This window comes from Thamnophis elegans, chromosome 14 (genome assembly GCF_009769535.1).
Source record: "Thamnophis elegans isolate rThaEle1 chromosome 14, rThaEle1.pri, whole genome shotgun sequence".
Classification (NCBI taxonomy): domain Eukaryota; kingdom Metazoa; phylum Chordata; class Lepidosauria; order Squamata; family Colubridae; genus Thamnophis; species Thamnophis elegans.
The window spans coordinates 778,679-849,947 of record NC_045554.1 but is presented as its reverse complement, the minus strand read 5'-3'; positions in this window follow the sequence as shown (position 1 = coordinate 849,947).

The following is a 71,269-nucleotide window of genomic DNA, read 5'->3' as shown; positions in this document are numbered from 1 at the left end:
CCACCAGGGAAGCGTCTTCCTCCAATCCGGCTCTTTCAGAGTTCCCTCATTTGGTTCATTATCTTCTCTGCTTCCACCGTTATCACAAAATTGTTTTTCCGAGGCCAAACTGAGTCTGGCACGAAGGGAAGGAAGAGGGCTGAAGAAGACTAAACAACACCTGATGGTACCGAGGCCTCTTCAGAGGCTGAGGCCAAAGGGTTTAACAGGCAGGAGGAAGTTCTCCGGCTGATAAAAACAAGGCCGTTTATTGGGCTCATCCTGAAACTGACGTGGACGCCGTTGAACAGTTATGATACACAGACTTCGTTTTGTCCCCACGCTTGGAAGCCTTTCAGGGAGCGTCTCCAGATCTCCTGGTGTTTTGATAAGAGGCAGTTAAATGAATCCCAGTGTAAACAGAGGCCACGTTTTGGGCACCCAACAGTTCTAATTGATGGGGGAAAGGAAGGAGAGAAGGAGAAAAGAAAGGAGGGAAGGAAGGAAGGAGGGAAGGAGAGAAGGAGGGAAGGGGAAGGAGGGAGGGAAGGAAGGAGGGAAGGAAGGGGAGTAGGAGAGAAGAAAGGAGGGAAGGAGGGAAGGAGAGAAGGAGGGAAGGGGGAAGGAGGGAGGGAAGGAAGGAGAGTAGGAGAGAAGAAACGAGGGAAGGAAAGAGGGAGGGAGGGAAGAAGAAGTAGGACCATTGTAAGATAAGATGGATCTATGGGATGTTAAGAAAGCAATCTTCAAGTATATTGTCAACTGTAGGGAAAAATTGTTATAAATACATATTATTAATAACAGTTATGAGATCATATAATTGTGAATGTATATATGAAATTGATAAAATAAAAAAATTTAAAAAAATAATAACTAATTGATGCATTCAACGTAGCAGTTCTACACCTATCCAACGCCGTCTATCTATCCGCCTTCGTCCTCAGCAGCCGCCAAGAGGCCTGCCCAGTGGGCCTGTCCTCTCCTTGCCTCGTCCATGAAGGTTCCAGCTGAGCTGAGGCTACTTTATGGCTCCCGGCAACGTACATGATGTGGGGCTCAAGAGGGGAGGAGAGGCTCCTGCTCGGTCAAGATCTGAGCTCTGTCAGACTCAAGCCAGACTGAGCAACGGTGGGATTCTTCTCCCTTTAAGGGCTGCGGGAACTGCAGCCATCTCTGCTTTAGACCAGGTGCTTCAATGCTCCTTCCAGGAGATTGACTGAGCATCCAAAGGCAGACCGAACATCGTACAAGGTGCCTCCACTGGGGACAGAACAAAAACCATTGGTTGTGCCGTCACATGCCACGCCCGTGAATTCATCCAAGCCAATGGATCCATCAACAAATATGTCACATAAGCAGTTCAATATGGCATTTGAGCCTACATATAATTGTGGCCGCAAGAATAACTTATGCACAATTTGGGAAATCCACTACCATACCGTCGGAAGATGCTATAATTAAAAAGATCTATGAATGTGCAGAAATGGACAGAATGACGGGTTGGCTGAGGGACGAAGGAGAAACAGAACATTACCTTAGCTGGAACTTATGGTATATGTGGGCGACAAGGAGAACAGCCGGGACTTAAAATGGGGAAAGTTAAAAGTGAACATGGGTATTGTAATAGATCCCTGAACTTTGCAATGAGAAGATGTGGCTTAGAGACCTAACAATGAGGAAGGAAAGAAAAAAGTTGGGCTGTGAATGACTGTCACCGCGGGGGGGGGGGGGGGGTTTGTATGTTTAAAACTGTATTTGTATGTTTTACGCTTAAAAAAATGTATAACTAATGAATGCCGATACAAAAGGCTGTATATTTACTTTATATTGTTATGTATGTGTTGTCTTTTCTTATGTTGTTGTGTTTTTCTTTCTGTTTTTAAAGGTAATAATGTTTAATAAAAACTATTTTAAAAAAACAAAAACAAATATGTCACTTTGGAGCCATGCTACAAACCCAGAGGAGCCGTGTCAATCGAGCCGCCAATCAACCATGGCGCCAATCACTTCTTCGCTTGGCGACCTTCACGCACAATGGCTGGCCGGTCACATGACAGGTCACATGGCATGACCAGCCAATCACATGGCCCACTGACCACAGGAGGTCAATAAAGCAGTGAAGAACTGAAAGAAGAAACTTAAACCAAAGTCTGGCTGGTCACAAAAGCGAAACCGCCAGCTCAGAGAACCCAGCAGCACCACAAGCGCCTCTCACCCGAGCGACCAATACCTCCGTCGTTCCTAACTGCAGAAATTCACTTAACAACCTTGTATACAGGTAGTCCTCGATATACAACCACAATTGAGCCCGAAATTTCTGTTGCTAAGCGAGACCTTCGCTTAAGTGAGTTTTGCCCCGTTTTATGACTTTTGTTACCACAGTTGTTAAGTGAATCACACGGTCATTAAATGAATCTGGCTTCCCCATTGACTTTGCTTGCCAGGCGGTCACCAAGGGCGATTGCATGACCCGGAACACTGCAACCGTCATTAATGCGAGTCAGATTTTGATCATGTGACCGTGCTGCCCCTTTGTGGGTTGCCTTCTCATAAGGGGGGGGGTGGCTTTTCCCCTCCACAGCTTCACCCGGGACTGATCATCATGGGGTGGCTGTGAGCAAATGGCGCTTCCTACACTGTGAGGGGAGCCGAATTCACATTTCATTTCTGCCGAAATCCAAACAAGGGAGAAAATCCTATATTCCGCTTCCAAGTTTACAAAAGGGCTCAAGCAAGGATTTTGCTTCAGCATGGATTTAGGTTCTGACTCTGGGAACCTAAATTCCCATGGTTCTGACTCTGGGCACGGTCCATGTTGGGGAAGCCACACACCATTGGTCCAGTATTGGGAAACGCCGACGAAGCGCAAGACGTTTATTTCGGTTTCAGAAAGAATCCCATCGTTTATATTTCAACCTTGGATTCAAGAAAGTGCATTCGATTTCCTTCGCTGACCCGTGGCTGCATCTTTAGAGAATAGCAATAGCAATAGCAGTTAGACTTATATACCGCTTCATAGGGCTTTCAGCCCTCTCTAAGCGGTCTACAGAGTCAGCATATCGCCCCCAACAACAATCCGGGTCCTCATTTCACCCACCTCGGAAGGATGGAAGGCTGAGTCAGCCTTGAGCCGGTGAGATTTGAACAGCCGAACTGCAGAGAGCAGTCAGCTGAAGTGGCCTGCAGTGCTGCACCCTAACCACTGCGCCACCTCGGCACCTTGGCATCCACTTTGGCCAGGCCATTCCACTCTCTCATCTCAAGGTTGGCGAAGCGAAATAAGCCTCATCCTTCCGAGATGAAGAACAGGAACCTCCCAAGTAAGTTGGGTTATTAGCGATTCTCCTGTGCCTGACCCACTCCGGCTTCCTCCCTCCCAACCCTTTCAGCCAGGAGAGAGAGAGAGAGAGAGAGAAAGGGGCAAAAATAGGAAGGGTCTGCAGACATGATCTCCCCCTACCACTCTGTTTTTCTCTTGCTGGGGGGGGGGAACACAAACAGCGGTCAACCCAGGTTGTGGGGAGCTATGGTAGGTGAGCACACCCTTGGCCTTGGCCACATTTGGTGCCCCTTTTGCCACCCCCATATTTTACAAGTGGGGCAACTGCCTTCCTTGCGAGGGGCCTCTTAAGAACTGCTGGATGCAGAGACAGATCAAGGGGGGGCTGCCTTCTTCCCACACTGCCCAGGAGGGATATCAGGGGTGCAAATCAGGCTTGAAGAAGAAAGAAGAGCAGAAGGCATGGGGATTCTTCCAATGAACCAGGAACCCAGACTGAAGAGGGTTCTAGAGTAAGGTTCTCCGCTTCATGTTTTAGCTCCTACCAACCAGTCCCTCTGGCAGAGAACAGCTGTGGTGTCTACAAGCATGCTGTTATTATATTTATCATTTGTGGTGCCTTTTGAAAGACGTACGCTTTTTGAGAATTTGCTAGAGATCCAAAATTACTTCTAAGAGAGAGGCACCCATGGAACCAGTCCCACTAGTCAAATTGTAGGCAGGATGCACCGACAGTGGCACATGTCTCATGCTCCCCGGCACCTCTGCCTTCCCCTAACAGGACAAGACACATGGTTACTTTGCAGCTGTGTTTTCCTTTTAAGCTGAGAAGAAAGGAGCTCTTTGGGGTCAGACAGAACTTAGTTTGAAGTCCTCAAAAGACTCTCAATCCGATGTCTTGGAAACGTGGTTCTATTTCCAAACAGAAATGATGGTTTAGACACCTCGGATGCATTCCTCTTTTTATGGCACCCTCATAAAACGTTTTAGGAGATTCCTCTCTCTTGTCCAGCACCCCAACAGGCATTCAGAACAGGAGCTCTTTTGCAAACACATCCCCAGGCAATGCCTGGAGGAGAGGAAACCAAGGTCAGGATCGCTGCTGGAAGGACACAATAGCAACCTCCCGAGGAGTGTTTCTCAACCTTGGCAACTTGAAGATGTCTGGACTTCAACTCCCAGAATTCCCCAGCCAGCGAATGCTGGTTGGTGCTGGTCTTGCAGGAAGTCCTGTGAACAATGTTGGTCACGATAGACAGAATCTTGCTAGTTTTCCAACTTTTTTACATGAGATGTTCCAAAATTCTGGGGAACCTGGGAAAAGTGGTCTTTTTTTTTTGATAGAGATGATAGATAGATTAGATCAGTGTTTCTCAACCTAGGCAACTTGAAGATGTCCGGACTTCAACTCCCAGAATTCCCCAGCCAGCATTTGCTGGCTGGGGAATTCTGGGAGTTGAAGTCCAGACATCTTCAAGTTGCCAAGGTTGAGAAACACTGGATTAGATAGATAGATAGATAGATAGATAGATAGATAGATAGATAGATAGATAGATAGATAGGGATGGATGGATGGATGGATGGATGGATGGGGCAGTATTTCTCAACCTTGGCAATTTTAATTCGAGTAGACTTCAACTCCTAGAATTGCTGGCTGGGGAACTCTGGGAGTTGAAGTCCAGACATCTTCAAGTTGCCAAGGTTGAGAAACACTGTGAGTCCCGAGCCTCAGCTGGACTTTAGTCTAGGACAACTTGCCACATTTGTCACAGGACACTAATATAAAAGAAATAGAGGAATAGAATCATCAAGGAAAGGATGCCAGTGGAGGGACAGAATGAAAGGGGAACGACAAAAATTAAAATAATGTTTTAAGTCTTTCCCCCACCACAAGCTAAAAGGACATCTTAGCTTCCTTACACCTTCGTGTCATTATTTGAGGATTGATCCAATCATTGGCACCTTTGATTAGTGCTGGGATAGACTCTTATCTGAAGCCTGCCGCGCTGTTTTCCCTTCAGTCCTGGGCTGGAGAGACCAGCCACGTGATTTTCCAAAGGCAGCTGCCTGCATTCCGAGGGCTGATGGAAATCAGCCTGCTGGGCAATAAAATAAACCTGGAGGCCAGGATCCAGTTTGGCTGCAGCCCAAATTGTTCCCGCTGCGGTTCCCATCATCCCCTGCCAATGTAAACATGATTGGTCATCTAACAGGTGGGAGAGAGAGAGAGAGTGTGTAGTTGAAGGAGGATCAAGTCTTCATCTGGGCCATTCGTGGTCTAAACAGGCTCAGTCTAACTTAGTTTGTAGGGTTGATGGAAGGTAAAAACCTGGTTGGCTTTCTTTTCTCCCTGTTCCTCCCAAAAACACAATCTCAGCCCTCCCTCCCCCTCCCACCCATAAACCCATCCAAATCTCAACAATCCATCCAGCTACATAGCTTCCCTGAGCATCTCAGCAAAGGCACATCCGATTCCACCCCCAGGGCCTTTATAAATAGTCTGATGCAGCAGAAACCGATGGTGGTTGAAGAAGAAACTCAGTTCACATCATCTTTCAGCCCTTCTGCTCTCTCCCCCCACCCCAACACTCAGAGCATGATCCTGCCCCACCCAGGAAGGAATCCCCTTTCAAGTTGGCCTCTCTAACCATGCCTCTGCACCAGGGCCCAGGGCTTCAGAGAAGACTTACAATCTGGTTGAGGGGGGGGGAGTGGGTGGGTGGGTGGTTGCCCTGTTAAATTGGGGGGGGCAACTCTGCTGAAAATCTGCCCCCCCCGCCGCAGCCCCACAGTTAAGAGTTGAAGCAACTTGAAAGATCATTCAAATGAAAGATATAAACGACACTGGAAAAAATGGATTGACTATATGCAAAACAAATATGGGACTAAGAAATTCCAGATAGCCTATGCTTAAGATCAGCAATGATTTAAATTGTTCAAAGTTAGTGTAGCAAGAAGAAGCTAAGATCAATGTAGAGATGTTATTAACCCCTTTTTTCCTATTTCTTTTTCCCCCCAATATATTTTAGACTGTGTTTGTTAAAAATCTATACCATGTACGGGCTCTGGGAAGCCCGGGGGGGGGAGGGAGGTGGGGTGTTTGGGGGGAGGGTAGGGGAGAGGGGGACATATACTATATGTTAGATTTCAACGTAATGCGATTTCACATGTATACTGTCTCTCTTTAATTTCTCCGTAAAAATAGGACAAGCTGAATACATTGACATATAGTGGAAATACACCAAGGGGAGGAGGAGTGGGATAGAAGGAAGATGGGTAGAGAGGGTGGGAGAGAGGACTGGAGGGAAGGGGAGAAGGAAGGGAGGGAGTGGACTGGGAGAGAGGAGGGGTAGAGGGGGAGGGGAAGTAGGGTAGAGGGGGATGATGGAGGGAAGATAGTAAGTTGGAGGGGGCGGAAGAAAGAGGTGTATGGAGAGGGGAAGAGGTATATTGGGCTTCTATTTGAGTTTGAGTTTTATTTTATTTATATTTCTGGGGGTATTGTTGACAAGAGGAACTGCTGTGATTATTGTTTAATGTTGTATGGCCCCGGTTATGCACAGTATATATGTGACTGGAAAATAAAAACATTTTAACAAGGGGGAAAAAAAGAGTTGAAGCAACTTTCCACACTAAAGAGCAACTTTTTAACTGCCTTCTGTTTTCTTATCTAGCAGATGTCAACAGCCGGCAGCTCGGAGAAGGATTTATAGCACCTTTGCAAAGCATCAGCATCATTGTCACCCGCAAAAGCATTCCAACCAGACATCCATTGGAGGGGGGAGTGTTCCAAAGAGCACGAGGGACCCTGAGCCCATCAATGTAGGTCTCCAAAGATGCCTCAAGAAAGTTATCTCCCTACATGGTCAGAATCACCTTATCTTGTCCAACGAATCTTTTCCAAATTGTCCTTTCATTTAAAAGAGTCTCCCTACAGAAATCCTCAAGCCACCTGTAGAGGACAGAGTTGGAAGGGGCCCTGTAGGTCATCTAGTCCAAACCTACTCACCCCCACCCAAGCCGTAGAGCCTACGCCATTTCTGACAGATGCCGGTCCAGCCTCTTCTTGGAAGCCTCCAGTGATGAAGCTCCATGGCTTCAAAATCTAAGGGACAAAACTCAGAAGAACTTTTTGGTGCGGCTGTTGATAAAAATAGGATCGGCAACATGATCGCCAACGTCCGATGACGGACATGGCAGAAGGAGAAGGAGAAGAAGATGAAGCTCCCACAACTTCTGAAGAAAAGCTGTTCTATTGGTGGCTCCTTCTCACAGTCAGGAAATTCCTCCTTGTCTCTAGGTTGAATCTCTCCTTGGTCAGTTTCCATCCATTATTCCTCGTCTGGCCTTCAGGGGCTTTGGAGAATAGCTTGACCCCTTTCTCCTCTCTCTGGCAGCCCCTCAAATATTGGAACACTGCTATCTTGTCTCCCCTGGTCCTTTCCTTCACTAGACTAGCCAGGCCCAGTTCCTGCAACCGTCCATCCTCTGCTTTAGCCTCCAGAAGTTCATCAGCAGGCCTTAAGTTGGGCAGGACTTCCGGGAAGGCTCCAGATTGCCTCCCACTCTCCAGTTGGGTGAGAACTTTATGAGTTGACCTAGAGATGGTCCTGGAAGGTTCCTTCAATCTATCTTCCAAATCAGTGAACTGGGAAGTTGGATGGCTGGTATCTCTAGGAGAAGAAAACCCAATAACAGCAGCATCCCAGCCCCCCAAAAGCTTCCTTATTATTTATTTATTTATTTATTTATTTATTTATTTATTTATTTATTTATTTATTTATTTATTTGTCTTGTATGCCGCCCACTCCCGGAGGACTCTGGGCGGCTCACAAAAGACAAGGGAAAGGGGGAAAACGAGACAAAGACAACATATTAAAAACAAAACCAACATTCACAATTTCCGTGGAGGTAAATGCTTCTCAGCCCCCCCCCCCCCCCCCAGCCTGCTGGAGCAGCCAGGACTTAGTGGCTTTGCGGAAGGCCGGGAGGGTAGTAAGGGTCCGGATCTCAACAGGGAGCTCGTTCCAGAGGGCTGGAGCTGCAACAGAGAAGGCCCTCCCCCGGGGAGTCGCCAGCCGACATTGGTTGGCAGATGGAATCCGGAGGAGACCTAACCTGTGCGATCGAATCGGTCTGAGAGAGGTAATCGGCAGGAGGCGGTCTCTCAGGTACCCAGGTCCGATACCATGTAGGGCTTTATAGGTAGCGACCAGCTGCAATGTCTTTTCATGGATGGAGGGTTAGTAGGGGAAATGGGGGGGGGACGGACCATCAAGGGCTAAAGAAAGGCTTGAACAAGGAAGGGCATGCCACGCTGTCTCTTGAAGCTCCCGGCTAATTATCTGCAAGAACACAAGCCTTCTCTTTGGGAAGCAAGGGCTCTTTGAAGGACAGCTGGCAGAAAAGCAATCAGGAGAATGTCTCTCTGCAGCCACAGTTTGTGATAGTTTGAAGACTGGGAATATCTGGGATATCTGCAGGGCGCCTGGAACAGCCTGTCCTTTGCTTAACAAACCCCCACCCCACCCCGCTCCCAGGGAGCAGCAGGCCTATCCCGCCTGAAAACTGCTCAGGACCTGAGTGAGATCTTGAAAAGGCTGAGCAAAGGACTTCTCCTTTGCTCAAAGGCCTGGCCCCCCTGACCGGGCCATGGACAGATGGCGGGGACAACTGGCCAGCCCAGCGGGGGCCCAAGGGCTTTTTTTAGCAAGCTATAAACGTGCGGCTACCCGCTTCGCCTCTTGGCCCCCTGCACGCCACCCCCCGAGACATCTGCCGAGAGAGAAGATCCCGGCTGCTCCATCAGGAGGAGAGACGGGACTCCTTCTCGGCTTGCACATGCTTGGCGTGTCAGGCGCCTGGCCTTCAAACTCTGTCTCTCCTCCAGGCTGATCAACCTTTGGTGATGGAGGAGACTCACTTTAGCCCAACCTTTAGCCTTCCTGTAGAGCAGTGTTTCTCAACCTTGGCAACTTGAAGATGTCCGGACTTCAACTCCCAGAATTCCCCAGCCAGCGAATGCAGACTCCGAGGAGCCCTTGGAGATCCCTCACTTTGCTCCCAGCACCCCATGTCTTGGGTGCTGGGAGAGCCTGGAGTAAAATCAGCCCTCCGTGTTCTGGGGTGATTTACCTCAGGACTTTCTAGGGAGAGGAATTTGTGGGGACGATGAGAAGAAGGTCCCTTGCTGCATTTCTGGGCTTCTGGTCAGCTGCCATGATCCACGAGGGCAGCAAGAAACATCCCAGGGAGCCTCAGGGGATTTTCCCTGGAGCTGCCTCAGGTCTGTCCTCAGCCACCAGTTGAAAGAGCCAACGGTGGCTTTGCTTCCCACCCATTGGCAGCCTTGGCCAAGGGGGCCATTTCCAACCATCAGGTATTGACCCAACCTAGGCAGTCAAGCCCAGAGCCTCTTTCTTAGAAGCACTGTGGTCACCTTATATCAGAAACCACTGAAACCAGACCCACACAAAAAGCCCCCTCAAAGCCCCCCAGTATCCAAGACCGGCCTTCCCTGCTTGCAATGCTTCTTGCTCAGCCTGCCTCCCTTCTCTTCCCCTGCTTGACAATCTTCAGAAAAGGCTTTTAAAGCTTATGGTTTATTTATTGGCTGTTCATATCCTGGCCTGCATTTCCTTCCCGGTTGTGGGCCAGCCACTCAGCGGATGTTGCTTCCCCTTTGATCCTCCTGCCCCACTCACTGGGAGAGGGCTGGGGGAGAGGGCTGGGTTCATCCATGTGGCACCAACAGCTCACCCAGCATTTCTACAGGCAAGGGGACATCATCTGGATCCTGACACTTTGCGCTGCTCACGACAAGGTGGCAGCCAATCCAGCCAATCCAGCGGTGCCTTGGCTCTGGTGAGGAGCCTTAGCTCTGACTCGGGGGGGGGAGGAGGGGGGGAAACCACCTGATGAAAACGGTCACTGCCAGAGCACTTTGGCCATTGCCATAATCTGCTCTTCGTTTAAGCGCATACCAAACACCACTCAGTCCCAAAACTATGATTCATTCATTCATTTATTAAATTTATAGGCTGCCCAATCCCGGGGGACTCCGGGCGGCTTACAACGAAAGAAGAAGAAAAAAGAAAAGCAAAATAAATAAAAAATAATTAAAATTCACAACACGCATACGTTCTGATCGGGGCTGGACCTTAACACTAAGGTCAACTGCCCCAGGCCTGCCGGAACAGCCAGGTTTTAACGGCTTTCCTGAAGGCCATGAGAGTGGGTAAGGTCCGGACCTCTGGGGGAGATATCTCTTAAAATAAATGTGAAAAGCATCCTTCCCACAGATTAAGGACAAGGGTTCTTTGCTTAAGAGTAAACCCCATGCCCTCAACAGGTCCTACTTGGGAAGAGGCAGAGCCAGGGTTAGACTCAGAAGAGAAAACAAGGGAAATTAGATGTTCAACAACCATGGGCCTTGGCCTCTCGGAGCTGTAGATTTTGCCCTGTCCCTGGACAGTCCTAATTATGTCAAAAAAAAACTGAGAATGCCCAGAAAACCTGTAGCGATTCCTGTCCCTGAATATATAGGTGTATATATCTTCCCCCTGTTCCAGATAATAAATATTTAAAGTCGGTGATTCATGAAGGAAGTAGGGAGACAAGAATTTCTGCCTGACAAATATATCACAAATTAATTGCCAGCTAAATGAGAAAATTATTTTGCTTGGGGAAAGGGAAAAAAGAGGACGAAGGGGCGACGCGGGAGGCTGAAGAGGAGAGGCTGCTGGGTTCAGGCTCCAGAGGGCAGTTTGGGTTGAGATGGGCTGTTGAGCCAGCTTCAACCCAAGACTTGATTCAACACAAGTCAATGTTCTTGGCCAGAAGTTGATTGAGCCTTCAAACCAGTTCACAACTGGACTTGCCTCGCTTTGGTGATTCAGATGGAAAGTCCGCTGCCAAGGAGAGGCTCAACTGCTTTGGAATCAAAGCTTCCGAGAAAAAGGTTGCTCGTCTGCTTTGGTTTGCTTGCAACAATGTTAGCCAAGCAGGTACTCTGGCCTTGAGTTGGCCCTCAGACCCACAGGGCCTTTATGGACTCCCTGGAACTGGTCTTTGGGGGGGTGAGTGGTGGTCTTGATGGATGGGGAGCAGGAGAGGACCTTGGAGAAGTCTGGGGCTTCTACTGACCCTCCAGAAGTTTTAGACAAGGAAGGAGTTCACACACCAAACCAAGCTGTGGTTTGTCCTTCGTTGAACAAGCCGCAATGTCCTGTTTGTGCTTACAGCTGTCCTAATCGACCACTTACACACCACGATGGATTAGTTCACCAATGGCACCAACCCAAGGGTCACTTGCCTTTTGGCTTTGTGTTGATCAGGTGGTCCTCAGCACTGAGAGACCCCTGCAAAGTGGGGCAGCATGTCAATGATCAAAATGGAGTCACGTTGAAGACCACACCAAGTCCTCGTAGCTGCTTCTCTCGACTCTTTACCCATCTTTGCCTGCTTAGAGTCCAAACTTGGCAATGTTAAGACTGGTGGACTTCAACTCCCAGAATTCCCCAGCCAGCAGAGAATCCTGGGAATTGAAGTCCACCAGTCTTAAAGCTGCCAACTTCGGAGAGCTCTGGTTTAGGGTACGGTACAGCCGCCTGGGAACCGTCACTGCCTGCCTCACCCAGGAGCCTACAGAAAGGCGCACACTAAGCATGTTCCAAGCACCTTTGTCTTCAGGTGAATAAGCCACCTGTTCAGGTACCCCTCCCTGAAACCTTCCACTCAGCCTGTCTCTGCTGGCTACCAGTTCTTTCTGGCGATGGCGTTCACCAGTCTCACCAAACGTGTTTTCCAATTATGCCACCATGGACTGAGTTTCCGCAACCCTTGAACCACAACAGCCGCACATTACAAGCCCAATGCTCAGGCCTGCCCTGAGTAACCCTCTCCCTCTCCATCCCGCCTGCCCGCTGGCCTCCACAACCCATCGGAGAGACCATTTGGGGCAAGGAGAAGTGGGCACGCATTGCAGAAAGCAGCCTGCACGCCGCACACTGATGCACTGGAGGCAGGAAGGCTTTGCCAAGCGCCTGGCCAGGGCAAAGAGATTGAATGCACCTCTTGGGATAACTCCGGCCTCCCCCCCCCCCACTTTCCTCCCCGTTTCCTCCCCGTTGTTAAGGCGAACAGACTTCTGGCACAAAACAGCCCATTACTGCCAATTAGACTTTCTGAATCAGGAGTCGGCAATATTCTAATGCACAGACAGAAGATGGTTTTTGTAAATCTGCCACGTCCTCCTTGTAGGCAGGCATGCGATGCCCCCCACCCCACCCCGTCCACCCACCCCCTCCGGACTCCTGGAGACAGGTGCTCTTGGAGGCCTGGCTGGCTCTGGTTTCAGACCTCCCCCCTCCCCACTTGACTCACCATCCATCTTTCTGTCATGCTGCCTTTTTAAAGAGCCCCAGAAATGCTTTGGTGGCATTCCTTCTGAGGGTCTCTCCTCCACCCACCTGCCCCCCTGAGCCAGCACTTCTGCTCCAGGCCTGGGACTGTCTGGAGTGATGCAGTTTGGATGCAGCCATTGTGGTGGGGGGAGGAGGAGAGGGAGAGGTCCACTGGGTCACCCACAGTTCTGTTTTGCCCCAATTAGCCCCCACAGGATCAGTGGTGGGTTCCTACCAGTTCAACCAAACCGGTAGTGGTAGGGCGGCCTCGGTTGCTGGAACCGGCAGCCCCCCAGGCCTGCTAGCAGCCCCAAACCGATCCCCTCATGGCTGCCACCATCTTGTTCTTTAGTTCCGTCCATGCGCAGAACCATTTGAATTGAACGGAGCATGCATGTGCACCACACACCCAGCGTGCACCTGAGTGAACCAGCAGTAAAGCCGGGCAGAACCCTCCCTGCTCAGGACGTCTCTCTGATCTCTGGGCTCTCGACGTCCACTTGGCCACATGATCCGGCTGCAGCTCCTGCAGAGCCTGGCGGGAAAGCAGCTGTGGTGGGAACCCAGATCTGGAATTCAGGCCGCTGGGCAAGATCTGGGCTTTCAAAGGCTGGCTGCACCCTCAGCTGGGCTTGGCAGCCGACTGGCAACTCTCAGGCCGGTGCCCGAGGGCAGGCAGTGGGCCTGGGGGGGAGGGGGAGCGAGCCAAAGCAACTGGTGGGTGTCTCAGTCAGGCTGGGGGCGTCAAAGGCAGCCACACCAAACCCACCCTGGACATCCACACAGCCCCCTGTGGGAGGGAAGGCGACCCACCCAGAGCTCTTCAGGGTGGCAGCTTTCCCCAAAGCAAAGGGAATGGCAGAAGGAGCGGGAGGGGAAAGCATATCTCCAAGCCCCCCCCCCAGCCCTCCCCCCCCCCCCAGGCTCTGCCCAAAATCCTCATTAGAATCGGAAGGTTTTCTCCACCTTGGCTACTTTAAGACGGGTGAACTTCAAGTCCAAGAATTCCTCAGCCAGCAAAGGTGATGCTCTGCTTGGAACCTGGAACACCCCCCCCCACAGTGCCAAGCCCCCCCCCCCACCTCTAAGGGGCAAAAACCCTCCAGCGAAAAGCATGTACAGCGTGAGAAAGTTGCCATGACAGTTGCCTGCAAGGTGTCGACACAGAAGTGGAGATGGTAGAAGCAGCTCCATAAAGCCACGTTGGCCTCCAGCTCTGGATCTCGGCTGAAGCCCCCCCCCCTTCTTGGCCCTGCGGTGCCCCCTCCCTGGAAGTGAGAGAGGGACCCTCCCTCCAAGGCTGGCAGTCTGGGCAAGGCTCCCTCTCCTTGGAGGGCCTGGCTCTCAGGTGCTCCCTTCACCCTGCAAACGTCCAGCCAAGCACGGGCACAAGAGAGTCCAGGGGGAGGGGGGGGTGATGGGCTTCCTCCCTTGCCAAAAATGGCTTTTAGGAACGAACGATTGTGGGTTGCTAACGGTGCCCAGCAGCGGCAAGGAAGCTCCGCTTAACTAAAGCGAGATCAATAAGTATGAATAAATGAGAGGCACCAGGAACCTGGCAGGACACGAGAACAAGGGTTCGGCAGGTAGGAAGCATGCGCTGGGCGTTCCCAGAGGCCAGGCGGCCTCGGGGTCAGGTGGGTGGCCTCTGCTCACCTGGCTGCCCATCAGGGCTCATCCCTCAGTCCTGGAAAGCAAGCCGGAGGGAGGGAGGGAGGGAGGGAGGGTGGGAGGGAGGGCACCTTGCAGGAAGCCAAGGGCTCAACCAGGTTCACACAACACATGATTCAACCAGCAAGACTGCAGAGGCTTCGGCCGGCCCTTGTTAGCCCCTCCTGCATTTGGCCCGGCTAAGTTGGACACGGCCAATACAGTCCTCCACTTACGGCCACAATTGAGCCAAAGTTTCTCCTGCTAAGGGAGACATTTGTTACCCCATTTTATGACCTTTCTTCCCACCGTCGTTAAGTTAATTGTTGCAGTTGTTAAGTCAGTGAGACGGTTGCTGAGTGAATGTGGCTTCCCCGTTGACTTTGGTGCTCAGGCCGTCGCAAAAGAGGACACGGGACCCCACCGGTTTGCCAAGCGTCTGAATTTTGGCCACGTGATTATGGAGACGGTCATAAGTGTGAAAAACAGTCACAAGTCACTTTTCCCAGTGCCCAAATGGGCTCTTGTGAGTCGAGGGCTTCCTGTCATGCGGGCCAGCAGTGCAGTGGGTAAATCAGAGCTTATGGCTTAATACGTTGCATGAATCCAGCCAATTGAGGTTTATTTAGTCCTCCCTAACAAGCCACTATCGAGCGAGCATCAGCCAACCCTGCCTGGGGCTACATCTTTAAGTCTTTTGCGCTGCCGTTCGCAAGCCAGATGCGCACAAATCCCTCGCCTCCCCTGGGCCCCTCTTCTCCCCCCACCCTCTTCTTTGATCCGGGGCTCAGACAGGCTGCTAATTGAGGCCCAGCCTTTCTCTCTTCCGCTTCAGTGAGCCATTCGCGCCCCCCCCCCCCACAGCACTTGCGCTATGGAGGTTCCCCGAAAGCGGCTGGGAATCCGTGGCGCTGTTTCCCCATGAAGCTACTACAACTCCCAGCATTCCCCAGGAAATGCCCACAATTGTTGCATCGTTCAGTCGAGATGGCAGCCTTAGGCTGGAACCTAGAAAAGTCTCGATTTTGGACCTGCACTGATTTTGGCCGCTGAATCAGACATCATTCTAACCCGTCCTTCACGTGATTCCCTGAGCAGGTCATAATGGCTGGTTATACACGTTACGCTCATCACACATCAAATAAACCATTTTATCGCTTGGCATTAAACCTAGATACCTTAAACGGGGAAGGATTCCTTGCTGAGAGCCTGGGAACCTCTTTCTAAGAGAGAGAGAGAGAGAGAGATGGAGAGGGAGGGAGGGAGGGAGGGAGGGAGAGGGAGGGAGGGAGGGAGGGAGGGGAGAGAGAGAGAGAGAGAGAGAGAGAGAGAGAGAGAGAGAGAGAGAGAGAGAGAGAGAGAGAGAGAGAGAGAGAGAGAGAGAGAGAGAGAGAGAGATTCTTGTAGAATGTGCCTTTCTACTTTTTCATCAGGGACCGGATTACACACCACCACCCAAGAGAAACCATCGCTCGACACTCTAGAGATGCAATGTGCCATTTCCCACGTTGACTGTGAAGTATTGAGGCTGTATAATTATCACTGAAAGTGGGTGAAGTGTCACTGCTTGTGTCCCTCAGTTTTCCAGGTCAATGCCACAAGGCCCTTCCTTGCAACCAGAGAAAAGTCACGGCACACACAACAGCTTGCCAGCCGAACAAACCACAATGCAAGATTCAACTTTCGGTCCAGATTCCCTGACCCCAAAGTGGCCTCACCCTGCGCCCCTGTTTTCTTCCTCTCTCCGTGGACGATCGCAGCAAAACCACCACCTGGACCATCCCCCACCCTTGTCTGTCCTTCATACAAACAGCCCGAATTCACCCCAGAATGACCGCATGACCCAAACTCTCCTGGCCTGGTCCAGCTGAAGACCAAGCCACCTGCTGACCTCTTTCAAGGTGACCAGCATCCAAACCAGAGGATGGCCAGGAAGGTTCACTCCAGCCAACAAAGCACGAGGCCACATGGACCAGCCGGAAGGAGGAAGGATATGGGTTACAGACCAGTTTGAGGCACCAGCTGCGTGGTCGCGTGGACTGGCTGAAGCAGAAGAAGACGGTGGGGGCCAGGGCGGGGTAGGGCACCTGGCTGTCTCCCTCTTGGGCTGGATCCTGGCTGGACGAACCTGCCGAGGCCAAGCTGTCCTGGATGGACTTGCAGGCGCTGAAGGTATCGTCATCGTTCTCCTCTCCGGATTGGGGAGGAGCCTGGCCAGGCGCTATGGGCACCCGCACTTCATCCCTGGACGGTGGCTGGAAGGATGCTCTCCTCTCGCCATCAGTCATGATAGCAGCTGGCTCCTGGGGGGAGGGGGACACAAAAAGAGAGAGTCAGGGGGAGAGAACTTGTGGGGCCCCTGGAGAAAGTCAGAACGTCTCTTGGGATGGAGCCCCCAAACATCACAATTGACCCCAAAGTCCATTAACCAGGTTGTGCCTTTGAAAAGAGATGCTTCCCTTCCCCAGGCCCAGATCACGGTTCCCCTTGGAATGGAAAAGACCCCCCCACACCGTGGGATGGGCCAAGGAGTCCATGGACTTGCAAAGCTCTAGACCCCTCTGGGGGGAGGGGAGGGTGCTGGGTAGTCTTAAAATGAGAAGGGCACCTTGCAGGAAGCCAAGGGCTCAACCAGGTTCACACAACACAGGATTCAACCAGCAAGACTGCAGAGCCTTCAGCCGGCCCTTGTTGGCCCCTCCTGCATTTGGCCCGGCTAACTTGGACATGGCCAATACAGTCCTCCACTTACGGCCACAATTGAGCCCCAAAGTTTCTCCTGCTAAGGGAGACATTTGTTACCCCATTTTATGACCTTTCTTCCCACCATCGTTAAGTTAATTGTTGCAGTTGTTAAGTCAGTGAGACAGTTGCTGAGTGAATTTGACTTTGGTGCTCAGGCCGTCGCAAAAGGGGACACAGGACCCCGCCGGTTTGCCAAGCGTCTGAATTTTGGCCACGTGATTATGGAGATGGTCATAAGGGTGAAAAACAGTCACAAGTCACTTTTCCCAGTACCCAAATGGGCTCTTGTGAGTCAAGGGCTACTCTGGGGAGGGGAGGGGGGGCTGGGTAGTCTTAAAATGAGAAGAGGGTTGGACAACAGTCTCCATTTCGGAGGGAGGGAGGGAGGAAAGAAGGAAGGAGATGATGCAAAGGAGGGAGGCAGGGAGGAAGGAGGGAAGGAGGGAGGACATAATCATTTCTTGGCATACAATTCTTTCCTTCCTCTTTCCTCCTGCCTGCAGTTGAGTCCTTAGCAAGGGACACTCACAGTGTCTTCGGCCCTGCCCCAGAGTCAGACAGGTGTGAGGGGAAGGGAGTTGCTGTGTTTCAAAACTTTGCAGGTGGATTTGTAACCGAAGGTGAGGAAAGGAAAGGCCCTGGCAGGGGTTGGGGGGAGGGGAGGTTATGCCTCTGCATGGATGAAGCCCCCAATTGCCTCTAGGGAGACCCCAGGCCAATCCTGAATGCAGAGGGAAATTCTCTTGCAGCCCCATTTAGGGGCCACAGCTGGGAAGACCCCCCCAAAAAAACTTCTTCTCCTGAGTGATTCTCCCGTATCCCCAGGGATAAATCGGAGGGAATTGCCCCTATAAATTGCCCCTCCGTTGAGTTGATGGAGACTGCCAATTCTTTTTGGCGGGGAGGGGCTGAATCCTTCGGCTTCTCTATCAAATGAGACCTGTTGGATTCTGGGCGGCTGATGGGATTTATCATATAAAACGCAGAACAGAATCAGTATTTAAAAATCCAATAATGCCATCTGTAATCTGATTCAGGGGCTGACTAGAAAGGACAATAGGATTGTCTTCTTACAAGAATGTTCTTTTGAGTCAACTCCCCCCTAATCTTCTACCTCTGATTCCCATCTTTTGGAGCGGAGCCAACCTGGCCTTTGGGCTGCCTACAGAAATTCACCCCAGATATTCCCAGAAAAGCGATGTCAGCAGCGGGGTGGCATCACCAGAAGGGATAATACGGGGAAAGGGTAAAAGGGAGCCCCGAAGACAGAAACTGGAGGGTTGAGTTGGACGGTTCCCCCCCCCCCTGCCCCGCTTGAAAACTATCCTGCCATGAAAATGCCCCCCTCCCCGCGACCCTTTCCTATCTCCCGGGCCTTCATTTCGGGTCGCGCCTGCCTGCCCTCCCCGGGAACGGCTGCGGGGAGCCGGAAGAGCCCTGGGGCACTCAGAACAAGTTACGCCCTTCGGCTTGGAACTGGAAATCGGCGGGACGCAGGAGGGAAAGTGGGAAGGGGCGCAAGGGAGAAGAACCCCCCCTTCTCCGTGGGGATGCTAGTCCAGCCATCCGCCGCGGGGAGCGGTTTGCGGTTTCCCCCGCACAGCGATGGAGAGGAAGGTTGGGGAGAGAGGAAGCCGCGCCAGGGGCAGAGGGCGAACCCGCATCTGCCCCCTCCCCAGAGGGGAGCTCCGGTGGCGAGGGGGCTGCGAAAGCGGCGCGGGCGGAGGAGCGGCACAAAGGCGGAGGCGAGGCCGGGCAGAAGAGGAGGAGAAGCGGGCGAAAGAGCGAGCGAGGAGGTGGGCTGGGGAGCCGCGGGCGAAAGTAGCTCGGGCATCGGAGCGCCGCGCCAGGCATTGTTCTCCGGACCCCGCCCGCGCCAGCCCCTTCCCTCTCCAGGCTGCGGGGGGAGAAGGGGGCGCCCCTTCCCAGGCATTGTCTGAAAAGGGAAGGGGGTTCGGGGAAGGGGGGCGCCGGGGGAGAAGCGCCCTTGTGCCCGGTAAGCGGAGCAAGGAGGGGGAAGGGCCGCGGAAAAGCGCCCGCGGGAGCCTCAGTTTCCCTAAGAGAGGGGGAGAGGAGGAGCGAGGAGTGGGAAGGGGCGCGGGAAGTCCGGAAGCGCAGACCGGCTTCGTTCTGGAAGGAGATCTGCCGGGGCGAGGGGGCTCCTGGGAGCGACCACCGCCTGGGATCGGGGTGCGCTGCAGCCCTCGGCCACTTCCCTCGCTCTGGAAGCGGCGTGGGGCGCCCGGGGCGGGGTGCGGTGGGGCCAGGGAAGAAGGGCGGCTGCTGGCACACTTTCCCTCCGACCTGAGGTGGCAAGCCGGCGCCGGGCTTACCTTAGATCCGCGGAGCTCGGGCTTCCCACGCGCATAGCCGTGCCTTGGCGTTCACAGGAGAGCAAGCAGCAAAATCGACTTTCAAGGACTGCGAAGGAGAGCGCAGGATCGCTCCCTCCCGCGCCTCCCCCCCCCCCCGGGGATAGGAGGTCTCCGGCTCTGTCAATCCCGCTCACAGCTCGGGGGGGAAGGGGTGGCCTGGGAGAGGCTCAGGAGCCCAGCCACCGACCCTTCCCCCCAAAAATAGCCTCCAATGGTCCCCACCTCTCCTTCCTTCGGCCACCCCCGGACGGTCTCCCCAAAAAGGCGAAGCGCAAAAGAGGGATTCTTTTTTCCAAAATTGGACCCGGACTCCTTCCTTGCACCATGAATCGGGGGGGGAGGGGTCGCCCAACCCTTCCACCAAATCGTTGCAGGAAAGGGGGAGAGCGGGAGGGGGGGGCGTATGGATAAATACGAGCCAGGGAAAGAGAGCGGAGCTGGAGAGAGCCTTTCGCTTTTGCGCACACGGGAAACTTCAGACTTAACCGAGGGAGGGAAGGGAGAGAAAGGGGAGGAGAGAGAGCGAGAAAGGGGTGGGGAGCCTGTGCTGCTGCTGCCGCCGCCGCCGCTGCCGCCGGAATCCCGGCCACGAGAGAGAGAAGAAAAGGGCCCACCCATTCTGAGCAGCGGCGGGCTGGCAAGTTGGACTGATGCCGGTGCGCTTTGGGAAGCGCGCCATGCGTAAAAGTACCCCGGGCGCACCGCCTGGATGAACTCCGAGGTGGCCAGGGCGCGCCGTCCCTGCCCCCTGCTTGGATGGGCGAGGCGAGGCGGCTGGGTGTGTATGTGCGCGCGCGCGCCCCGAACTCCGGGCTTCTAAAGGGGGTGTAATACCGGGGGAGGGGCGCGGGGGTCTTTCAAAGGAATGGGCTTCTGGCGTTCCTCTGCCTGACCCGGACAGCTGCAGACCTTTCTCCCGGCCCCATCTTTTCCCTCCCTCCCTCCTTCTCATTCCTTTGTTCTCTTGCTCTTTTTCTCCCATTCTCTCGTTCGCTCGCGAAGCGGCGCTGCCCGAGGAGGCGCGCGCTGAAGGTCGCTCTGCTGCCGTTTGGGAAGTTCCGCGACGCGGCGGGAAAGAAAGCGGTTAACCCCTTCCAAGCGCGGGGAAGGGTCCCGCGGCACCTGGGGAGAGTTTTTGAAAGGCCGCCGCCGGGGGAGAGGCGGGAAAAGGGCGGCTGCCTTGGGCGCTTACTCGGGGTGGCAGAGGGCCCCTTTCGCGCGCGCCCTCCAATCTCCGCTCCCGTGGAAACCGCAGGGTGGGTGGTGAGGGAGAAAACCCGAGAGGCGGGAGGGGGCGCCAGATGCCGAATCGCCCACCACCAACCCCGTTCCCCAGAGAAAGAGGCTCTCCAGGGGTCTGGAAGCGCGGCGCGTTTGCTGGCTTTCCAACTGCCAGCTTCCCGCTCACCCGGCGTTTGTGCCATCACTTTCCCGCTGTCCCCAAACCGCAGACAAGGACGCTCCGGTGATTCAGGGAATCTCCTCAAGCAAACGTGTCGCCTGGAGATGGGGACCCCCCCCTTTCCCCCCCCCCCGAACTAGTTCTGGGCGGGAGGAGAGAGATTTTAAAACTTCTGGTCTTCTTTCTTTCCCTTTGGGCTGTTTTGGGGAGGCCCCGGTCCCTCTCTGGAGGGAGCAGGTTTCAAGGGCTTTCCAGGGAAAGGAGGGCAAAACAGCTGGTCCAACCCGGGGGGGGGGGCACCTCCACCCCCAACCCCTCCTTTCGATTAGAAGTGCTGTAGCCATCAAAATGTCTCCTGCCTTTTCCCCCTCTCTCCTGGATCCCAAACCCCTGGTAGGAAATGCCACCAGAGAATGCCCTGTTCCTCCACCTTCTGCAGGGAGTTGGGTCTTGGTTACTTTATGGACCTGTCCAGGGGGTGTTTGGGAGGGATGGGCAAGGAAGTGGGGTCTTTGGTGCCCATCAAAATCCACCTGTTTTTAATGTGCATCATATGACAAAAATAAGAGCTTCAATCATGTCAGGCCAGCTGCCATTTTGACTTTATTCTCCCCTTTGGGCTGCTCCCTGACTGGATTCGGGATGGGCCCGATATTCCAGTAGTAAAGGCTGCCTTCCTCCCTGGAAAGGAAGAGAGGTCTTCCGCTGTCAGGGCCCTCAACGGACTTCCCAACCTGCATTTTGGGCTATGATGTCATTGATGGGGGAAAGTCAGGACGAAGCTTTGCAACAAAGCTGTGTTTCCATGGAGCCAAGAAAAAAATCTTGGAATCAAGTAAAGATTTCCAAAAGATATTATATTTTCACTTCTACAAAATCCAGAAATTCCACAGACCTGGAATTCAGTTTCCATTCACTGTGGCATTGGAACATGGATTCTTGGTGGGCCCAGTGGTCTCAGATTGAGGGGGGGGGTGTTCTTTTCAAGACTCTGGAGATGGGGGTCTCCAAAAGCTCTGACCCCTAACCTTGACCTTGGAATTCCCTGCGATGAGCCATTCTTGAAGGTGCTGGGAAAGGGGGCGAAGGGAATTTTGCACTTCCTCACTGGCGCTAATTCTCACCAGCTCCAATCTGGATTTCGCCAATTGCCAAGAAGGCTCCCAGCCTTCACATCGCAATCTAGCTAACAGCCCTTGCATAAATCATGTTAAAAAAAAATAATGAGTGTCTGTGGACCGAATTCATTTAGCTAAAGAGACCGAGGGCCACTTTCAAGTTATTTAGAAAGATTAACCGAAGAGGGAGGGAAGGGGGAGGATAATGAGGAGAGAAATGGAATTAGAAAGAATCCATCCTTAATCCATTCCAGATCATTCGGCAGAAAGTTCTCCCAGATGAGGTTGGGCAGGGCAATGGCTCTTCGGACACCGTTTGAATTAAACCTGGCCTGGGGATATGCAAAGGCAACTGAAAGAAAACATTTTTATGTGGACCAAGGATCTGTGGTATTTGCCCTTCAGAATAATCAGAGTTGGGACATTCTCTCTCCCCTATCTCTTTCTCCCCTCCCTCTCCCCTCTGTCTCTGTCTCTCAACAGGAATGTAATCTGCTTACTGGTTGCTTTATCCATTTACAAAAACCAATTTTTTATTTTCAGATGGGAAAAAAAACCACCCTGAAAGCACATTTAACCACCAGTCACAGAAAGGGGGAGCTCGCCCACCCCCCTCAATCTGAGCTGCATTGATGCTGCACCCCAAACACCATTGGGTTACGGGAAGCACATTTTGGGCCCCAGAGATACTCGGGCCCTTCTTCTCCGAGGCTTCTTCCTAGCCTGGGCCGAGATTGGCAGGAGAAACGCTGGATCCTTACCCAAACAATAGAGCGAGTGGAGGGTGGGGCCCTGCTCCGTGGGTTCCTTGAAAAACAGGGGGGAGAGCCAGGGGCCCTCATCCTGATCTGTGCTGGGGACCAGCAAACCTGCTTGGATGACTCCAGCTGCCCATTTCTGGGGAGGGAAGGCTGGGAGGTAGAGGCACCCTTGACTTCCACCCAAGGCCCATCCTCCCCTTCCTTGGGGAGAAGAGCTCGGGGAAACCAAAGGCAACCTGATGGGGCCCACTGGCTTCGGATGCGTTGGCCAAGGGTGCTTCTCCACACTTCATTCCCATGTTGGAGGCCAGGCGCCTCCCTAGCCACCAGACCAGGTTCCCCCTGCACAGGAGGAGGAGGGGGATGGGGGGGGTTGCAAGCCCTGGTCCCTTCCTCTTCAGCTCTCTCCTGCTCCTGACATTTATAGCGTAATAACGCCCTGTGTGTATAAAATTCCCAAATAGATTTACATAATTTATTGCGACTCTTTTGTGGTTTATTTAATGCTTGGCTGATTCTTGCTCAGCTTAATGCATTGCCATTGTGCGAGACGCACTGAGAGGGTTTGTTTTACAGTTTTTAATCAAGGCCTCCCCAACATCTGCTCGCTGCAGTTGCTGAGGGGGAATTCCAGGAGAGGCTGGGCGAGGGGGTTCCAGAGCTCTGCCCATTACCTGGCAGCCTTCCAGGTGCCTCCTTCATCCCGAGCCTTCCTGCAGGAAGCAAAGCAGCAGCGGAGACCCTCATCCTCCCGCAAGAGGATCTGATCCTGGTTTGCCTCCCTGGTTTAGATAAACCATACTCTTGGGGAAGAATAGGAATGGGAGAAACCAAACTTTGCTTCTTCCGAAATGCTAGTTTGCATTTGGTGGAAGGAACGGAAAGAGAGGGAGGGAGGGAGAGGGGAAGAGAGGGGGGTAAGGAGAGAGGAAGGACAGAAGGAAGGAAAGGAAAGAGAAGGAGGGAGGGAGAGGGGAAGAGAGGGGGGTAAGGAGAGAGGAAGGATGGAAGGAAGGAAGGAAGGAAAGGAAAGAGAAGGAGGGAGGGAGAGAGGAAGAGAGGGGGTAAGGAGAGAGGAAGGACAGAAGGAAGGAAAGGAAAGAGAAGGAGGGAGGGAGAGGGGAAGAGAGGGGGGTAAGGAGAGAGGAAGGATGGAAGGAAAGAAGGAAGGAAAGGAAAGAAGGAGAGAGGGGGTAAGGAGAGAGGAAGGACAGAAGGAAGGAAAGGAAAGAGAAGAAGGGAGGGAGAGGGGAAGAGAGGGGGTAAGGAGAGAGGAAGGAAAGAAGGAAGGAAGGAAGGAAGGAAGGAAAGGAAAGAAAGAGGGAGGGAGAGAGGAAGAGAGGGGGTAAGGAGAGAGGAAGGACAAGGAAGGAAAGGAAAGAGAAGGAGGGAGGGAGAGGGGAAGAGGGGGGGTTAGGAGAGAGGAAGGATGGAAGGAAAGAAGGAAGGAAGGAAAGGAAAGAAGGAGGGAGGGAGAGAGGAAGAGAGGGGGTAAGGAGAGAGGAAGGACAGAAGGAAGGAAAGGAAAGAGAAGGAGGGAGGGAGAGGGGAAGAGAGGGGGTAAGGAGAGAGGAAGGACAGAAGGAAGGAAAGGAAAGAGAAGAAGGGAGGGAGAGGGGAAGAGAGGGGGTAGGAGAGAGGAAGGATGGAAGGAAAGAAGGAAGGAAGGAAAGGAAAGAAGGAGGGAGGGAGAGAGGAAGAGAGGGGGTAAGGAGAGAGGAAGGACAGAAGGAAGGAAAGGAAAGAGAAGGAGGGAGGGAGAGGGGAAGAGAGGGGGTAAGGAGAGAGGAAGGAAGGAAGGAAAGGAAAGAGAAGGAGGGAGGGAGGAAGCTGTGTAAAATAGCTCCTATTTGTAGCCTAAATGGTTCAAGCCTCTGTCATCTCTTCTTGTGTCTTCCCTGAGAGACAAAATTTGCAGGTAGGGGGAAAAGGGAATCTTGACAACGGAGAAGGAGAAGAAGCTCCTAGTTTGTCTGGAATGACAATCTCTAGCCACAGCACAAAAGGAAAGGAGGAGAGGAGGGAGGAAGAAGAAAACGTAAAGAAATGGAGGAATGAGTTCTTCAGGCCCCTTCTTCTTCTGCTCTTCCTGTGAAAGGCGAGTATTTCTGCTGCTTCTTCACCTTGTGATTCCTCCTTCCAGCTCTCCTTCCAAGAGGCGAATTGGGGACAGCAGAAGAAGGGGGCCTCCTGGGGCCTTCTGGCGAAAGGGACACAACCTTGATAACTTACTGGAAAACCCAGAGAGGGGGTGGGGAGGTGTTTCCAGGCATGGGTGACATTTATGGCAAGATTGCTCAGAAAAACGCACCACCATTTCAACGGCTCGACGATCCCCAAAAAGATGAGTGACGTTGACCCCAAGTTTGGGATGTGTAACAGCCCTCCCGGCTGAAAATCACCCGGGTGCCCTCTCTAGGACGTAAGCGTGGAGAAATCAGGATTTTTTTCTGGCCGAGGTCAAACTCACTGCAATAGCAGTAATAGCAATAGCAGTAGACTTATATACCGCTTCATAGGCCTTTCAGGCCTCTCTAAGCGGTTTACAGAGAGTCAGCATATTGCCCCCAACAATCTGGGTCCTCATTTTACCCACCTCGGAAGGATGGAAGGCTGAGTCAACCCTGAGCCGGTGAGATTTGAACCGCTGACCTGCTGATCTAGCAGTAGCCTGCAGTGCTGCATTTAACCACTGCGCCACCTTGGCTCTACTGCGACATATTACAACTGCTTGAACATTTTAGAGCCCCCTGAGTTGTTACTCGTACCGAGGGATGGTGGCCCAACTCTGTTGGTGGCCCTGCCTGGTAGAGTTTCATTGCCTAATGCAGTGTTTCTCAACCTTGGCTACTTGAAGATGTCTGGACTTCAACTCCCAGAATTCCCCAGCCAGCGAATGCTGGCTGGGGAAATCTGGGAGTTGAAGTCCAGACATCTTCAAGTGGCCAAGGTTGAGAAACACTGGTCTAATGGATGGCTTCCTTGCAGTCCCATGCTAACCAAAGAGAGAAAGGGGGAAGCAGAACACAAAGGAAAGGCTTCTGATCACGCCAGGAAGCAGCTCGCTTCAGCAGGAGGTGAGGTTAGTCACGGAGATGAGAAGACAAGGCGTGAGCTTTGCACACCCAATCAATAAAGCTTTGGGTGGTTTAATCTCCCTGGAAGATTCTCTGCATGCTTCAAGTGCAGCTCTGCCTTTTCTCCGGGGTTTAGATGATCTTCAGGCAAAAGAAAATAAAAAGTGGGGAGGAGCAGTTAGACTTATATAGCAGTTAGACTTATCTACCGCTTCATAGGGCTTTCAGCCCTCTCTAAGCGGTTTACAGAGTCAGCATATCGCCCCCAACAACAATCCGGGTCCTCATTTTACCCACCTCGGAAGGATGGAAGGCTGAGTCAACCTGGAGCCTGGTGAGATTCGAACTGCCAAACTGCAGCTGAAGAAGCCTACAATATTACACTCTTAACCACTGTGCCACCTTGGCTCCTAGGCTGGTTACTGGACTGGTTAATGGAGGAAGCCAGATTTCCTTAACAGCTGCCCAATTCACTTAACAACAGCAGTGATTCGCTTGATGACTGTGGCAGAAAAGGTCATAAAATCAGGTGCAATTCACTTAACAACCTTCTTGCTCAGGAATGGAAATTCTGCTCGCAATTGTAGTCCTGAGTTCTCTGAGTCTGCGTTTCCTGCAAACCAGGCAGAAATGCAGGTGTGTGTGTGTGTGTGTGTGTGAATGTGCCAAGATCAAGGAAACACAGCTTCTTACACACACACACACACACACACACACACACACACACACACCGCCCCGGACCTCATTGCTCCACCTGAAGACCCTGAGAAGAAATGACACTTGTCCCATAGTTGAAAGAAAATGCCTTAAGTCAAGGTTGGGGAGGGCAGGTCCTCGGGGGGGGGGGGGGGGGTCATCTCTGGTACCGCCTCCTCGGCCCCCTTATGTTGAGGTAGCCTTATGTGGGGAGGGGGATGAGTTTTTGTTGTTTCTCTCTATTACCCTGATATTAGGAACCCTTTGAAGCATATTTATGGCTGGGCCAAAAGAGAAGAGTCTCTTGGGAAGCAATTTGCAGCAACTCTCGCTTGTACTAGTTAAAAATATGTCGGCATGGCAGAGAGGGTGGGAGGGAGGGGATCTCTTTTAAGAGCCCTCCTTCCTGCCATCTAAATTTCCTTTAATGGGAGAGAAGGAGAGAAGAAAGGAGAGAAGAAAGGAGGGAAGGAAGGAGGGAAGGAAGGAGGGAATGTAGGAGAGGAAGGGGGGAAGGAAGGAGGAAAGGAAGGAGAGAAGGAGAGAAGAAAGGAGGGAAGGAAGGAGAGAAGGAGGGAAGGGGGAAGGAAGGAGAGAAGGAAGGAGAGCAGGAGAGAAGAAACGAGGGAAGGAAAGAGGGAGGGAGGGAAGAAGAAGTAGGATCATTGTAAGATAAGATGGATCTATGGGATGGTAAGAAAGCAATCTTCAAGTATATTGTCAACTGTAGGGAAAAAATTGTTATAAATACATATTATTAATAACAGTTATGAGATCATATAATTGTGAATGTATATATGAAATTGATAAAATAAAAATTAAAAAAAATAAATTTCCTTTAATGTGGCATTAAGTTCCAGGTGCTGTAGCTGCCTCCTCAAGATGTCCAAAAGAGAGAAGAGTTTTGGTGAAGCACAAAAACATTCGTACAGAAAATAAGAATATTTTCCTATCTTTCCTCTCACTTACATGCGATCCGGCTCCCAGGTGATTCCTGAAGCTACGTTCTAATTCGGAATTTAAATCCCATCTCCTCTCGTTTTTTTTCTCCAGTCTTCCCCCCCCCCCGCACCCTCTATTTTTCTCCCTCAACTTCCCTCCCTGTCTCTTTTCTTCTAATATTTGTCATAATGGTTAAATGAGAAGGCATCAAGGATTGCTCTGAGACAGAAGTAAATATACAAGCAGGATTTTGGCAGGTGGATAGAGTGAAGAGATATTAAAAGAAGGAGCCAGGCAGAGCTCAAATATCTCAGGGGAAGAGAAGTAAATTCTGCAAGGGAGAAAGATGGTAAAACAGCGGAAGAACAGAGGGGGGGGGGCAGAAGAACAAAGAAAGGAGCAAGGAAGATGGAAAGGTGTGTTTAGCAGCAACAGCCACAGCAATAACCATGCACTTCATCATCTGTTTTCTACACCAAAGGCCTCCATTGCAGATTTAACACCAAGATGAAGACAGAGCTACCTTAACTGCACTTCTGGGAGAGAGAGAGCCACCTTATGTGGTGCCAAGAGCAACACATCCGGGAATGGCACAGGGGCGTCAATGGACACTGACATTAAAAAGAGAGAAATCCTGTCTGTGTTTCTTTCGGTCAGTAGGAATTTACAGGATGAGATAAACGAACCAATAAAGGTCACTGCGTCAATCTGTTCGCAATATCCAGCTCAGCTTTGCACAAGTGGCTGTCAGAGGTTTTCCCCTTGCATGAGTGCCCAGCCCAGGTTGGCAGCTGGTTGTGCGGTCAATAATGCAGGTTTGTCCTTTTGCAGAGCAGGCTGCTTAACCTGGATTAGCACCTGCAGCATCCTGGGATAGTAGAAGCTTGAAGTTTTAGAGGGCCAGCTAGGGAAAGCCTCCTCTCCCTCCTCCTCTTCCACCACTGCCAACTGTGAGGCGCTTCTTGCTGGGAAGAAGTGGGACAGGGGAGAAATAAACAAGGACAGAAATAACCAGCTTTGAAGGCTTGTGTGAAAGGGAGCTAACCAACAGCAGCAGCCTCCACTTTGGGTCCTAGGACTTCCAGCCTCATGTCTGGTGCTGAGGGACAGAAGGTGAGGGAGTGCCAGGAAGCTATCCAAGCCAGCCATTTCTAGTGGGGGACGACAGCATTGGTGGAAAGGGATGAAGGTCTTGGGTTGAGTTCATGGAAGAAGGAGCTGTCCTTAGTGCTGAAAATCTTGTCCTCATTCCCCTGGAGTTCCTGATCAATTTCATCACTCCAGGTGGCCACAGCCGTTCAAAGCCCAGCTGTTCTAACATCAGGGAGGTCAACTTTTCCTGCTGCCATTGTAGGCCCAACAGTTTGCTTCTCAGCATCCTCAGTTGAAAGGGTCAGAGACCTCTGTCTTGGGCCGTTTACCATCCACAGTATAAGATGGACAAATGCGAGTCTGCAGGTCATATGTGGCCTCCTACGTGGGTTGAAATTGCTCCCCAAACAGGCCTTGAGGCTTCCAAAGAGAAGCAGCTCCAACCGGAAGACAGCCGTTTCTTTCCAGCATTGACAGAAATCAATCGGTGATCTTTTTCCCGTGCCTTTCATGGCTGTCTCTTCCTTCCCCGGCCAACTTCTCAGCCACAGATGGTTGGCTGCTCAAACAGCCAAGTGGGAAAGTCATGAAGCTACCATGACAGGTTTTGCCCAGGGAGAACAATTGGGTCACACCAAGAAGTTGCGTTTTGCATCTGTCAAACTCAAGCAAGAATCCTTAGCGGTTTCCCTTCTTCCTGGGAGACAGAAGCTGGTCTAGGAAACTCATGGCGAGCAGCATTCGCACGCTGCAGGAAGGTAATAATGAGGCATCGTGCTGTTTAATGTCTGAACACGTGAGTCATCCTGCTAGCTCATCACCTTTGAGAGCCAGGACTTTACTCTTAAGACCCTTAATTAAAAGGCACACAGATACACAAACACACACTCATCAACATGGCTTGGAGGGGAGTTTACAATGTTTTCCATTAGCTCCCTTTCGTGTCCAATGCATTATTTAGAGATATCACATCGCTAAACCTCCAGCTCAGGAAGTTTTGCTGGGAATTGTTTATTTGGGGAGGGGGGAGATTGGGAGCCAGATTCCCTGAAGCTTGCACACAGGAATGGGGGGGTCTCAAGGACCCCGGATATCTTTTGGGAGGGGGTGAATGCTAAAGGGTCTTTGCCTTTGAAGGAAGTTCAGTCTGAGAAAAGGCCCAAAATAAAACCCCACTGAATCTCTGACTGGAGCAGCCACACCACTGTTGTCTGAAGGAGGGGGACATCTGCACACGCCCTTTTCCCTTCCACAAAAGAGACGCGGGTATTTCCTACTGACATGTCAAAATGGGAGCAATCTCTCTCTCTCTCTCTCTCTCTCTCTCTCTCTCACACACACACACACACACACACACACACACACACACACCAAATGAAACCCTGCTTCAATCAGCTTGCTTTAATGGCCCGAAATGTATCGGTGCTGTAAAGTGAATTGCAGATTATCCTCCCATCCTGGGCCAGAGTGAAACAGACAAAATGTTTGAAAGTTATGATATTTACGTACTTTTTAACCAAGCACGTCTCAATGAGATGAAGGTAACCAAAATATCCTGCCAATCCCCAAGGCATGTCACAACTTTTGAGCACCCCCAATGTTTGGAAATGGAGAGTTGAAAAACTCGACATGCCCTACCAGTGGGTCACGACCTCCTCGTTCCTTGCCCGCCACCCCCAAGTGAGACTTCTTACAAGCAGTTTGGAGGCCCAGATATCCTAGTCAGGTGGGATCTATGCAGACCTGCAGAAACCCAGTGACGGGTGAGCCCTCACATAGTTTGATCTTCGCTTAAGGTATAGGGTGACCCCAATCGTTGGCATCCAGAAACCATCGTCCATGGCTTTGTGCAATGGAGGAAGCCAGCTCCTGTGCACCTTGGACGCAACAACAGCTCTGCTGGGCATGTTAAAGAATTGCAGGGCCCAAGTTATAGAATCCGGGAACAAGCAACCATGTCCCCCCACAGGTTGGAGCCCCCCTGCTCCCCCATTGGGGTGGGAAGGAGGCTTCTTCCTGGGCAAAACTCCCTTTGTTTGTGGCAAGGAAATCCCTACAGTGTTGCAAGAGAGCCCTGCTTATTCTCCCAAAGTTAGAGAAGGAGGTTGCCTGTAGCAACCTTTCAATTTCCTGCACTGTTTTCCGAGGGCGAAACTCTAAAGGGCTGTCAAGATGTAGAACAGATAGGATTCTGAAGGAGCTGATGCCAGGTAATTGGGCCTTGCATATTCTTTGGGGAATACAGCCGTTCTCCAGCTAATAACGGGGCCTTGGAAGAGGATTATAATGTGAGGAGAAAATGGCATGGTGGCTGTGGCTTGACCTAAAAGGTCTTCTCTCCCTCCGCCTCTGTCCCTCCCTCCCTCCCTCCCTCTTTCTCTCCCACACTTCCTCCTCCTCCTCCTCCACTTCTCCTTTATCACTCCTTCTCCTTTATCACAACTCCTCCTTTCCCTTCAACACTCCTTCTTCTCCTCTCCTTTCTCCCTTTTCCTCCTCCTCCTCCTCTTCCTTCTCTTTCTGGAACTGACACCGTCTCTCTCCACAACTTCTCTCTTGTGTCACAGAGCAACACCTAATGGCATAAGGAGGAAGTGACTTCACTAAAGAACACCCAAGACGTGTTCTTAAACAACAAGAGGAGGCGGAGGAGGAGGAGGCCACTGTCAGTAATAAGATCAAACACCATTTTTATTGGCAAGAAGACGAAGTGGACATAAAACACACAGCTGTTGTCTAACTTCACTGCACTCCGTGTTCCGATGTGTCCACTGGGAAAGAAAGGAGGCAGAGCCCAGCGACGGACCTCAACTTCAAAAGCTGTAAGATGAACAGAGGATTTGACTCAAGGTCTGGGGGAGGAGCAGCCGGTGTGCATTTTTAATACACAGAATTCTGATTTAATGGGAAAAGGGGGGACTCTCTGGACTGCTTCACCTCTGGAGGAATGTCCAGCTTCTGATCTCGGGGAGTCACGCCCACTTTGGTCTTCTCCCATCTGGCCTTGTCCAACTGGAGAAGGACTCCCTGAATTCCCAGGCAGGGTTGAAGCCATCCTTCCCGGAAGGTCCCAGGTTCAGGAAGATTGACAAGCAGGAATGAGAAGAAGGCAGGATTTGGCTTGATTCAAAAGTTGGTCTTTTCCACCGGAGGAACCGCCAAGGGGGTTTGGTGTTGAGGGGGTCATTTGGAAACCCCACTTTCCCTTCAAACAAGGGGTTCAGGGTGATACAACGTCATGAAATGCTACCAGAAAACCCTTCCAGAGGTAGCCTGGAAGCAGCCGTGTCCAACAGCTTCATCCACAACTATTAATTATTCAAACCTGCCAGGAACTTTAACAGGCAAGGCTGTTTTTAATCTGACCTCTGCTGTCCATCAGAAGGGGAGCTGGAGAACTGGCTGTGTCAGAGTCAGAAGCCCTTCCTCAAATCTCCCCTAATTGCTGTCCTTCAAACCGGTTGGAGCTCACCTGTCATCCATGCCTTGGAGACGGAGGGAGCTTCGCCCCCGGTGATGCTGCCAAAAATGAGGGAGACGGACAGGAGAGCCCCCCTGGGAGAGCAGCCCGGAGCTTCAAGAGGATCCTGCCAGGAAGAAGGCTGGATTGGAGACCAAGAGAGCCCCATCTTGGCTCCTTCGGAACTGCTGGGACCCATTCAGTCCCGTAGCTGTTGCTTTCCGTAAGAGTAAATTATGAGCCATTAGTTGCAAGAAGTCTGTTCGGGTTACGGAGAGAATCCATCTGGGGAGTTTGCACACCAGGCTGAATCACAAATGTGTTTGTACAACACACACACCAAGCCCCCCGCCCACCCCGGAGTAAAACCTGGCACTTCCCCTTGGTGTTCTAAGAGTCCCTAGAAGCAATTATCCACCTGCCTGCCTGCCTGCCTGCCTATCTCGGGATTCTGTATTGTTCCTTCTCTCCGAGGCCCTTCCTATCAACCCTTTGCCATCTGACCGTTTTTATTGGAGGGGAACCTGGGATGCCACATGCACTTTCTGCTCCTGAGCTCCTGCAAGGCTCCTGGTTCTCTTCCCTTCGCAGGTGGTTGGGGGGAGGGAGGGAGGGAGGGAGGCTGTGCCTGCTTGCTTTTTCCCTTGATGGATGCCTTTGTCTGAAGACACTCCAGGAATGGCCGCCAGGTAGGCTGTGACATGGCAAAGTGGGTGGATAGATGACAGCAAGTCCTCCTAAGCCTCGGGGTGGGGTGGGGTGGGGGGAAAGAGCCCAAGGTCTCAGGTGGGTCCATGAGAAATACCTGCCTGGATCAAAGGCATCAAAGGGATCCGTAGCTCCCCTTGGCTCCTTTGGCCAGTAGGAGTTGACAATGGGAAAACATATGGAGGAATATCTAATTAAAGCATACCTGTGTTGATAAATTAATCTCTTTTTAATTAAGCCAAGCATGTACAGTCTTCTTTGGCAATCTCTGTGTGGAATATTAATTAAAGGAAGCTTATCAAGTTGTCAATTTGCGCCCTTCTCAGTGGTCATAAATTATTGCTTTTCTCACAAGGGGAGGGGGAGGGCTGTGTGGTTGGGGGTCTCTGTCACAAGAGATCTCCCAAAGAGGAGATGCGGGGGGCAGCTTGGCTGTCTGCAGGAATCCAGTCTGGGCTCTGTGCTGGGGTGAAGGGATGCGTTGCACGCCAGCATTGCGTGGCCTGGCGCATTTAACTTATTTATTTATTAAATTTATACGCGGCTTTTTCTTCAGGAGCTGAAGGGAGTGGATGCAGGGATTTCCTTCCACGCTGTCCCCGCAAGAGTGATCTTCCAAGGCTCAGCTGGGCTGAATTCATCCTGGGAGAGGCCTTCCAAATCTACTCCAACACCTTAACACCCAGCCCCTGTTTTTGGGGGGACTCACTCAAAGCTCTGCGCATGCCCCAGAAATCCCCTTGTCCTTCTTCAGACTTGCAAGATGCTGTTACTATAACCTGCTAATCCCAGTGGCCTTAGCCAGCATCATAACATTGCTTTTCTGGTCTGGTCTAACTCGGAGGGCTGACTGGCAGCTACCAAGGCCAGGCCTGCCTGTCTCAACCCAGCCTGTGAGAGTTCAGCCCGGTTCCCCCAGTTGGCGAGGTCTCCTCCAGGGATGTGGAGTCCTGGCCTCTGGCCTCCGGATTCCTCTGTTGACATGCAGACAGCAAGAGCTCCAAATGTGCTTTGGGTTTAGGGAGTCGGGGAAGCCACATGGCTGCAAGAGAGACTTTCGTCCACCCATAGCTGTAAATAAAGAGGTTGCTTGTGGGGGGGGGGGTTGTGAGTCAGAGGTAGAGAGTGGAGGGAGGACAAAGGGCCAGGAGAGCTGGACCTTCCTGTGGCAGATATTCCTTCTCCCTTTTTGAAGGCTTGAGAACCGGCCTTGTGTGCACAGGGCTGCGGAAACAGGGGCCACCTTCCCCAGGCAGTCTGCCTTCTCCAGGCAGGCTCCCAGGAAAGGGCCCTTTGCTGGCAGCCCTGGGGACTGACCGCCTGTCCCTGCGCGAGCGATCGTGGGTGCACCTCGGTTCACCCACGTAACACCTATCCTCCGCGAGCTGCACTGGCTGCCTATTGGTCTCCGGATACGCTTCAAGGCGCTAGTCGTCACTTATAAAGCCCTTCATGGTATTGGACCTGGGTACTTGAGAGACCGCCTGCTGCCAATCACCTCCGCTAGACCGATCAGATCCCACAGATTAGGCCTCCTCCGAATTCCATCCGCCGGCCAGTGTCGACTGGCGACTCCCCGGAGGAGGGCCTTCTCTGTGGCTGCTCCGACCCTCTGGAACGAGCTCCCCGTGGAGATTCAAACCCTCACCACCCTCCAGGCCTTCCGGCAAAGCCCTTAAAACCTGGCTGTTCAGACAGGCCTGGGGCTAAAGAATTGTTGCCCCCATCTCGAATGGTATGACTGTTGTGTGTTTTAAATTATGCATTGTTTTGTGTCGTTTTTTAATTTTTTGTCTGTATCCCCCTTCCCTGGTTTGAGTTGTGAGCCGCCCTGAGTCCCCTTAGGGGGAAAAGGGCGGCATATAAATAAAATAAACATTCAAACATACATTCAGTTGCTTTATGCTGCGTGGATGGATGGGTTGGTCCGAAGAGCCCTCCCCACACCTGTTGACTGCTCTTAAAGCCCCCCCTGGAAATGCCCTGGACAAGCCAAGGTTTGCTTAAAGAAGGTTTTGTGAATAAGCAGCTCTTGGCTGGGTTCACGCATGTTCAGCCGTAAATCGTGATTTACAAGTCGCCCTGGCTGGATCCACCCAGACCAAACAAAACCCAGATGTGGCTTGTTGTGTGAGAAAGAACCACTGAAAATGAGACCATCCTTCTGACTTTCCTTGTGTGGCGGTGTGCAAGGGAACTACGCAGCTACTGCGTCTATGGAGATTCTCAGTCCTCCAGGCCATGGTGGTCCCAAAGTTGCTTTTTCAAGAAACGACTAAATTTTCTGTATTTTTTTTCTTTTTTCCTTTCAATAAAGAAGCTTCTTGGATGAGAAATGAAACATCTTCAAAGACAAACCAGAAAGTCCAGTTGCCTCTTGAAAAAAGAAGGCCCTTTGGGATACGCAGCTATTGTTATTTTTTAAAAACCATGTCCTTGAATCCTCTTCTCTGCTGGATGATGATTCTTTTTGGCTTCTTCCATCTGGGATTCCCCACCCCCACCCCCGAGTCTCTTCTAGCCGCTTGGCTATCCTAGAAGGCAGAATTGGAGAGACGGGAGAAGTTCCTGGCAAGCTGGGAGACCCCCTCCCACAACTCCCCCCCTCCCCATTGCCAACTCAAAGGCGGCGGGTCAAAAGAATGCCACTTCCATAAAAGGCCCTGTTGCAATCAGGCATTCCACTTGGGGACTTAAAATAGACATATAAAGTCAAAGGAAAAAAATATGAACCCAATCTAGCCCGCTGACAGCTTCGGGGAAATATATTAAAGGGGAAAAAACCTCGCCATTTAAACACAAGTTTTTATGGAGACTGAAATGAAATTGATTCCACAGTCATTACAGACGAGGAGAAAATCTCCACAATCAAAGCACAAACAAATTCTCCAATAAATTCCCAGGCTTTTTAAACAAGCGCCGGAGACTCCGAGTTACTCAGCTTGTAACCCAGCCTTACTTAAGGGGGTTTCAAAAGAGGGGAGACAACGGGGTTCCCTGGTCCCATAAATCCAGGGGGGAGCTAGAGCCACAGGGCGAGGGATGATGGAAGTTGTAGTTCCCCTCTCGGGAAAGGTGCAAGGGAGAAGCCTGCTCAGCTGGCTGCGAGACCGTCTTCTGCCACATACTTCCCAACGACCGATAAGATCGCGCAGGGAAGGCCTTCTCCGGGTGCCGTCAGCCAGACAATGTCGGCTGGCAACTACCCAGGGGAGGGCCTTCTCTGTAGCCGCTCCGACCCTCTGGAATTAACTCCCCCCAGAGATCCAGACCCTACCCACTCTCATGGCCTTCCAAAAGGCTCTTAAGACCTGGCTATTCCGGCAGGCCCTGAGCTGTTGAACTCCCGATTGAGTTCCAGCCCCGATTAGACTGGGTATATGTTGTGGTCCTTTTAATCTATGTTTCTGTGTTTTTAACTTCTATTTTTAAATGCATTGTTGTAAGTCGCCCGGAGTCCTTCGGGATTGGGCGGCCTATAAATTCATTAAACATCAACATCAGGATGGAGAGGAGAAAGGAGAGGAATAGGAAAGGCAGAAGAAGGGGGGAAGGATAAAGAGGAGGAAGAGAAAGAAGAGAAGGGAAAGAAGGTGGGAAGAAAGAAGGAGAGGAGAAAGAGGAAAAACTGGGGAAGGAAGGAGGGAGGGAAGAGAAGAGGGTAGTAAAGAGGGAAAGAGGGAGGGAAAGAAAGAGAGAAGGAGAGTTGAAAGGAAGGAGGGAAGGAGGGAGGAAAGGAGGGAGATTAAAAGGAAGGAGGAGGGAAAGAGGCAGGGAAGGAGGAAAGGTATGTGAGAAGGAGGGGGGGACCGAGGGAGAGAAAGGACGGGGAAGGAAAGGAGGAAAGGAGAGAAGAAAGGAGGGAAGGCAGGGGAGAAGGAAGTAAGGGGGGGAGGGAAGAAAAGAGGGAGGGAAAGATACCTAACCTTTGATGTTTATAATGATTTGATAGTATGGGAATATCTCGAAATGTAGTTGTATCGTTTGTTACAAGTTATGGACGTTGTATTTTCTTTTTACCAATAAAATCTTTAAAAAATAAAAAAAAACAAAAAAAATAAAAAAAAAACATCAACATCAACATTAGCTACAAGCAGGTGCTTAAACTTTTATTTCAGGGGAAGAGCTCTGAAGTACATGGTGGAGGTACAACAGGCTGGGGGATTTGGGGAGTTGAAGTCCACAGGTCTTGAAGCGGCCACACCTGGACACCCCTGATCTCCATGAAAAGCCCAGGGGTCTTTCTCAGCCCCCGTGGAAAGGCCGGAGGTTCCACCCCAGACATTCTGCTGGCAATATCGGTGGATGCTCGCAGGTTACACCCTCTCTCAAATTGGTCCAGATATTGGGGCGAGAGGAGGCAACCCCCACATCAAACAGGTTGCAATTATTCTACGGAATGGGATGTGTGCATTTCAAGGCCCTTGTGCCCTTGCCAGCTTCCACTCTCTTGCTTCCAAACCATTTAATAAGGACTTATTTTGGAGGGGAGGTTTGGAAAAGGGCGTGTATGTTCAAATTTGGGGTGGACATCTGCTTGTGGCAGGGTGGGCATCCGGGCAGAGCTCTCAGGAAGCCATGGGGCATGGGGCTACGATCCTTGTGGGAGCAATAGGGTTGTTAGCATCTCTCCTGCCCAGGGTAGAAAAGGGAATTTGAGCTGTAGATTTTTTAAGCCACAGGCTCCCCTCTCCGTCAGCCCTGTTGATTCTCAGATGGACAGCAAGAAGGATGGAAACAAAAGGAGACGGGAATGGAAGAGGGAAGAAGAGGAGAGAATTGGGGAAGAAGAGAAGATGGATAGAAAGAAAGATGAAGGGAAAGGACCAAGGATTATTTGGGGGAGGGGGCTGGAAGATGCACCCAGGCTTCTGCTGCACCAGCTGCTTCTCTGTTTTGAATTTTGGGGCCTGGAGGATGGAAAGGAGATGGCTGCTTCAGCAGCTCCATTTTGCTGTCTGGAAATCACAGCTCAGCAGCCCCAAACTCGCCTGGTGCTAAAACTTAAATAGTGTAAGTAAGATATACATCACAGCAAAAGGCACCATATTTCAACCTGTAATCATGCTTTCCTAGGGCAATGTTCAATTTAAGTGGGGAGAGAGGGGGGGAGGGAGGAAAAGAGAGGGATTCTCCCTTATTTAATAGAGATGATTACAGGAGCAAAACAAACTATCTTTCATTTTCTGCTATAAAGATTTTGTGATATTGCTCGGAAAAGACAGCCAGGTTTTTTTTTTTAAGAGTCTCTCCTGGGTATTTTCCTTTCCTTGCATTTCAAAGGCATCTCAATATTTTACTATCTTGGTAATGAAAAATGCATCGCTCACAGCCTGCCACACACCAGCGTGTGTCGTGGTGGCAGGGGGGAGATATCGGCTAGCCCTTGGCCTATTTAATTTGTTTGCTGAAGAAGAGAGGTGGGGGGGGCTGGGATCAGGGATGAAACCTGCCAGCCGTCCGTCTCACCCATTGAGAAAAATGGGCGGGTGCAGCAGAGAAACTCTGGATCTCAATCAATGAAATTGCTTCAATTGTTACGAATTAATTGAAATGAAATGATTTATTTATTATTTAATCAAGGAGTAGGAATGAATTCAAGAAGTGGCCAAACCAGGTGCACAAAAACGTTGCAAGGCAGAATTGCAGGGTGGTAAGAGACTTCAGTCGGAATAGAGCTGGAAGGGACCTTGGAGGTCTTCTAGTCCAGCCCCCTGCTCAAGCAGGAGACCCTATGCCATTTCGGATCGATGGCTGTGCAGCCTCTTCTTGAAAGCTTCCAGTCATGGAGCCCCCCACAATTTCTGAAGGCAACTTCTGTTCCACTGGTTAATTGTTCTCACTGTCAGGAAATTTCTCCTTGGTTCTAAGTTGCTTCTCTCCTTGATTAGTTTCCACCCATTGCTTCTTGTCCTGCCTTCAGGTGCCTTGGAGAACAGGTGGACCCCCTCTTCTATGGGGCAGCCCCTTAAATACTGGAAGACTGCTATCCCGTCACCCTCCGTCCTTCATACCTCTAGACCAGCCATAGCCAACTCTTTCAACCGTTTTAGTCTCCAGACTTTCTGAGCTGTGCCGTTGATTTAAGATTTAAGATTTAAGATTTAAGATTTAAGATTTAATTTATTTGTATGCCGCCCTTCTCCGGGAGGGACTCAGGGTGGCGAACAACTCAAAAGGGGAGAGGGAACATAGAACGCAATACACGTAATTAAAATACACAAGAGTCATACAGCCATACAAGTCGAGAGGGGAGGGGAACTCATCAACCCCAGGCCTGCCGGCACAGCCAGGTTTTGACGGCTTTTCGGAAGGCCTGGAGAGAGGTGAGGGTCCGAATCTCCGTGGGGAGTTCATTCCAGAGGGCCGGAGCTGCCACAGAGAAGGCCCTCCCCCGGGTGGTAGCCAGATGGCATTGGCTGGTAGACGGAACCCGGAGGAGGCCTAGTCTGTGGGATCTGATCGGTCTATGGGAGGTAATTGGCAGCAGGCGGTCTCTCAAGTACCCAGGTCCAATACCATGAAGGGCTTTATAAGTGATGACTAGCACTTTGAAGCGTATCTGGAGACCGATCGGTAACCAGTGCAGCTCGCGGAGGATAGGTGTAACGTGGGTGTACCGAGGTGCACCCACAATTGCTCGCGCGGCTGCATTCTGGACGAGTTGTAGTCTCCAAATACTCTTCAAAGGCTGCCCCACGTAGATCGCATTGCAGTAAGGGGACTCGGGTGAGAACAAGTGCCCCCAGGCCAAAGATGGGGACCTGGTTGCTGACTCAACCGAACCCCCCTCCCCTCCACTTTTCTGGGATCCTGAAGCCGAGAGGTTGGTTGAGCACCTGGAGCTCTCCAGGGTCCTGACCTCCCTCCGCCTCGCCGCGTCTGCAAAGATCTCCCTCGAAGGTTGCAGGGTGTTTGTGGGGTTTGGTTTTGTTTTGAATTGCCACTTGGGTTGCCCACCACTTTGGTAGAACATCTGGAAACAGCAGTGTGTTGTGTGTGTGTGCGTACATAAATATTTAGCATCCTCTTGGAAAACCAAAAGTGTTTTGTTTTTTTCCTTGAAGAGAAAGAATTTCTTTCCCTGACCCAAAGGTTACATTACAAAGGGTTCAAAATGCATGTTTATATCCTCGGTATGTTTTATTCAACACTCTGAAAATCTACAACCAAGTTATTAATTATTAAGCCCATAGAGGAAGAAATAAATAAATCTCACCCTTGTGGCGAGTCCCGGAAATACAAAAGAAGAGGAAGGAAGAATGTCTGGGTTTTTTTGTAAAGTGAGAATAATAATTCCAATTAAGCCTCCCAATGGCTTTGGTTGAGCCTGGAGTTTCCGATATTTTCCCATCATTCCTCTGCAGTGAATATGATAATAGAGAGAGACGGACAGCCTCTGCATATGTTCACAGGCCCAACGGTCAGAAGAAGATGGTCTGTTGTAAGGAGAATGTCCTGCTTCCTTCCGTCCATTTTCCTCTTAGCAACTACATTACAACTCAAAGCCTGTAAAACACCGCAGAGAACCGGCTGGAAAGGCACGCCCGTTGGTGTCAAGATTGCTTTGTGTGCTGTGTTTTGTGCCCAGGTACTTTTTGTGTCAAAGAGGCGCACAACAGATGTCCCCTTAAGGACAGAGGAAGGATTTTAGTCCCGACAGGCCTGGGGCTAAAGACCTCACCTTACCTGAATAGTATGAATGTTGTGTTTTTTAACGAAGTACTGTCCTATATGTAACTTGGTTTGTCTCCCCCCTCCTTCTGAATTGTGAGCCGCCCTGAGTCCCCCCCAGGGAAAAGGGCGGCATACAAATATTAATAAATACCTAAATACCTAAATTTTAACCTATGGGCGGATTCTGGTTGCACCCGGAGGAAAGTAGAGAGGGGAGACAGATAAAGTGAATTTGGGAAGCAGGTTTAAGAAGACAGGATGGCTTCCTTCTGTAGAAATGGGCCTTTTGGAACTCTCTGGAACAGATGCTGTAACGGAGCAGCCTTTACAAGCAGCAAACCCCACTGCAAAGCCAAAGAGAAAGAGCACTAAATGTGCTCCACACACATCAAGGGAGCCTGAACACGTAAGATCCACCGGCTTCTGCAGGGGCAGGCAGGCTGCCCAAGTGTAAAACCGATGTGTAAATATTGTGTGCAAGTGTAAGGAGGAGGAGGAGGGTGGGGGGTTTCTCAGGAGACCCAGGAAGGAGGTGTTGCCAAGCAGTCAGCCCCCCTCTTTTGGCTGCCCTCTTTGAGATAACTAATGAGCAATGCGTGGGTGAAACTCTCTTGCATGCAGACGTGGAAGAGGGAGAGATCTTCACATGGATCGCAACATGCGACGGGAGGGGCTTTTTGCAAGCGGCCGTCTCTCCCTCCATCTTCTTCTGGGGTGGGGGGAGCAAAGGTGCAGGGCAGCCATTAGCGAGCTGGGAGGGGGGAATCCTTTGCCTTGTGGAGAAGGTCCATCCTCTCCACGCAGCCTCCATTTTCAGCTAGATTTTCAGGCTGACTTACTTACATCTGTGTGTCATTCCAGGGGGTGGTGAATCTCCCCTCCCCCTGAAAAACTGCCTGGAGAATGAATTGTTTTTGAGAATTCCAGAAATGCTGCAGGCGAGGGTAAGTCGCCGTTCATCCCGGACCTGACTGGGTGGCTTTGGGCCGACGGCTCTCTCAGTCCAAGTGACCTCAGAGGCTGTTGGGGGGGAGAGATGCAGTCTTCCAATATCTCAGAGGTTGCCCCAAAGAAGAGGGGGTCACCCTATTCTCCAAAGCACCAGAAGGCAGGAAGAGAAGCAATGGATGGAAACTGGTCAAGGAGAGAAGCAAACTGGGATTAAGGAGAAACTTTCTAACAGTGAGAAACAGAAGTTGCCTCCAGAAGTTGTGAGTCCTTCATTGCTGGAGTTTGTTGCTTTTTATTTTAAAAAAAGGATACCTTTGGGAGAAAACCTCATGTCTTCCTCTTAGAGTTCTCAAGAAAACGGTAGAGAAAATGATACATTAATCCCCAAAGGGGCAGGATGTGGCTGCTTAGTCCGTTCCACGTCTTGGTGTATGGATGAAGATGCACCAGGCCACACCCACCACTCCCTTCCCCTCTTCCTGCAAATGGGCAGCGTGGCCTCAGCCGAGGGAGGTCAGAGGAAGAAGCCCTTGACCGGTATCTTCTCCAGAAGGACAAATCCCCAGCAGCCTTCAGGTCTTGCTCCAAAATTCTCTCCCGCAGATGCATATTTAGCCGCCTTGATTACATATTTATGTGCTCATTATAGAAGTGTTAATGTAAATGAGCTCTTAGGAAATCAGTTCAAGGATTTTAAAAAAGTGTTTTGCAAAAGGACGAAGAGGCAGAGCAAAAACACCTCAGCATCCGAGGCACTCAAAGCAATGAGTTTCAACTTCTGACACGCCGAAATGAAGCCTCCTAAGATAATTAATTGTTTTAATCACAGGCCAAGAAGAGGAAGCTATTGAGGCACAGGCTGTAAATCCCCCCCCCTCCTCTGTCTCTCTTGCAGATACAAACCAAATTTTGTTCTGATGAATGGTTTGCAAGACCAGCCTGTCTGCTATAATTTAATCTCCGTGATTACACATTTCGAGAGAGAAGGGGTCAGGAAGGAGATGCATTAAATAACAGCTTTATCGGGAATTCTGCCTGCATTTCTTCAGGGCGGCGGAACAAACTGGGCCTCTCAAGTGGCATGTGCTGATTTGGACTGACAGACGCCAAAATATAAGACAAAGAGCCTTAATGAAGAACATGCAAAGATCTCACTGAGCCACACAAGGAGGTGTTGTGTTTGATTTGATCACACGGCAGAGATATCAACAAAGAGAAGCTCAGTGGGACGTGGATGGGAGGGATGGAACGTCCTCCAGATTTGACCAACTTAGAGGAAAAGCAGATCCTCATCTGACGCATCTCCACATCCAGCAGAGGCTCCCAAAGTCCAAAGGTAAAGGGTTAGGATAAGGTGGAATGTTCCATCTGAACATGATAATCTTCCAATATTTGGGAGGCTGTCATGTGTGTGTGTGTGTGTCAGCGTATGCTCCAAAGCACAGGAGGAGAAGTAACAGATGGGAAATTATCACGGAGAGATCCAACTTAGAACTAAGGAGAAATGTCCAGTCAGTGAGAACAATTAATCACCTGGGACAGGTTACCTTCAGAGGTTGTGGATGCTCCAACATTGGAGGTTTTCAAGAAGACGTTCAAGGAGGAAGGCACAAAAAGTGACCTGTGCAATGGGGATTTGATTTTTTTTTAGTTTACTGCTCTATACGGCAATGTTTAGATCCAACCGTGAAAACACTGAATATCAAGAGATTGGAAGAGATTGGACGGCCATTTGTCTGAACTGATCTAGGCTTCCCTGCTTGAACAAGGAATAGAAGAATAACAGAGTTGGAAGGGACCTTGGAGGTCTTCTAGTCCAACCCCCTGCTCAGGCAGGAAAGCCTAGACCAGTGTTTCTCAACCTTGGCGAATGCTGGCTGTGGAATTCTGGGAGTTGAAGTCCGGACATCTTCAAGTTGCCAAGGTTGAGAAACACTGGCCTAGACCATTTCAGATGAATCTCATCTTAAAAACTTCCAGTGATGGAGCACCCACAACTTCTGGAGGCAATCCCTCCCATGGTTCATTGTTCTCACCATCAGGAAATTTCTTCTTGGTCCAAGGATGGACTAGAAGACCTCCAAGGTCCTTCCAACTGGGTTAGCCTGCATAAACTATGACTCACTTAACCATGGAAGAGAATGCTGGGTCTCTTTTGATCCCTGCGCTGTTTTAACAACGTTTTTAATGCCTAAAACTCTTTCACTTTTAACTGCACGGAAGGTGCTTCCATTTCAGATGACTTGCAAAAAAATGCCATGCGAAGGAGAGAGCCTCTTCCGATGGAAGGAGCCACCGAACGCAGCCTGCAAAGGGAAGGAACCGATTGCTATTCAAAGTCACAATCTTTCTCAATTAAGAAATGGGAACAGAGGATAAATCCAGGAGGGGAAAACAGCCATTTCATCTGCATCTATGAATATGGATTTCGCCTCGCTTACTGTCTTGGCGAGAGGCGATGCGGAAAGGCCCGGCTTCAGCTTAGCCGAACTCAAGTGCTTAGCCGAGCTCTGGGGTGGGCAGCCGTTTCCAGAGGCCGGAAGGGAACCACGTTGGCTGGGAGACAAAGAGGCTCAGAATCCAGAACACAAAGAAAGGATCCCAGGTGGGACGAAAGGAATCTGCTTCTGAACAATTCGCCCAGATTGCGTGCAGGGAAGTAGCAACCAACCTTCCTGCTTATGCGCAGACGTGGTGTGAGAGGCGGTTAAACCCAAGACACGAGCAATGCCAACTTCTTCTTTTTTTAAGAGAGAGATTCCCTCTCATATCACGGAGCATTAAAGATTGATTTCATCTCCCCCTCCTTTGTTCCGTTGCTTCTTTCTCAGCTTTTAGCCCATTTCTGACTCGCGTGAGAAAGCATCACCGCCAGCCTCCCACCCTGAGTCGAATCGCAGCTCTCCGATTCTTCCCTGTTTGATAGACTTGAAGCTCCTGATGACGGAGGAATTAGGAGGAAAGAGAGGCTGGAAAGAGGTGGGAGGGGGGGTGTTCCACTCACATTTCTCTCAGGGAGGATAAATGTGCCAAACAGGTGTGCAAAAGTGACAGCAGCAACCTGGGGGGGGGGGGGAAGGGAAGGGAAGGGACGTAATTTTAGCCCAACTCAAACCTGCATAGAATTTGTTTGCTGTTTGAAACCTTCCCTTCCAGATGTCTCCCAATCCAGCTGCTGCTCAACCTTTACAAACCCCCCCAAAAAGCAAGGCCCAGGCAGTCCTCGACTTATGACCCTAATTGAGCCCAGAGCCACGACTGTAAGTTTCACCTGTCATTAAGGAGGTCCTTGCATGACTGACTCGGATTTATGACATTTGGCATTAAGCAGATGCAGAGGAGGGAAAACCCCTTGTTGGCATGCAGGCCATTCGCCAATCGTCAAAAAACGCAATCCCGTGACCCCAGGGCTGAAGGGAGGGGGGATGTCGGAACTTTGGGTCACTCCTACCCATTCTAGAGTCCGTCATAATTTCGAACGGTTGCTAAGCGAGGACTATTTCTCGGGGGGGGGCTTGCAAACATTGGTGGCACACCATGCTGCTTGCAGTTCAAAAATCAAACTATTGCAAATTCTTCTGGGGTGGGAATTTTTTTTTTGTTTCCCAACATGCTCCTCCTCTCCTCTCCGCCCCCCCCCCCCGTGCGCGTGCATTTTGCAATGTTCCCCGTGCGCTGCTCCCTTGAGCAGGAAGGCTGTAAATTCTGCTCTCCGGCTAATTCCTGCCCTCCCGTTACTCCATTATTCATGGAGAGGAGCCCTTTTGCTTCATGTGCTCTCAAGATGCCCCTTCCTCTGGATTTGCCTTGTTTACAGCCCTTCGTTCCCCTCAGGGAGCTGTGAGTTGTTGCCACTGTCGTCCTCTTGGTTCCTGCAGGAGTTCCCCCTTTTTCCTGTCTGGAAAACCGAAGCGTTGGAGGGAGGCAGCTCTGGCTAACAGCTGATGGCGGAGATTGTCTTCTGCTTAGAAAGAGCCTCTTGGGCAGCAAAACCATCTGATGGGCATCTGGATTTGAGTGGGGGGGGGAGAGAGACACCTGTCAGCACAAACCTTGCACATTGAGATGCTGGCTAAGCTGATTATGGTGGGCAATTTTACAGAAGGCCTTTAAAACATGTCTGCCGAGCACTGATAAGCGCCCAGCATCATTTCTGCCAGGTAAACCAAGTTCCTGCTTATCTAAGATCTATCCGATTAGAAAGCTGCCACCTTCGACTGCCTTCCTGCAGAACAAGAGACTTTCGTGCTTAGGAAGGAAACACAGAAGTTCCATTTAGAGGCCATTTTCGAAACCATATTGACCTGGTGGAGACTCCCAGATGTTTCCCAGGTCATAGAAACAGTGACCAGTTAACCCTGGTTTCTGTGGTGGTCAATAGCGTGGTTTCCACTCCTTCAGGTACGCCATGATTTCCGTAATTGTCCTTTGAGTTTACACCCAGGGTGTCAGGTCCGCAAGCCATCTTTTCTTTCGGACTTCAGGCCTGCCACACTTTCTACTATGCCTTTTCTATGGTGGAAAAATGGTAGGGTAGGATTGTACGGCGTTAGATGCGATGTAGCCATAACAACATTCTTTCTAGAAAGCCAACGTCATCCTTTGTCTCTGCACCTGACCGGAACTGGATGGGTGGACTCTGTCTTCGTGGCAGTGGGAGATTGGACCATGGGATGGACTTGTGGGTGTGGGGGACAAGATCTTGAACTTCCAACTGGGTGGGGAAAACCGGGAAGCTTTCAGATTCGGGTTTTCCCAGATGTGCCAACATGGCTCTCTTCATAAATTGGAACTTTGAGGAATCCTTTGCCTTTGATTCTGATTTAATTTTGGATGCTATTTGGGACCCTGACACAAGATTTAGATTTAGATTGCTTTTATTTATAGGCCGCCCTTTTCCCTGAGGGGACTCAGGGCGGCTTACAACCTATAGGGAGGGGATACACGTAATGACATATACAGACAATACACAATTAAAAATAGAAGCAACATTCATTCATCATTCGGGTGGGGACGGATCCCAATCTTTAACCCCAGGCCTGGCGGGATAGCCAGATCTTAAGGGCTGTGCGGAAGGTCTGGAGGGTGGTGAGGGTACGAATCTCCACGGGGAGGTCGTTCCAGAGGGTCGGAGCTACTACTGAAAAGGTCTACCACAAGGTTCTGTGGTAGACTGCTTTTGAAACTAGAGGCTCTGTTTCTTGCTTGCAAGCAGCCCCATTGAGAAAAGTGCTCCTTCTTGAATTGTGCAGCCCATTTGCAGGAGCGTCTGAGCTAAAAGCCGCTCGGTTGCACAGTTGCCAAGCTACACACGCTTCCTGCGCTGGTACCACGACCGCCACGTGCAGGTTACGCACAAACTCTGTCCCGGCCCTGCAAAGCCAATGCAAATAAAAGGCACCGTCTCTCCCTGAAAAGATTATCTGGAGGATCTATTGTGAAAAAAGGAACAGCGTAAATAATACAAAATTAGGTCTCATTATTTAATCACCAGGCCTGATTAAACATGATCTTTTGGAAATGAACAATTAGCAAATAGCACCTTGAGGCAAAACTTTACTCTCACGCAGACAATTAACGTGTTTCATTAGCCAAAAAAGAAAACTACAAATATTATATATATATATATATATATATATATATATATATATATATATATATATATATATATATATGTGTGTGTGTGTGTGTGTGTGTGTGTGTGTGTGTGTGTCCGTCCATCTATCTATCTATGTATCTATGTGTATGTATATACACACACACACACACACACACACACACACACACACATATATATATATATATATTCGGCATTTGATGCAGCTGCCTTCAATGGAGTGAGGAAGCCCTGATCGGGGGAATCCCTCTTCCAGGGGGCTGTGAGGATCAACGGACTGGCCATGCCTGAAGCCCACCCCTCTCCTGGAAGAATGAAATATCCTGGGAAATATTGAAAAGGCAGAATGTTATATTTCCCTGGATCAGGAATGGAGAAACGTGTTTTTAGGCAGGAAACAGACTCACTCTTAATAGCCCTCACCTTTGTCAATGGGCCATTAAAAGGCCTGAGCTGGTCTATTCTACATAACAAAGATCTCCCCCTTCAGCTCCAGGGTGGTGGGCTTAAGGCATGATAGTATTATCTCATATTACCAGCCTATTTTGGAGGATCTTGTGTTTCTTTGCGGAGCCTTAGAGGAGGGGGGGTAGCCTTGGGGTCTACTGGAGACCCTTTCTCAAGGGGGAGGCTGCTGGTGGATGCCTCCTTGGTGTTTGGGATCCAGGAGAAAACCCCCACCCCCAATGATCTGAGGTACCCCCAAGCGCAGGAGCTCCGGCTGGCCCCACTTCTGGGAAGAGGCTCCCTCTGGCTGAGCTACGCCTCTTGCGTGCAAAACATGTGTTCCACCAGTCAGCCCCCCCCCTCGTTGTGGTCTTCTCCCCTCCCTTTATAAAATTAATAATAATAAAAAAATAAAACTGGAACAAACTGGAGAGATTACTGCAATCCAATTTTTTAAAAGCCCTTTTAATAAATCATCAGGCCTTCTGGCAACAGAAAAAAACAAAACGCAGTTTGGCATCTCCTCTGAACGCATTTTAGACATAAATAAAAAATGTTTATGTGAAGCACGCTGACATTTCAATGGCTAATCCCAATAAAAGGTACCGAATGATTACATAAAGCAAATGTCCCTATTAGGATCAATTTTAATTGGCGCAGCATTAGAGGGTTTTCTTAATTGCATATTTTATTAAAAATTAAGGAAAGCATGGGGAGGGGAGGGGGGGGCTGCTCTGATTCTGTCTGCCCTGAAAAAAACAGCCAACAAAATCTGGGGCTTTATCGTAATTTGTCGCAAAGGAAAAAGTCCCTGGTTTTATGCCCTCTCTGGCCTTTGATCCTGAGCTTGTCCTCTGATTGGCTGTCAGACTCCCATGGGGCCAAGCAGGGGCAACTCTCTAGCTGCTTCTTCCCAGGTGCCCTTTGGTGAGATGAGTAAAGGGCTATCATGCCTTAATCCCATCAACCTGGAGCTGAAGGCGGAGAGCTTTGTTATGTAGAGTAGACTTGCTCCGGCTTTCAATGGCCCATTGACAAAGGTGAGGGCTATTAAGAGTGACTCTGTTCCCTGGCTAAAAACATGTTTCTCCATTTCTGATCCAGGGAAATATAATATTCTGCCTTTTCAATATCTCCAGGGATATTTCATTTTTTCTAGGAGAGGGTGGTGCTATCTTCCTACACATCTATGCATCATCTATCTGCAGGAATGAAGACCCAGAGCATGGTGTGGCCTGGAAGAGCAGGAGAGAGAGAGAGATTCCTCTTCCTGAATAGCTCAGCAGCCCCATTTCTGCCTTTCCTGAAAGGCCAAACTTCTCCAGGAGACGCTCCTCCCCAGCCCCTTAAGGGTAAGAATAACAATAAGGAAATTCTCCTTCTGGGAAAGGCCCCCAGAGGCGTTTCCAAAGCATTTGTTTCCAATCTCAGGGGAGGAGGGAAGGGGGTTGCAGAGCAGTTCAGGTTCCTCCTTGGTCCAGTTGGCCATGAACCAGCCGTTTCCTGGGCTCGGCCTCCCTCGTCGGACTGGGGCCCTGGAGGAGGAAGCAAAGAGGGATCTAGGCTTGTTCATCACTTTATTTCCCTCAGTCGTGGCCGGCCAGAATACACATTTAAAACACAGACCACCTGTTCCCTCTTAAGTCTTCAGCAGGCGAAAGTAAATCCACCTAATAGCTAAGAACACAGAAAGGAACATTGGATTAAGATCAGTCTGGGTTTCTCTAGGTTGGAAGGCCAAGAGAGCCTCAACGATGAAGCTCTACTGCCATCTGCTGCCTGACTGGGGAAACAGTGGAGAGTACATTCCCCCCCCCAGCAGCTCTGCGCACGGAAGGGGGATTAAAGGCGCCTTTAAGGGGGGCTTTCTTGAGCCAGGTGGCTAAAATTGGAAGCTGGTGAAGATGCTCTGGGCAGGACCTCCAATGCTGAGCTCAAACGCACACACACAGAGAGAGAGAGAGCTGCATCCTACAGCTTTTCATGCCCTGCTCAGGAGACCACACACAAGGGGGGGGGGTGCATGAAAAGGCGAGGAAGAGTTAGAGAGAGAATAGCAATAGCAATAGCAATAGCAGTTAGACTTATATACCGCTTCATAGGGCTTTCAGCCCTTTCTAAGCGGTTTACAGAGTCAGCATATCGCCCCCAACAACAATCCGGGTCCTCATTTCACCCACCTCGGAAGGACGGAAGGCTGAGTCAACCTTGAGCCGGTGAGATTAGAACCGCTGAACTGCAGATAACAGTCAGCTGAAGTGGCCTGCAGTACTGCACCCTAACCACTGCACCACCTCGGCTCTCTAAGAGAAGAAAGAACTCGAATGCAAAAGAGAGGAAATAAAAGGATCTCAGGGCAGACAAGAGATGGAGAAGGGGAAAAAATGTGCACACCCAGACACACAAGGTGGGGTGGTGGTGGTGCCAGGGTGAGAAAGGAGGGTGTGTGCTGCTGTCTTAAGCCAGAGGAGGTTTTATGCAAAAATGGACATTCTGCTTTGGTTTGCAAACTCCAGTTGTGGCCTGGCGCAATGGGGGACCTCGGTTAAGCTTGACTTAATAGCAATAGCAATAGCAGTTAGACTTATATACCGCTTCATAGGGCTTTCAGCCCTCTCTAAGCGGTTTACAGAGTCAGCAAATCGCCCCCAACAACAATCCGGGTCCTCATTTCAGCCACCTCGGAAGGATGGAAGGCTGAGTCAACCCTGAGCCGGTGAGATTTGAACTGCCGAACTGCAGATAACAGTCAGCTGAAGTGGCCTGCAGTACTGCACCCTAACCACTGCGCCACCTTGGCTTAACTGCTATGCGGCAGTTAAGAAAGAATGGGTAAGGGTGTGGTATATTTTTTAATACTGTTTTGCCAGAGTTGAGGGGGGGGGGGTCTATCTGAACTGAAATAATGGACAAATCAACAAGCTTTCTGGGGAAGGGCTGCTGAGCACTTCTGCCCCCCCCCCCCCGGGCTTCTTCTGGTCAAGAACTTCCAGGTGTAAATGACCAACCTGGAACTCTCAGAGGCAGGCTGGGTGAGCGAGGGGGAGGGTCTTTTGGGGGGAGGGGGAAGCAAGGAGCAGCATGGCCATGCTTGGCAAGGTTTAGGGAAGGAGAGGTGGGGAGACATGGTGGGAGTAATGCCCAGGTGGTCCTTGGAAGGCCTGTGGACGGCCACCAGGAGAGGCGGGATGGAGGGCGCCTGCCTGCCTGCCCATACAGGATGGAGTCCCAGTTTGAGGAGTCCTGGTGAGCCCCTTGTCCAGGAAGTCCAAAGGAGCATCTCCCCCACCCCAAATGCAAAGCAAATTGACTTCTCTTCCACAGAGGTTGGAAAGGTGGAATTACGGTATAGCCAAACACAACCAGGGACGCCCACCAGGGGTGAAATTCAATTTTTTTTTACTATGGGTGTGGCCTAGTGGGCGTGGCAGGGGGAGGATACTGCAAAATCTCCATTCCCTCCCCACTCTGGGGCCAGCCAGAGGTGGCATTTGCCGGTTCTCCAAACTACTCAAACTTTCCATTACCGGTTCTCCAGAACCTGCCAGAACCTGCTGGATTTCACCTCTGGCGCCCACCTGCTCCACTAGCAGCCCCCACCTTCTCTGCCCGGTGGCATCACCAGAGGATGGGCCATGGAGCGCCATGGCTGCCTTTCGCCTCCTGCCACCTGCTTCTTGCACCTCCCCTCAATCCATCCGTCCATTGGGAAGTCCGGCCTTTGCTCAGCCTGGTGTGGGAACCCAGGTCTCAAGATGCCTTCAGCAACCCCAGCTGAGCATCAACAGGGTGGTCCATGCTCATTCCCCACTTAATGCATTCAGAGTAAAAGTGCCTGAAGCAAAACCCAATTTTATTCCCATCCCCTTGACGTTCTGATTAGTCTGAAGAGCTTCAATGCAAATCCAGGTCTGCCTGGAGTATTTATTTACACACACACCCCTCGTTTCACAACAACTGAAATGGAAGCTGCCTTGTAAAGCGAGGAAAGGCAGCGAGGAGGAGAAAGGAGTGTTTGTGTTATGTCTCCTAATTGCCATAATGTGCTTGCCTGTTTAAAGCTGCTCCCCCCCCCCCCAGCCCCTCGGATCTGAACGCCTGCAGGCAGAACAGGATGACTGGACAAAATTGCCAAGATTCTCATCGCACCTCCCGGATAACAGAGGGGAGAGAAGAAAGGGAGGCAGGAAATTACGGCAGCCTGATCTAAATAGAAATCCGTTTTTTAAAATGAAGCGGGTGAAGGTTTTGCGGTGGGGGGAGAGGAGAGATAGGGCACCCTTATCAGCCGAGGGGGGGAAAGCCTCTTTCAGGAGCTGCAACTCTGGACTAAGAACTCTGAATCCATCATCTGAGCAAAGGGATCAAATGTCCCATTCGTTCCAGAGGACGCTGGGGCTTATCCGCTTTTAAGTGAAAAGTCGGAATAAGAAAGGTGGCCTTTAGAAAGTTGGGTAGGATTTCAGAAATGAAATAAATTTAGCGTGGGATGCGAGCAGAGATTAACACGGAATGATTCATTTACTAAGGATAAGAAGGGACTCACAAAAGGTAGACCTGAAGGATGTTATGGCTCCGTGCTGGGGAGGGGGGGGGCGATGCTCCTGCTATGGGCAGAAGCTGGTTCCATTGGGGTTTGTTTGGGTTGCAAACTGCCTGGGATTATTGTGTATAAGATAAGCAGCCGTGTAAGTTTAATAAATGAACTTCCTCTTGGCAATGGATCCCTGGTTTCAATTCAATGGAGAAAGCGATTTCTCTTTGCTCAGCCCAGTCATTGGTGAAAGGCTTACCCATCCTAAGAGATTTATGGGTGAAACGTATTCACTTAAAAGTATCATCCTCACCTAGAGATTCTTTGCTGCCTTTCTAAATACCTTACTTTTGCATGGTCTAGGGTAGGGGTCTCCAACCTTGGCCATTGGAAGACTCGTGGACTTCAATTCCCAGAATCCCTCAGCCAGCGTTGCAAAGCAAAGTTGGCCGAGGAATTCTGGGAGTTGAAGTCCACAAGTCTTCCAATGGCCAAGGTTGGAGACCCCTAGTCTAGGGAATGTTTTCCAGATGGGATTGCTTGGTTTGAGGGGCTGTTGCTAAAGTAAGGTCAGGGCACACGCTTGAAAGTAAATCAGGAAGACTGTGATTGGGGGGGGGGGGGTCTGTCTGGCAAGAACCAAGGATGCTTATCCACAGGAAATACGGTATGCAGGTGTAAAGCTCGTAGCAATGATGGGTAGTTAGGAAGTTGGTAAAAGTAACAAGAATTAGACAGCTTGCAGTCATGGTTTAGGACCTGGCTATCTGAGAGACCACCTCCTGCCACATACCTCCCAACGACCAACAAGATCTCACAGGTTGGGCCTCCTCCGGGTGCCATCGGCTGGACAATGCCGGCTGACGATCCCCCGGGGGAGGGCCTTCTCTGTAGCTGCGCCGGCCCTGTGGAACGATCTTCCCATTGAGATCCGGACCCTTACCACTCTCCCGGCCTTCCAAAAAGCCACCAACACCTGGCTATTCCGGCAGGCCTGGGGCTGTTGATCAATGTCCAGCCCCACTTAGACAGAACGGATGGTGTGTAAATTTTAACAACTGCTTTTTTTTTAAACTTTAATTTTTAAATGCTTTTTATCTTGTCTGTAAGCCGCCCAGAGTCCCCTGGGAGTGGGCGGCATACAAATTTTATTAAATTTCAAATTTCAGCTAAAAGTTATGAATAGAGATAGCGGACAGCAAATGAAATGTCTATTAGATAACTCCTGGAGCATTCATTAGCCCAGGCTTAGAATGGGGACAGCTAGAGACCAATAGAATAAATTCTAGAATTATTACTAAAATGTTTATTAGACGATATTTCTTGCTATCTCACCTTGTCCCGCCTTCTCCTTTAGTGAAAATGTATAAAGCTTTCTTTGTCCTGGGTTTTTCTTGGCCTTTTGACCAGGAACCTGTCAGCCTCTGCTTTGCTGCTGTTTTTCAGCTGCCACTGAAACGGGGAGGGAGGGAGGGCATGGTATTTGGGGAGGGAATCATTCTGTACTGGAGGGTTGTTAATTGGGAGTTATTCTCACCATCTCTTTGCGCATGTGGAAGGGAGTTTCCCGCCGAGGCCAACTGTCCGGCATTCCAACCTGATGATGATTTTTGAAGATGTCTCCCACCTGACAGTTGGGTGAATTATGATTGGACTATGGACTGGGGTGCCAAGGGGAGGGGATTGAATCACATATTGATATCTGTTGTGACTCAGCAGTTCTGCTGAGGGTCTTTTCGGGATCAAGATTCATTAGGCAGCTGGGGGCGGGTTTGAGGCAAGTTTGGAGATAAAAGGACGGATGCTGCCACACCCCAGTCGCTGGAGTCAACGTTCCTTCGTGTGTTCCGTGTTTGGTAAAATATTGTTTGATTATTAATCGTGATTTATGTCTGATACCCTTGGACAAGTGCTTTGGTGTTTCTTGTAAACTGATCCGTGAAGACTTCAGAAGAAGTGCATCTTGCTTGTAAGAGTTTTGTTTTGAATTCTTATCGGAGTTTTGTGTTTATGTTATTTTCTGGGCTCGCAGCCAGTTTGAACTGAAAACTGATAAAAAGCCTTCCTTTTAAGTCGCCTGTCTGCGTTTGTTAACGAGCCGTGCAAGGGGGGGGGGGGGGTCAGAACAGATATCTATTGCTTTCGCGCCTTTTTACTCAGATTCAGCTTTGCTTTGCTTCTCATCGTTTGTAATCAGTAAAAATACACTTAATTCTGAAACATGGAGTTGAGTGGTTTCTTTCTTGGTTATTAAATGAAGGGGCAGTGACAGTGAACCCTTTTCCTTGGGGTACCCCAATAGAAAGCAATCAGAAAACCTGCACCTTGTGTCTGGCCTCCATCATTGGCTTCGGCACCAGGCTCAGACCTGAATTGGGGACAACAGGTTGGTTGGTGATTGGTCAGTCAGTTGGCTGGCTGATTGATTGATTGATTGATTTGCAAGCTACATTGAAGGGAGACGGGTTGGCCACCAAAGCTGGGTGTGGCTGGAGCCAAAAGCAGCACTTTCTAACCTGGTCTCTCCTTCACACAAGAGAGTTCAGAGTGGACAGTTCCCAAAATGGACCTTGGAGGTCAGTCTGAAGATGAAGGGGATCCAGAGGCTGTCAGTCTTCCACCTCTCCCTCTCTTCTCCCAAGAGGGAAAGAGAAACTGCTTCATAAAACGGGGGTGGGGGGAATGGAGAAAAAGAGGAAGGCTGACTTCCTCGGATGGGACTCATTCATCAAACTCCATATTTGTAAGGGATGTGAAGATGAAACATCACCCTGAAAAATTTGCCTCTTTGGCGAAGCCTGTCCCTGTGCCCAGCGGGCAGAAGATGGCAGCAAAGAGCTAAGAATAAGCCTGGCTCTCCAGCCAGACCTTCAGGAGTGATTTCCCCAAAGAAGTGGGTGGTGGAGGCGGTGGGGTGAGACTTTCATGGAAGGATTGGGAAATGACTCACAGCAGAAACCAACCGAGAGACACACACACACACACACACCGCTTCCCATCTGGGAAAATGCCTTCAGGATTCCAGCCACAGGCAGGGCTTTCCCATGCCATGAAAGCCAAACGGTCTCAGGGTATGATAATGGGAAGACCCAGCCAGCTCCCTTGAGAAGCCCATCCTGCTGGGAGAGGTGGAAGGAAGGAAGGAAGGAAGGAAGGAAGGAAGGAAGGAAGGAAGGAAGGAAGGAAGGAAGGAAGGAAGGAAGGAAGGAAGGAAGGAAGGAAGGAAGGAAGGAAAGGAGAGGAGGATGACCAGCTTTGAGATAGATTAACTCAAAAAGTTAGGGTGGACCATGGGAAGGACCAAGTTGGAGACAGATCCCCCTAAAGAAAATCCACCCTTAGAATTCACACCAACTTGACCATATAAACAATCAATCAATCAATCAATCAATCAATCAATCAATCGATCAATCAATCAGGGAGCCCAGCCCTTCCCTCTCCTCATCTGCTGCCCTTCCTAGGCAGTTTGAGAGTTCAGGTTTACGGAGTGGTTGCCTCGTGGGAAGGGGACCTTCAGGAGGGACTGTTGCAGAAGGGAGCCCTCCTCACGGGGAGCTCCCTAGCTGGGCCTTTTTCCCAGGCCTTCCTTCCATTCGTGGCTCAGCAGCAGAAAATCCCCCCAGCATGGAAATTTGGGGGAACAGGAGCCTCCTACTCTTCCTTGGAGAGTCTGGCAACAAGAAACGATAAAAGCCGCCTTCTGAGGCAAGCAAAGCAAATGGATGGTCCTCTACTTGCAACCGTTCTGCCCAAGGACCTTGGGGGGGGAGGGGAGTGCCTTTCAGCCGGTCGGTGCCCTTACAACTGTGACAGGTGGTGGGATCAAAACTTGGGGCTTTGGCAACTGGCGTGTATCAATGACGGTTGCAGAATCCAGGGGGTCGCGTGACCGACAGCTCCCCACAAGCAACGTCAATGGGGGAAACTGGATTCACTTAACGTCCGCATGATTCCCTTTACAACTATGGTGCTTTGCTTAACAACTAGGGCAAAGCAGCCACGACTCACATAGCAACCGCCTTGTTTAGCGGCAGAAACTCTGGTTCCATTGGTGGTTGCAAGGCAAGGACTTCCAAAGGATTTTGCAACCACCAATGAAGCCTCCTCTTGACCAGCAGAGGGCGCCCAAGGCCTTGGAACCGAGAGAGCCCCAAAACTATCCCAGCCTTTGCTTGGAGGGGAGGGAGGGCAGCTTTGGTGTCGGCTTAAATACGGGGCTCTGGGAGTGGGGGCCTGCAGGGGGAGGGAAGGGGGAAGAGGGAAGGGCCCAAGCTGCCAGCTGCACAGGGCGATGCTCTCCTGCAGGGCAAACCAGAGCCCCCCAGAATGGGTACCCAGAAGCTGTCCAGGACATCCCTTTTCCGAACCGTTGGGCAATGGGCCATTATGGCCCAGGTCTTGGCCTGCCTGCAGAAGCGGTGGCAGTTGTTGTGTTTCTTGCCCGCTGCCCCAAAGAGCCCAGATCAGGAAGAAAGTGGCGAGAGAATCCCCTCTTGAGCAGCTCTTGCAGCTGAAGGAAGTGCCAATCAAAGCCCTTTAAACTGTGCAGCAGTTGCAACATCCATCCCCACCCCTCCATTTCCAGACACCCCCCAGGGTTCCTCTGTCCCGGGAGGGGGCCCAGGTTTCCCTTCTCCCAGCAAAGGGAGCCCTTCTCGGCTTCGTGAGAAGGGAGCCTCGGTGTGGGGGACTTCAGCCTTCTCCTGCCCACTTCATGAAAGAAACAGAGCATTGGTGGGTCCCAATCAAAAGCGACAGGTGAGCCTCAGGGGCCGGAAGGGGACCTTCGTGACAACAAGGCGCACACCGACACACTCGCGCACACTCTCCTCGTGCGACAGGCTTTGCAGCTCGACCCACCTCTGCGGGTGACTCATGCGCAGCCACCTGGAAACAGAGGGGACTTTCAGCCCTTCGGCTTCTCCTTCTCAGACGCTTCGGATTCAAACTCACAGTTGCTGCTTGTCTGCTTGGAAGTCCCACTTGGAGGGAGGCCCGGAGGGAGGTTTGCTCAAAGTTCCTTCTGCTTCCCTTGCGAACTGAAAGAGATGAAATCCTTTCTCGTCACCTTCTGTCAACACAACGGAGTTGGGAAGGTGGGCAAAACGTGTGAGAAGAATCCAGATTTGGCTCCTTCTGGCTTAAGATGGAGGGATTTGCAATGATTTCCCACATTTTGGGCTGGGTGTTTCCCAGCCATCGATAAAAGAGCGAGTGGATCAGTGGGCACAATGGACAGAAGAGAGCTTGCAAGGCTCCCGTCCACCTCACTCAGTCCTGTCTCTGCCAGAGAGCAGCGGGCATAAAAGGATGCCAGGGGCGGGGGAAGTGCAACCAGCGTGGCCAGTAGTAAGAAAAAAACACGACAATGCCATTACAGCCACTTGATCTTCCAGTCATTTCATTTCATTTCATTTATTATATTTATATGCCGCCCTTTTCCCCTGAAGGGGACTCAAGGCGGCTAACAAATCAAATCAGGGAAGGGGGGGGACAAACAAAACATTTGTCTTTTGTACAGACAAAAAATAAAAAATAAACGATACATAACAATGCATAATTTAAAACTCACAACAGTCATACCATTCCAGACGGGGGCAACAGCTCTTTAGCCCCAGGCCTGTCGGAATAGCCAGGTTTTAAGGGCTTTGCGGAAGGTCTGGAGGGTGGTGAGGGTTCGAATCTCCACGGGGAGTTCGTTCCAGAGGGCCGGAGCAGCCACAGAGAAGGCCCTCCTCCGGGTAGTCGCCAGTCGACACTGGCCGGCGGATGGAATTCGGAGGAGGCCTAATCTGTGGGATCTAATCGGTCTAGCAGTCAAATGAAAAAGATTTCTTCCCTTTAAAAACCCTTCTCTGACCTTTCTATTTTCTTCACAAACAGGGTTGGAAGATTAAGACAAATATACGTGTGTGTGCGTGTGTGTGTGTATTCTGTTTCATTACACAATGCCCAGGGTCTACTGGACAAGTGTATGTATTTGTACAATGGACCCTGAGTGATGTAGACCAAAACAGAATAACAGAGTTGGAAGGGACCTTAGAGGTCTTCTAGTCCAACCCTCTGCCCAAGCTGGAGACCCTGTACCTTTTCAGACAAATGATTCTGAAAAACCTCAAGGCGATGGAGAAGCCGCAACCTCTAGTAGCAATCAGATTTAAACAACCAACCAACACAATACATGTCTTATTGGGGGGAGGAACCAGAAATAGTTTGGCTTCCCCATGTGGGTCAAAAGCGTGAGAAAAGAAAGCCTTGTTTTCCACACACGAAAAATAATAATCGGAAAGAAGGGCCCCTTCATAAAGAGTGTGTTTGTGTGTGTGTGTGTATGTTTGTGTGTGTGTTGGGAAGGCCTCACCCACAATCTCTGGGTCTTAGAAGGAAGCCAATGAGCCAAGGTGGCGCAGTGGTTAGGGTGCAGCACTGCAGGCCACTTCAGCTGACTGCTATCTCCAGTTCAGCGGTTCAAATCTCACCGGCTCAGGGTTGACTCAGCCTTCCATCCTTCCGAGGTGGGTGAAATGAGGACCTGGATTGTTGTTGGGGGCGATATGCTGACTCTGTAAACCGCTTAGAGAGGGCTGAAAGCCCCATGAAGCGGTAGATAAGTCTAACTGCTATTGCTATTGCCAAGGCTTAGCAGCAACTCTCCGCAGGCGCAAATTGGTGGGGCTGATTTTATGGAAATGTTATTATCCAGCATTCAGGAAGCCAAATCAAGCGATCTTCCCTTCCAAGCCTCCCTCCCTCCCTCCCTCCTCGGGAGATGCCCCCAAGCTGCAGGGCTAACCCCCTCTGGACAAGGGGGGGCTGATCATGCTCCTTGGTGCACTAATTCAGTGGCAAAGCTGGGCTTCCCAAGCGGAGCGCATGTCTTCTACTGTTTTATCAGACTGACCGGCCCAGAGTAACATGTTCTGGGCTCACTCACTTCACAGCCTCTAGATCATCTTTTTAATTAAAGTGCCAAGCGGCTTCCATGCGAGGCGATCGATCACCCATCCCTGGCTAATATTTACATCTCGGTAAACAGAGGAGATCCGGCACATTTTAACAGAACACATATCAAGAAAAACCCCAGCCAGGAGGGATCTAATCGGTGCCCACAGGATTGGGGGCTGAGGGTGGGAGGTGCTGAGGACTTGAAAGGGGCTGCAAAGCAGGAGAAGGTGATGCCACGGGAACCTTCTCTCAATCTACCCGAGATGGACTCTGAAAAGAAACAAGCCCAGGGGTCAGTTTCCATTTCCAAGGTTAGACAGAGAGATTGGACTTCAAAAATAGCCACCCATCCCGGCTATCAGTCTGGACCTCCTTAACCTTCCAGGTCTGGGAAAGGGGGAGGGGAGGGGCCTCTTGGGAGCCAACCAGGCATGGTGGAGAAGGGTAAAGATCTACAGGATGCCAAGTCTTCCTAAGTCCTTGGAGTATCCCAGGCCAACATGCCATCTTCTGCCAGCCCTGAAGCCCAGGAGTGAAAGTGGGGATGCTGTTCAGAGCAGGAGACTCGCCGAGGGTAGATGCCATGCCCAAACTCTGTTCCTTCCTTCCTTCTTCCATGGCTTCCTGCCTTCCATCAAGCCATCCATCCAACCATCTTCCTCCTTCCCTCTACCTTCCTTCCATCCTCCTTCCTTCCTTCCTTCCTTCCTTCCATCCATCTTTCCTTCCTTCCTTCCTTCCATCCTTCCTTCCTTCCTTCCTTCCATCCTTCCTTCCTTCCTTCCATCCTTCCTTCCTTCCTTCCTTCCATCCTTCCTTCCTTCCATCCTTCCTTCCATCCTTCCTTCCTTCTTTTCTTCCTTGCTTCCCTCCTATTATTTATTTGTTTTACACATCACCCATCTCACTGTTTAAGGGGACCTTCAGGTGCCAGAAACCAGGAGCCAGTGCAGAGTTCAAAAGCGCCATGCGTTTATTCCATGCAAGCTACACAGAAGAATCTGACCTACTAACAGTCAAGGCTAATTGGTGCCACAGAAGAGTCAAGAGACTTTGGGGGAGGCGGGGCTGGACTCAGGTCCCTTTCAGGGGTGCAGGGCCTCCGGAGAGATGGGGCTTTTGACCCTCCCCCTCAGGCCCAGCCTGGTCATCTCTAGCGCTGACACTTTCCTAATGTGGCTTGAATTCTGAGAGCTGCTTGTTTGGGGCTAAGCTGAAAGCCTCCTGTCTGTTCTTCCGAAACTCGTTTCTCGTCTGGTCCGGTGCCCACCTGGCCCCCTCCTCCCAGATGCTGCTCCCCGTGACCTCCGTGACCCCCTGAAAGCAGCCCCAGCAGCAGCAGCAGCAGCAGAATGACGAGTAACACTGGTTTGTGTGATGCCTATTTACCCAACACTGTAGCTGGTCTTTCGTTGCAGGGTCTGAGGGTGGTGGTGGGGGGGCAGATGCTTTATTCCGATTTCCAGCCTTGGCAGAAGCTGCCAATTGCCCAAGAGGGAATCATCTATTCATTTAAAAGCAACGAGCAAGCTGCTTCGGTCTTTTGATTAGCCCAATCACTCTTGCAGCAAGCGCCGGATTTAACCAGATGCACGATAACGTCTTTTGCCTGTTGGAGGGTCTGTTTGCTCACACGGACACCCTCCACGCCTCTTGCCAGTGGGCCAACAGATTAACAGAGATGGAAGGGACCTTGAAGGTCATCTAGTTCATCCCCCCAGCCCAAACAGGAGATCCTGCACCATTTCTGACAGATGGCCGTCCAGTCTCTTCCTGAAAGCAATAGCAATAGCAGACTTATATAGCGCTTCATAGGGCTTTCAGCCCTCTCTAAGCGGTTTACAGAGTCAGCATATATTGCCCCCAACAACAATCCGGGTCCTCATTTTACCCACCTCGGAAGGACGGAAGGCTGAGTCAACCTTGAGCCGGTGAGATTTGAACCGCCGAACTGCAGATAACAGTCAGCTGAAGTGGCCTGCAGTACTGCACTCTAACCACTGTGCCATCTCGGCTCTAAGCCTCCTGTGGAGAAAGCCTCCAGTGATGAAGCTCCCACAACTTCTGAAGGCAACTTCTGTTCTATCGGTTGATTTTTCTCCCTATCAGAAAATTCCTCCTTATTTCCAGGTTGAATCTCTCCTTGGTCAGTTCCCATCCATTATTCCTTGTCTGGCTATCAGGGGCTTTGGAGAATAGCTTGACCTTCTCTTCTCAAATATTGGACTCCCTCAAATATTGGAAGACTGCTCTCCTGCCTCCCCTGATCCTTCTCTTCAGCAGATTAGATCTACCCAGCTCCTGCAACCATTCATTTTGGTTGCTCTTCTCTGCACTTTTTCTAGAGTCTCGACATTATTTTATAGTGTGGTGACCAAAACTGGATGCAGGATAAAGTGTTAATACCTCTTTATAAGGCATTTGTAAGATCACCAACACCTTATAACGTAGTATTAAAACTTCACTTCATTCTGCCCCTCTGTTACTGCAGCCTAGAACCTGGCTTTTTTTAGCACTGCAGCAGGGAAGTGGGAAGGTAATTCCTGACATGGATCTTGTGGGCCAGACGATGCAAAGCAGTTTGCTTGTATTGGCGGCTATTGCAGCTTCATCTGGAGGCTCCATCTGGCTGTTCAACAGACTCTGCAAACAAGATCAAGCGGGACATCAGAGTCTCCTCCAGAGCTCTGAAGATAAGGCACAGTCCCCAGGCCAGGGCTTAGCAGGCGTCTCGGAGGCCTGGTCCAGCTCCACCAGATGCTTTATCAGCAGGAAACCCAACAATTGCTCCCTCCACACACTGGGGTGAGTGTGCCAGAATCTACGGAGTCCCTGGTGGTCTCTGAGCTTGCAGTTGTTTCATTACTTAACTAGGTAAAATCATCAGTGTAATATAATGATGGTCAAGCTGTTGCAGAAAATGACAGGCCTTGGACTTCTCAGGATACAGGAAAAGTCTATTTGGCAGCCAGGTTGAGAAAGCTACCCATGGCTTAGCATTGCAAGTTCTGAACAATCTTAATTATCGAAGCAGGCATTCTTATACATTCTCAAAAGCATTGCAACACGGAAACACTTAACACATTTCCTAGTGGTTACCTTGAGGAGAGAAGCCTTATAAGGAGATGAGGGTCTTACTTCTCCTTTTGTTTCAGGTGTGGCTTACGTGTTATTAACGAACTTTAATTGAACCTTGTGGTTTGGACTTTTAACACAAGTTTTGACCTAGGGACGTTGGCGAGAACATCCTGTGGTTAGTGAATGGGGACACTTCCTTTAAGTAACTTCTAACTGCCCCTGTTATTCTATTGCAAGTCCCAACTCTCGTCTATGTGGCTTTTAATATAGAAGTAAAAGGGGTTCTAAGAGGCTGTCCAGCCTGACCCAGTAGGTTTCACACTTAATGTCCAAATCTCACTTTACAGCTGCTTTAAAGCTACTTTGGAGCAAACCCCAAGACTCACCAATATTGATGATGTTACCTACGGTAGTTGGTTCATGATACACCTCCAAGCAAACCCCCAAGCTCAGAGAGCCCCAAGGACGACAGAGTCCTCCTCCTCCTCCTCCTCCTCCTCAATGTTGCTGTCTAGTTAGGTCATGAAACATCTGCACGCAAGCTCAGGGAGCCCCAAGAACCCCTCCTTTCAATCCAGAGTCACAACGTTTCCCTTCCCTCTTCCTGACCACAAGTGTCCCAACAATTTCTCCTTGCTCCATGGATCAACAGACAGTTTGCTCGGGGCATGTGGGAGACACCACACTGACATCGCACACATCGTTATGGGAATGGTGTCCTCTGCACAATTTCATCACAATCTGCATGGCATCCCTTCCCTGCCGGCCCCTCCACAGATGCTGAGGCTGGGGGTCTCCAAGGACAGGAGCCGAATGTGTCTCGGAGAACAGCTGGCTCTCTGCTTCCTTCCCCGTTTTTACCCCAAATGACGTTTGTACAGATGGGATCGTTTGTGTAGGAAAACATTATTTTTACAACCAACCATCAAATCTGACTGAGGCTGTTGCTCACTAGAGAGAGGTTGTGCTAATTTTTCAGCCAAAGCCATTTTCTACACCTTTAACTAGCAGGGATCCAGAGCGGCGTCCATCTCTCGCCTCACCCCGATTTAGATGGGCATCTAAATCGGTGCCTTCACCAGCCAAGGCAACTGGGGGGCTTGCAAAAGATTGTCTCTCTCTCTGTTCTCCGCAGAATCTCCAAGATCGTTACAGTTATTACTTTTGCTGCTTTCCAAGAGGCCTGATTCAGAAAACGCAGAGAAGTCGGAATTTCCCACGGGAAGCTAACTAGCTCCATCTGGCACAATTGCCTCGTCACATTCATTCATGTGTAAAGATAAAACTTGCTTTTTGCACACTGATTTTTTTTCCTCCTTGAATATTAATTTTATGCCCTTCTTTTCCTGCAGCAAGAGACCGTCTTCCTTCAAAGCCGAGAACGTCCCCAGAGTCCCCGGCGTTGGGAGGAAGGCTGCAACCTTGGGAAGCCTTCTTCTCCAATCTCCCGTGGTCCCCACTCTTTCTCCTTCAGCCTGTCCTCATCAAGACAGAAGAGGTCCAAGACCCAGGTGCTCCATGACGGCATCTACTTCCATGAAGCTTTAGATGCCTCCCAACACTGATGGTGTTGCCTAGTTGGGTCATGAAACATCTGCAAGCAAACTCAGAGAGCACCCAGGACCTCCCAGTCCTTCCCCTTTTTCTTCTCTTCTTCTCTGCAAACCCCACTCCCTTCTGGCACTGATGCTGTTACCTAGTTGGTTCATGAAACATCTGCAAGAAAACAACCAAGCTCAGAGAGCACCAAGGACTCCACAGTCCTCCTCCTCCTCCTCCTCCCCCCCTCCTCCTCCTCCTCCCTCCCTCCCTCCCTCCCTCTCCTCCTCCTCCTCCTCCTCCTCCTCCTCCTCCTCCTCCTCCTCTTCTTCTTCTTCTTCTTCTTCTTCTTCTTCTTCTTCTTCTTCTTCTTCTTCTAGCACTGATGGCATTTCCTAGTTGGGTCATGTATCGTCTGCAAGAAAACAACCAAGCTCAGAGAGCACTAAGGACCCCACAGTCGTCATCCTCCTCCTCCTCCTCTTCCTCCTCCTCCTCCTCCTCCCATTTTCCTTTTCCTCCATTCTGCAAAGCCACTCCAGGCACTGAGTTAGGCCATATACCCTAGCTTTCTCCAGCTTTGTATGCATACCTATTTACCAATTTGTAAATATTTCATAGAAATAATGTCCTTCTCCAACATAACAGTGCCAGCAACGCTTATTCGTTCTTTAAGAGGCACCGGGAGAAAGAGTGAAAAAGAAGAGAAGAGAATACTCCTGGAGGAAGAGAGCAGTAGCAGGGCCCCATCTCTCCTCCTCTCTGCCTGGTGCCAAGGGAAGAGAGGAGAGCAAAGGTAGCCAGTTGACCAAGTTGTACGGTGAGTGTAGAGAGAGAATATTCTCTATAGAGCTATAATTGGAGACACCGGTGGCTAATTGTCTTGACTCAACTTTGGGTAGCCCTTCACACAATTTCAATTTGCAAGCAGGTGGTTCAGAAAGAAGAATTTCCGTCTCTATGAGGTGAGAAGCAAGAGGGGGGAGGAGGAGGAGGGGGGGAGGAGGAGGAGGAGGAGGAGGAGGCTGTTTCCTCTTGGGATCTGACCATTCACTACTCTCAGCTTCCTTCAGCCACTGGCAACAACACAGCCCTTAACAACTGGAGCAGAGAGGCCCAGGAGAGGCCCATGGAGACCCTCTGTTGTCCCTGGTCAGGAAAGGGTATTGGGGGAATTGGGGTTTCTAGAGGGAAGGTCAAAGAACCCCAAAGTCTCTCGCTGAGGAGGGACCCCCAGGAGAAAGCCGGAGGGGGTCGCTGTGCATAGACAGTACACCAGATCAGCAGAGAAGAACCATCGGAGAGATTGAACGCAGGGCCCCCTAGGAATTCTCCGGGCGCATGGAGGCTGTGTGATGCCGCACCCGCAGAATGATGTTGACAGCTACCCAAATTGGGTGCTTTGGCTTTTCCAGCGGTGCCACAATTGAGTGCTCAGACGGAGACGAAAGACATAGGATGCTGGGAGCAAGTGGCAGGGGTTAATGAGATGCCTGCATAAGACGGAGCATTCGCCCAGGAGGAGGAAGCACCCCAGGGGGAACCACTATTGTTGAGCCTCAAATGGCCAAAACCTCCAAAAGACAATGCCAAGTTAGTCGATTGTTATGGCCCTCTGTGAACCAGGTTCCTGCACGGCTTCAGGCTTGCAAAGCAACGTGCGATTTTCGCCGCTTAATAAATGCCCTCCTGCTCAGTTCAGGACAAGCAATTAAGACTGAATTGTGGGATGTGGCAGGGGAGAGGGTGGGGAAAAGGTGCCTTCCCTCTTTGCAACCTGCTTCCTCGCTTCCCCCCCCCCTTCGGCGCCTTGGAAGCAGGAGGCTCATTAGTGACAGAGACAGGAGCACAGCTGTACGTGGGATGCCAGCCCAAGAGCCTGGCTGGCCTCACACCACGCACAAATGCCAAAGCAAACAACTACTCGGAGGCCGAGGACGCCTTCCCACACCAGCAACCCTTCAGGTGGGAGTTAAAGTCTGACCTCCCGGCCTCTGGGCAAGGCACCAACCGGCCTGCAGGGTCGGCTGGCAAGTCGGAGCTGAGAAAGGAGAGGAAGATCAACTGGAGACCCAGAGATTGCTTCCCATCGGGATCATTCTGAGCCAGTTCGAAGGCAAAGACTCCAAACCCCGGGAGGGGCGAGAAAGGCCAGGCGAGGCAGGCTGGCAACGCAACCTATATTACGACCAGCCGTTTGAGTTTTATTGTTTGTGTTAACCTGGGCAACGTGGACTGAGCAGCCCAGAAATCCTTCCTAATGAAATCCATGATAGAAAATCAATTGTAATTATAGAAGGCCGGGGGTATCTTGTTATCTCCTCCGTGGGAGCCCTGTTGATTTGTTGACATTTCAAATTACATCTACATTTCAAAAGGAAAAGAGACTTTTTTTGGGGGGAGAGATATTTTCCACCTGGTGAGCGAAGCCAAACAAGGAGAGTGAAATAATTCCCCCGTCTCGGCTGTTTCCCAGGAGAGATTTGGGGGTTCTACAAAGTGACATGAAGAGTTAAAATGGTAACCTCATCAACGTGGCCACCACCATGAAGAGCTGGCCCAGCTCGTCCTTCCAAATAAGAATTTCTTTCCCAATTCTCAAAGTCAGAGTAAGGTTGGCCTTTTGAGTCCCAAAGGGCCATTTCTGCCCTGCAGATTTGATTGGCAGGTGGGTGCCGGCCCTCGGCCAAAGATGACTGCAGTGGAGAAGGAATGACAACGCGAAGGAGGCCTTTGATAGTTTCTCAAGGGGGTTGCACATATCTCCATGGTTGTGTATTTGCTCGCAGCCTTGATTGTCAAGCTGATCTAGATTCACATGAGATTCTCCATCCTCCAGGTCCTGCTTCTTCCAAAGGTGATTTTTCAAAAGGCAACTGGGCTTCCCTGTTTTTTTTCCCTTGAAAACATTTCTCTCCTCTTCCAAGAAACCTGGGTACCTGAGAGACCGCCTCCTGCCAATTACCTCCCAAAGACCGATTCGATCACACAGGCTCAGCCTTCTCCGGGTTCCATCTGCCAGCCAATGCCGGCTGGCGACCCCCCGGGGGAGAGCCTTCTCTGTTGCTGCCCCGGCCCTCTGGAACGAGCTCCCCGTGGAGATCCGGACCCTTACTACCCTCCCGGCCTTCCGTAAAGCTACTAAGTCCTGGCTGTTCCGGCAGGCTGGTGGCTGTTAATAGCAGTAGACTTAGCAGTAGACTTATATACCGCTTCATAGGGCTTTCAGCCCTCTCTAAGCGGTTTACAGAGAGTCAGCATATTGCCCCCAACAATCTGGGTCCTCATTTTACCCACCTCGGAAGGATGGAAGGCTGAGTCAACCCTGAGCCGGTGAGATTTGAACCGCTGAACTGCTGATCTAGCAGTAGCCTGCAGTGCTGCATTTAACCACTGCGCCACCTTGGCTCGTTAAAGCACCCAGCCCTGTCTTAATTGTTGTGTATTTTAATATTCTTTGTACTGTCTTATTAATCCCCTTCCCTGTTTTATTGTGAGCCGCCCGGAGTCCTTCGGGAGTGGGCGGCATAGAAAACCAATAAACGAAAGGAAACGGATGCTTCTGGAGATCTGAAGAAACTTCTTGGATGAGAAGCAAAACATTTCCAAGGGAAAAAAAACCAAGGAAGTCCAGTTTCCTTTTGAAAAAGCATCTTTGGGATTAAGTCACAATGCCCTTTGGCCAAATGGGAATGGGATCGAGAAACCACGATTAAGCAAACCATGGCTTAGCACAATGGATGAAGCTGGCCTGTCTTTGATGGAGTCTTCTCCCTAACCAACATGCCAAAATGCCCGCCCTGGTGATCACGTTCTACAAGTTAACTGACCTCCAACCTGGGAAGGCTGAAGAGGCTGAGGAGTGCATCTCCTTGTGGTGGGGTTTATCCTTTGCCACAAATAGGTGCTGATGATTTACAAGGCTCCAAAATCCCATTAAAGGCGGCCCTGAAGGTTCTGACACCCCTTTTATAGAATCCGCCAGAAGAAGCTTCAGCACCAGTAAATAACCCAGAGGCGGGTGGAGAAGGACGAGAGGGAGATCATTCGTCTCCCGGCATCTCAGGAACATCTCAGCGCAGCTGAAACGAAAGATGTCAGGAGAGATAAGGGCCTTTGTGTCACCTGGTTAATGAATCTGCAAAGGAACGAAATCCGAAGGGGAAAAAGGCGTTAGAGAGAAAAGCATAAAAAGGGACAATGTTTTACAGAGAATAAAGCTTGAAATCCTTGGGAACGAACTTCAAGCACATCAAAGCACCCAGAATGCATAATTTTCATAATAAGTTGGCTCAGCCCGACGAACAAAAACCGAATTTCTGCTAGATTCAGTTTCCCCCCTCATTCAAGTCTTTAAAAAGTCCACCCTGTTTCACAAAGATAATGATGGCTCATATGGATTGTCAGTGGGGGGGGGGGGGGGAAACCCCAGTCTTCGTTTTTGCTGATCCCATAAGGCAGCTGGAAGGGGATTCCTTGTAGGGTTAGACTTCTTCTAACCCTACAAGGCTGGTGAGGGGGGGCTGCAGCCTGAGAACTGGCTGAAATAAAGAAGCCAATTGCTCTCCTGCCTTGAGGAGGGTTGGTAGGGGAACCCCTCAGGGGTCTCTCACTAATCTCTTTCCCCACTTGAACCAAGAACTTACCTCCACCAGACCGATTAGATCCCACAGATTAGGCCTCCTCCGAATTCCATCCGCCGGCCAGTGTCGACTGGCAACTACCCGGAGGAGAGCCTTCTCTGTGGCTGCTCCGACCCTCTGGAACGAGCTCCCCGTGGAGATTCGAACCCTCACCACCCTCCAGGCCTTCCGCAAAGCCCTCAAAACCTGGCTGTTCAGACAGGCCTGGGGCTAAGAACTATTGCCCCCGTCTCGAATTGGTATGACTGTTGTGTATTTTAAATTATGTATTGTTTCTGTGTCGTTTTAATTTTCTGTTTGTATCCCCCTTCCCTGGTTGAGTTGTGAGCCGCCCTGAGTCCCCTTCGGGGGAAAAGGGCGGCATATAAATAAAATCAACATTCAATAAAATCAACATTTCCCACTTGAATCAGGGTGAGGTTTCTCAGGACACCATTTTGTGCCTTTCCCCAACAATTTCTACCGACCCTCCAAAAGCAAAGCCCCCTCCCTTTCCCCCCCAACCTCCTCATTTATTTACTTCTTGGTGCTGACCCTGGAGTAACACGCTTTGCCTTCTGCCGCAGACTCCAGCTTCTATGGAGAACTATCAATTATGCCTCGTTCTTGGAGGAGATGATCCTGACAGGGAAAGGATGAGTAATGTTTTCCATTCACTGCAGAAAATAAAAAAAAAAGGGGGGGGGGAGACCTCATTCAGGTCTGCAGTTTGAACAGGCTAGTCCTTGTTTAGCAACCACAATTGGAACTGGTAGCTCGTCCTTAAGCGAAATGGTCGCTACCTACGTGAAACCGTAACTGCGCTTACAACCCTATTTTGGCTTTCCTTCACTTTGCAGACCTGCGAGTTCGCAAGAAGGATCTGGTTGCAAAGTGATTTTTCCACCCCTCTCCTCACTGCAAACGGTTGCTAGATGAGGACTACCTGTGTAGGATCCCCCCAAAAAGCTAACACAACCACAACAACAACCGCCCTGTGAAAAACATGACAGTTACTGCTCCTATGAAAACTTGCCAAGTATTTGTGTAGCTGTTAGACGGCTCCGATTCCTAATTTCTGACAGATTAAACAAGCACAGGTGCACACAGAGAGGCTGTTATCATCGTCTCCTTGAGGAGGGGGCAGAGCACAGCCAGGGAGGGCAGCAACCTATTTGCGTTGCTGCAAGATTTCCTGCTTGGTAAAGATTTTGACGTGGCTCAATTGTCCTGCTTTAATAAAACGATATGCTCGGATGTCCTATTTTCTTCTTGAGGGTTTGCTTTTCCCACAACACCCTCCCTTCCTGCACGCATTCGTGCCTGGTGTGTGTGTGTGTGTGTGTGTAGACAACACAGTGGCACCGGCTGCAGTTAGAAGATGGTTCCTTGTTGGATGAAGTCTTTGCGCAACTCATTTCCCCCCCGTCCTCTAAAAAAATGCTGGCGTTCCGTTTATCTTTCTGATTCGGCTAGAAGCTCTCTCCATTTGAACTGTCTGGAGTGAAGAACTTGGAAACAAACCACCAGTCCCAGCGCCCTCCAAGCCTCTTCTTCACTGTCAAAATGATGAATTTGCCAGCCACCTGCACATCCCTTAAGGATCCCCTCCGTTCTCCATTCACACGGGATTCAGGTTTTTGATCTCCACTGCGCAAAGGGCTGTCGTGAGAGATGGGCGAGCACAACTCCTGGCGGCCCCCTTTCGCCACACACGGCACCTGCTGCGCTTCTCTCTCTCTTGCCATCTATCGCGAGGCTGACGAGTATGAAAACGCAGGCCAGCAGAGAAATCCGCAGAGAGTAGAGATAGGAGACTTAGGCTGGGGGAGAATGGATCCCTTCAATGCAGAATAACAGAGTTGGAAGGGACCTTGGAGATCTTCTAGTTCAACCCCCTGCTCAGGCAGGAGATCTTATACCCTTTCAGACAAGTGACTGTCCAGCCTCTTCTTGAAAACTTCCAGTGATGGACACCCACAACTTCTGGAGGCAAACCGTTCCACTACTTAATTATTCTCACTGTTAGGAAATTTCTATTTAGTTCCAGGTTGCTCCTCTCCTTGATTAGTTTCCACCCATTGCTTCTTGTTCTGCCCTCAGGTGCTTTGGAGAATAGGTTGACCCCCTCTTCTCTGTGGCAGCCCCTGAGATATTGGAAGACTCCTATCATGTCTCCCCTGGTCCTTCTTTTAATTAAACTAGCATTACCCAATCTTCCTATGTTTTAGCCTCTCCAGTCCCCTCATCCTCTTTGTTGCTCTTCTCTGCACTCTTTCTAGAGTCTCAACATTTTTTTATATCGTGGTGACCAAAACTGGATGCAGTACTTCAAGTGTGGCCTTTCCAAGGCCTTGCAAAGCACTACTAACACTTCACATGATCTTGATTCTACCTCTCTGTTAGCAATAGCAGTTAGACTTATGTACCGCTTCATAGGGCTTTCAGCCCTCTCTAAGCGGTTTACAGAGTCAGCATATCGCCCCCAACCACAATCCGGGTCCTCATTTCACCCACCTCGGAAGGATGGAAGGCTGAGTCAACCCTGAGCCGGTGAGATTTGAACAGCCGAACTGCAGAACTGCAGTCAGCTGAAGTAGCCTGCAGTGCTGCACTCTAACCACTGCGCCACCTCGGCTCTCTGTTAATGGAGCCTAGGATTGCATCGGCTTTTTTGGCTGTTGCCACACATGGCTAGCTCCTATTTAAGTGTCCACTAGGACTCCAAAATCCTTCTCCCAGTTGCTATTATTGAGCCAAGTTGAAATAACTCAACCAAGTCTGTTCCTATTGCTTGGCTGGGAGTTGGCACTCTTGGCAAAATATCCAGGCTAAAGTCTTAACCATCCAAACCAACCAATGGCACCCCCAAAATGTTGGGTCTCTTCATCAGAGAGGTGGATGCCTAGAAGGCAGGGCAGATGTCTTGAGTTGGGTCTCCTTAATGCCAATTCTTGGGAATAGAACAATTCTCCCTCCACTCCCCCCCATCTGGGAGGGCCTGAGACCCCCTCAAGGGAAGAGCCCATCCTGGAGATGGCACAACTTGCTGGATTCACGCGGCCTCACCCATGCCAGTTAAGCTGGATGCCACCTTCCAACGCGGGGCACCGTTTTGCCCAGCTGAAGATTGCAAACAAACCGACCGACCGACAGGAGCCTTTTAGTAA